This window comes from Chenopodium album, chromosome 15 (assembly GCF_948465745.1).
Source record: "Chenopodium album chromosome 15, dcCheAlbu1.1, whole genome shotgun sequence".
Lineage (NCBI taxonomy): Eukaryota > Viridiplantae > Streptophyta > Magnoliopsida > Caryophyllales > Amaranthaceae > Chenopodium > Chenopodium album.
In genome coordinates, this window is record NC_137848.1 from 45,110,445 (window position 1) to 45,182,533 (window position 72,089).

General features: G+C 34.3%; 3 protein-coding genes and 1 non-coding gene across 6 annotated transcripts in view; 1 reads left to right on the forward strand and 3 right to left on the reverse strand.

The window, feature by feature from the left end:
• Positions 1–318, reverse strand: part of LOC145581268 (protein FAR-RED IMPAIRED RESPONSE 1-like) — a 1,509-nt gene extending 1,191 nt beyond the window's left edge. The window contains exon 1 of the mRNA XM_081638303.1: positions 1–318. This exon is cut by the window's left edge and continues 1,191 nt beyond it. Coding sequence (XP_081494429.1) covers positions 1–318 — 318 coding nt within the window.
• Positions 319–17,070: 16,752 nt separating this feature from the next.
• LOC145582325 (myb family transcription factor PHL5-like) lies at positions 17,071–22,320 on the forward strand. 3 transcript variants are annotated; one of them, XM_081639329.1, is made up of 8 exons: positions 17,071–17,866; positions 17,966–18,222; positions 18,301–18,514; positions 18,595–18,671; positions 18,779–18,818; positions 21,236–21,293; positions 21,387–21,456; positions 21,695–22,320. In XM_081639329.1, exons 1-8 carry the CDS (start codon positions 17,614–17,616, stop codon positions 21,902–21,904), a joined length of 1,179 nt encoding a protein of 392 aa, XP_081495455.1. In that variant the 5' UTR covers positions 17,071–17,613; the 3' UTR covers positions 21,905–22,320. The 3 variants fall into 3 exon arrangements, with proteins under 3 accessions (XP_081495455.1, XP_081495456.1, XP_081495454.1); XM_081639330.1 differs by having other exon boundaries at positions 17,071–17,577; positions 17,687–18,222; XM_081639328.1 differs by having other exon boundaries at positions 17,071–18,222.
• A 13,866-nt stretch (positions 22,321–36,186) lies between these two features.
• LOC145582326 (peptidyl-tRNA hydrolase, mitochondrial-like) lies at positions 36,187–46,001 on the reverse strand. The gene is made up of 8 exons (XM_081639332.1): positions 45,646–46,001; positions 44,903–44,987; positions 43,752–43,819; positions 43,600–43,650; positions 43,438–43,511; positions 42,676–42,734; positions 42,520–42,596; positions 36,187–36,535 (listed from the first exon to the last, which is right to left on the reverse strand). The coding sequence occupies exons 1-8, from the start codon at positions 45,919–45,921 to the stop codon at positions 36,422–36,424; spliced, it is 804 nt and encodes a 267-aa protein (XP_081495458.1). The 5' UTR covers positions 45,922–46,001; the 3' UTR covers positions 36,187–36,421.
• A 54-nt stretch (positions 46,002–46,055) lies between these two features.
• Positions 46,056–46,127, reverse strand: TRNAD-GUC (transfer RNA aspartic acid (anticodon GUC)). Its single transcript has one exon. It is a non-coding gene; the product is annotated as a tRNA-Asp (tRNA).
• Between the last annotated feature and the right edge of the window lie 25,962 nt (positions 46,128–72,089).

The window sequence follows — 72,089 nt, forward strand, 5'->3', positions numbered from 1 at the left end:
AAACGTCTCTTCTCCCTCGTGTGAGATCAATGCACATCCCAATAAGATTGTTTGCCCATGATGGTTGATCCCAACAAAATTAACCAGTGGCAAATCATACTCATTCGTCAAGTATGTTGTATCAAAACATACCACATCATTAAACTCCTCATATGCTACCTTACTTCTAGCATCAACCCACAACACATCTTTTATACACCCATAGTCATCATGCCTAATAAAATGGGAGAAGTTCTGGCTACTGTGGTGCATTCTCATGAAAAAAATCAAGATTGCATCTGCATCTCCATCCTTTAGCTTCAATCTTCTTTCCCGCATTGTAGCTGTAGCATAGCTCATGTCTATCTCTCTAGATGTTATCGGAGGCATCTTTCTCATTTGCCAGATTGTGCAATTTTCTTTTAGCAAACTTTCTGCTCTCCAAATCTGGTTCATTTGCTGATCTTAACTTGTCTGTGCCTGCATCAATCAACTGATTAACAAAATTCCCACTTTGGACCATGGTGTTTGCATCTGTCAAGGAAGCGTTTTCATCTCATTGCTCCACAATATTTGGAACCTTCATCACATTCTTTCCCAATCATCATTTTTAGCTGTATCTTGCTACCTGATATTGCCCAATTTCATGTGCTGCTTCAAGCTATACAAATTTTGTATGGTTGACTATATGCAGGTAGCCACGTACAACTGCTCCATTATCTACCCAGCCTACATGCAAGTATAACTTGTTAAACACAACATATCTTGCAATTAGCAACGTGAGTATAATGGTTACTTGCCAAGATTCAAATAAATATTTGCACCAACCTACAAATCACTCAAACTTTTAGATGACTATTCACATGATAGAGTGTTTTACTTACAGTCTTTATAGGGTTAGATAAAAGAATGGAATAACAGAAGATCAGATACTATAACAATGGGCGAATGCAAGACTGTAATTAAAAAAAGAACTTAGAAGATAGTATAACTTTATGAAATAAATTATTTAGTTACTTAGTTGAGAAGTTTTGTGGTGTGTTGCGTGCTTGTAAACAGGTGCAACAAGGTAAGTTGTGTGTTGATAGGTAAAAGCATGTTAGTGTGTTTAACTATGCTTATGTACTCAGCTTTGCTGATTGTGTATTTGTGTGTTTGTTGGCCTTGTCTTTACCTTGGCCCTATGATGACCCATTTTTAATGGAGGGTAGTGGAAACAAGTAGAGAGAAGCTTTTCAGGTGATGAAGCATATTCATGATGGGCATTATGTGAAAAACGTTTTATGCTAGTTTCCATAAGTTTATGATATGTTTATCGCTTTAATTATTTTATGATATTAATGTTTGTGAGACTAACGTGAAGGTTTTGAATTCGATTCGGTTTTGTTAAGGGCCTACAATGGTTCCAAGTTGTAGGTTGACTTTGTTTTACTTTGGTTTGACTTACTTTCGTTGGTTAACTTTTAAAGTTGAGTCTTTTTAAATATTTTCAAGGAGAGTCTTCCGTTGTGTGTCTTTGATAGTTGCCTTAGCCGTTTTCACGGTGACGGTAATGTCTTAGATTTTCCTAATTTGACTTTTAAACAGAGCAAAATAGGTATTTTTTTAAAAAAGGAATTTCTAGGGTGTTACAATTCTCCTTCCGTTTCGTAATAATTAACAGTAATGTTGGCACAATTTTAGGAAAATTATAATGTGGGGACCAAACGGAGAATTTTTTTATTATAAAGTATAGTTAGTTTTTTGAAGACAAACAAGCGAGGGATCAATTTATTAAATCAAGATCCGCCAAAGTAAGCACACTCTGGGGTATAGAGTCCGTACAAAAATATTCCGAAGCATCACCCATCTCCCATCTAGCAGCTAAGTGAGCAACGGTATTCCCCGCCCACCTAACATGAACACAAATAAAACTAACAAAATCAACACCCATTCTAAAGATATCTTCATGAAATAAAAATAGAGGAGCAGCACCTTCATGACTTTGCCTAATAGCCTTCGCCACAAAGAGAGGATCAGACTCAAAAATCACCTTAGTATGTCCCATATTTCTAGCAAGCTCGACACTATATCTCGCGGCAGCCACTTCAACCACTGTAGGATCCCAGGTACATTGCGTTTTCTTCATTGCCACGGCCAAAATCCTCCCACCATTATCCCTGATCACCACTCCAAAACACACCCCAGATTCCCTTGGCACATAAGCATCGACATTTACCTTTATATAACCACTAGCAGGCGGCACCCACCCAGCACTAGAGAAGCTAATTGGAGCATTAACTCGTCCTCCAACCTTCGCATTATACTCCGTGTAGTTATTACAGAATTTGACAAAACCTGCAGCTACCATTACTCCATCAAAATCAGCTCCCCCATCGAAGATTACCTTGTTTTTGCAGTGCCACGCTGCCCACACCAAACATAAAAACTCTTACAGCTTAGCTTTGTCGAGCTTCTCCACCAACCAACATAGCAACTCCTGGAAGGAAGAACCCGGGCCTTCATAAATCAGTTCCTACAAACTGCTATGCTGCCATATATGTTCTGCATACTTACAATGGAAAAGGGAATGCAGAATAGTTTCACGGGCAGCCTCACACACCGAGCAAACACTTGTGGGATGAATATGACGAGCAAACAACACATCCATCACCCCCAATGATCTTTTACACGCTCTCCATACGAAATGGTGTAATTTTGGCGGACCCTCAATCTTCCAGACTTCCCTCTAGAGCTTGTGTTCTTTGTCCCCGTGCATCAGTTCCCAGGTTCTTACCTTACCCATTCTTCCCAACCAAATAAGTAGATTTGACCGAAAAAAGACCATCTTTGGTAGGCCACCAGAATCTCTTATCTCTAGTCCATGTATTCGGCAGAGGGATATTAATCATCACTTTGCAATCATCCTCAGAGAAAGTCGCAGCAAGTAAATCAGAATTCCAGCACTAATTATCAAAATTAATAAGCTCACACACTCTTAAATCAATATCACAATGTAGTTGGGGAGTCGGTGTAGAATGAGTATCAACTTCCAATAGCTAGGCATCATCCCATACTCTAATTTCTGACCTATTTCCCACTCTCCATTTCATCCCCTCAATAAGTACGGCTTTTGCACCCCATATACTCCTCCATGTGTAACTAGGGTCGAGCCTCTCGCCGCTCCACAAAAGTCAGAATATTTAAAATATTTCGCCTTCAAAATTTTTTGCAATAGAGAGTTATCATCTCTACATAGATTCCACCCTTGCTTTGCAAGGAGGGCTTGATTGAAACATTTCAAATTGCGAAATCCCATACCACCCATTGATTTTGAAAGGCAGAGATCCTCCCGACGATGCCAATGAATTTTCCTATTCTGACCATCGAAACCCCACCAAAAGCGTGCAAGTATTAATTGAATTTCATCAATTAGAACGTCCAGAATTCTAAAAATACTCATCATATAAGTTGGGATCGCTTGTGCAATGGCTTTGATCAACACTTCCTTACCCGGCCGAGATAACAATTTCTCTTCCACCCATGTAATTTCTTCCAAATGAGCTCCTTGAGGCAAGTGAAAATGACCTTCTTAGATTTACCAATAATGGTCGGCAAGCCAAAATATTTTTCATGTCTATCCACCTCTTGGATACCTAGGGTCTCAACAATCAACCTCCTTCTCTCCGGATCCACACATTTGCTAAAAGCTACTTTCGTTTAACTTAGATTAACTTTCTGTCCAGAAGCTCTTTCATACCTACTGATTATCTCAGCAATTTTAGAGCATTCTTGCAGACTAGTTCTGGCAAAAAGTATACTGTCATCCGCAAAGAAAAGGTGAGAAGCACGAGGTGCACCCATACACACACTAATCCCATGAATCATTCTCTCCGAAGTTGCTTTTGAAATCAGAGTAGAAAACGCTTCAACACAAATCAGAAACAGGTACGGAGAAATTGGGTCCCCCTGTCGAAGCCCTCGAGAGGGGACAAGAGACCCAGTAATCTGACCATTATACTTAAACGAGAATGAGACACTCGTTAAGCATTGGATTATCCGATTAATCCATGCTACTCAAAATCCCATCTGCAGCATAACTTTTTCAATAAACACCCACTCCACTCTATCTTAAGCTTTGCTCATATCCAACTTTAACGCCACATTACCATCATGACCCTCTCCCTTCCTTTTCATCAAATGAAAATTCTCAAAGGCTACCAATGCATTGTCTGTAATCAACCGCTTAGGTACAAAAGCACTTTTATTTTCCAAAATAATAACACCAAGCATAGGCTTTAATTTATTTGAAAGTGTTTTATAGATGATTTTATAAATCACATTGCATAAACTAATAGGCCTAAATTCAGATATGTTTTTAGAATCTTCACATTCCGGAATAAGAACAATGCAAGTTTTGTTTACCTCCGAAAGATCAACCTCGCCCCTCCACCAAGATTTCACAAAACTCACGATATCACTGCCAATAATTCCCCAGAATTTTTGGAAAAAGGGCTTGCATTCCATCCGGTCCCGGAGCTTTAATTGGGTGCATTTGAAATAGCGCATCTTTAATCTCCTCAGCTGTCGGCTCAGTGTCTAGGACGTCCCTCATTTCTTCTGTCACAACTTTTTCAATGCCCCCCAAAGCCTCATCCATATTACTCGGGTACCCAGTGGAGAAAAGGCCACCAAAATAAGCAGCAATCACTTTATTTATGTCCTCCTTTGTTGACTTCCATGAACCCTCATCATCAAACAAGCCGGCAATCCGGTTTTTCTTTGGCTTGCTTTGTGGTGGAAATATTTGGTATTTTTATCTCTATCTCATAGCTCGTTTGCTCTAGCTCTGGCATGCCAATAGGATTCCTTAAGTCGACGGAGCTCTTTAATTTCATTTGCAATCTCATGACATAAGTTCAAGCGGTGTGCATCAAGTTGTTGTCCCGGAACCTTAGTCAGTTTTCAGCCTTTTTATTTTCTTTTTGATCACCCCAAAAGTAGTGGATGCCCATGTCGAAAGACCTTCGGCTACTCTGGTAATCTTCTCATGAATCGGCCCACTCAAACTACCATTCCAAGACGATGATACTACTTTGCTGCACTCCTCCTTTGAAAGCCACAATGCTTCAAATCTGAAATTTTTTTCGTTATTCGTTGCCTTCTCCTTCTCCCCAAATTTCAGCAAAATTGGGGCATGATCAGAGTGACAGGTTGGTAAATGAATAACCTTCGATGCCGGAAACAACGAACACCAACCCGAAGTTGCAATGTATCGATCCAAACATTCCTTGACCAACGTATCAATTGAAGTACCTTGTTGTCAAGTAAAAACATTTCCCCTATAGCCAAGGTCCCGACACTCGCAATCGTCAATAGCACCCCGAAAAGCATCAATTTGTCTCTCACCTCGAATGGCCCCTCCATCTTCTCATGCATACCTAGAATTTCGTTAAAATCCCCAAAAATCAACATTGGAAGGGAGGAAGACACATAGATAGACCGCATAAGATCCCCATGTGAGATGCTTTTTTAACGCCTCCGACCACCCATAAATACCAACAAATCTCCAAGATTGTAACACCTTAGAAATTCCTTCCTTTTAAAATACCTGTTTTACCCTGTTTAAAACTTTAAATAGGAACATCTAAGATATTACCGCCACCGTGAAAACGGCTTAGGCAACTATCAAAGACACACAGCGGAAGACTAATTTCATAACCATTCAAAACAAGTCAACTTAAAAAGTCAACCAACGAAAATAAAGTCAAACCAAAGTCAAACAAAGTAAAATAAAATCAACCTACAACTTGGAACCATTATAGGCCCTTATTAAAACCAAACCAACTTTAAAACTTTTGCGTTAGTCATGCATAATAATAATATCATAAATAATTAAAGCATTAAATACATCATATACTTATGGAAACTAGCATGATTCGCTCTTCACTCATGTCCATCCATGAATATGCTTCATCACCTGAAAAGCTTCTCTCTACTTGTTTCCACTACTCTCCATTGAAAATGGGTCATCATAGGGCCAAGGTAAAGACAAGGCCAACAAACACACAAAACACACAATCAGCAAAACTGAGTACATAAGCATATTTAACACACTAACATGCATTTACCTATCAACACACAACTTACCTTGTTGCACCTGTTTTTCAAGCACACAACATTTTACAAAACTTCTCAACTAGACAACTACATAATTTATTTAGCGTTGACTACGCATCGAACGGGTTTCCCAACTAACCTCCCCCAATAAATGAGGTTACTGACACGGGAGCTAACCGTGCCAGCATCAATAACCACTCGTAAGTGGCGGAATTCCTGCGCATAATAATAATAATAAAAGGAATGTACAACGTCCTGTACTCCAGTAGAAGTTATGGTTAAATATAAAACCCCATAACTCCCCCCATATGTTCATACTCAAGGTATATACGTTCCAAGAGTTTTGGTGCGTAATCTCTTTCACTTTACGTTATTTACATATTATTAAACTTGGCGATGACTCTCAAACCATAATCATTCAATCAACAATAGTTATTCAAACAATCAAAATACCAATTTAATTCTTGAATAATTAGTGACCACATAATATTTAATGTTGAACCTTTTATTAATCTACCTCGGTGTCAATGACACCTTAAACGCTCAATGCGCCAAAAATCCTATCCCTCGGTGTTAAAAACACCTTAAGTGCACTAAGGCACCAACATACAATTTATTCCTTGTGTACATAGACACTTATATAGCTCCTTTCCCATGCTTAAAGCATCAATAAAAATTATATGAACCATAATAAAATTCTCTTTTCATATTCCAAACCAAATTAAACATTTAGTTTAATTAAACATGCTCTTTATCATGCCATAAATAAAAGTGTGGTTCATATACAATATTTCAAACTATAATTTCCCAACCATTTATCCATCACAAATAATTCATGCTTCAATATTCAATCACCAATAACAACCAATTCATAATTTTCATTCCAAATCTAGCATGATACTACTTGTAATCAATTAAACACATTTAGCATGCTACTACATCAACAAAATTATGCTAAGTACGCGAACGTACCTTGAATACGATCTTAAAATCGCCACGACTAATAGAAATCACTCACTTCGAAGTCTCCTACAATTTAAAATCATAGAAGAGTATTAAAATCCTCTCTACACAAATTTCCAGCAATGTATACTATTATTAAACCTATCTTAATTTAATTAAAATAAGCTGAAATTGTATTTAAAACATCATACTTTAATCCTAATTAATGAGTAATTAAATTACTTAAAGAAACTTGATTTTAATGTACTACCAAAAATTCCAGCATTATATTTTAATGAAAACTTGCTGTAATTAGGCCTCAAAACACTTAAATCAAAGGTTTAAACCATTATATATCATAATCCTTCAATAATTTATAATTCAAGAATCTAGGGTTTCAAAATTTGGGGCTTTTCAATTAAAAATAAAATCTAAAAATTAATTTACATGATACTCATAATCAAACATCATAAACAAATCACAAAACTCATAATTAATAATTAGATGTAGGATTAAACTAGTTTTAAAACAAAAAGATTTAATTATTTTTTTTTTGTTCGAGAAAAACGGGCAGCCGACAGCCACCCACGGCTGCTGCCAGCGCCGGTGGCTACCTGCTGCTGGCGTCTGGTGCTGCTGGCGGCCCACCGGTGGTGGTGAGGCCGAAAGGGGAGGGGGAAAAAGAAAGAAAAGAAAAAAATAAGGAAAAAGGAAGAGAAGTTTACCTTGGGTTTTCTCTACTTTAGGCAAAGTTTGATTTGCCTCAAGTGTTGAATATTTATACCCCTTCTCTAGAAACTCTTCTCCCTAAACTTTCCTTTTTTAATCTTTCCTAATCCCTTCCCTAATAAAACTTTACTAAAATAAAACTTTCTTAAATCAAACCCCAACTTAAATAAAATAATTAATTAAATAAACTTTCCTTTTATAAAATATTTCTAAACTTATTAAAATGAATAATTAAAATACTTTAAATAAAACATTTCAATTTATTTAAATACTTCTTAAAATACTTATTTTAAATAAAATACGTATAAAAATACAAGGTATTACAAAGATGGATTATTGTCAGAATTTAGAACTTCCCCATAAATATGATGCATTGAGAAGCTGCAAATATTAACATTTATATGCTTCCACCAAAGTCCCAGACCCCCCGACCTCCCCTCACTACTAATATATAAGCCATCTGTAAAGCCACACCTATTTCTAATCTGCTCCAACCTACTAGAATCAAGTTTAGTCTCCATTACAAACACCACATTTGGCCTCTCTCTCCAACACCAATCTTGGAGAGCCTTAACTCGCAATGGGTTGCCAAGCCCATTGCAATTCCAAGATAATGTTTTCATTGCTGTTCACGGGGGTGGTCAATGCCATCCTCCGCTACTTTATCAACAGATGCACATGCCACTGGAAAGTCTTGCCCACTTCTTTATTTTTTCACCTCACATGTTTCTAGCTCAATCTCCATTTCCACATCCTCTTTTCCCTTCCTCTTCTGTCCACTTCTATCACCAACAATCATAGCATTATCCCCTATTTTTGGGATATTCAGACCCCTCCCTTTCTTATTTTCTTTTGTCATTAGATGAGATGTAGCAGACCCCACTCCAACATTAAAATTAGTTAACATGCTACTGTTCACCTCTATATTACTCCCCTCCCCTCCTTTATCATTACCTACATACACCTCTCCCCCACTCACTTCTTTATTCACCGAGCCACCACTAACACCCTCAAACCCCTTACCCCCTTTTTTCCCCCATCCCCACTATTATTTCCACTCACACACCCCTCCTTCCCTTTCATAGCCACCTCCACCTTCTCACCCCATCCCATTTGTGATTTCTGAATCTCTAACATACTACCTCCAATCACCGGCCAATTCCTCCTTATCCCCTTCTTGCACACTGACGCTCCTCTCACCAGCATAGTCGACCTTTCCCTTCACCAATAATGTGCCCTGAGTTCCATCTTCCAAATCATCTTCTTTCGGAACAAAAAGGACTTTTTTTGCAGCATAAAGTTCTCGCAGCTCCTCCGTTTCAATCTTCCTGCCTTTCATTGGGGAAGCCTTTAATTAACCATATACCCCATCCATGTCCCTGACTTTGAACATCTTTAGGGACATTGATGCAATCCTTCTCGCTATGTCCCATAATGCCACAAGAAAAGCAGAAAAGAGGGAGTCTTTCATATTTTAGATTAATTTTAACAAGATTTCCCTCCTTGATTTTTACAGTTTGAAAACGCCTCAAGGGTTTCTTGACATTTAGCATGATTTTAACCCTACGGTTTTTGCCAATACCTAAAGCATCCTCTTCTATCTCAATCAATTCCCCTAATTTCGAAGCAATGGCTTTAACATGGGCATCAGACCGACAATCAAACGGCAAATTCTCAAGTCGGATCTAAAAAGGGGAATGAATTAAGCTCACCTCATTCGGTTGTTCGTTCCTGCTAATAGAATTAAGCAGTAGATGTTCAAAACACCATGGACGACCCGATAACACCTTTTCTTTATCACACCAATGAAAAAATTGAAAAACATAAAGGTTAGCGCCAATACTTCGAATCACAACCTTTCCTTTCATTGCCCAAGATTGAGTGATGGTTCGTTTGAAGGCTTCAAAGTTTACTCCACGATTAGTTAACAATTTCTCAACGAGCATTAAAGAAACCCTAGCATCCTGTTCTGTAGAATCGACGGTGCTAAAGTCTACAATCTCAGTCTCCTCCTCCTCAATGTTCAGGTTAGAATATCTCTCCTCGATCAGATCATCGGCCATGGTAGCCGGAGATCAACCACGATAACAGCGGTAGAAATCGCCTTTCACTCGAGGAAGCACACCTGTAGGGAATATTTCAAGCATTCCATACTTGAGCCCCACTGTGATCATACACTTAAGCATGGTGGCGTCCAAAGGGAAGGAAGCTAGAGCAAAAGAGTCGCCAACAAGTTTTAGAAACTTGTAAACCATTCACAGGGTGAAGGTTACACCCCTTCACGATCCATGAGATCGCTAACTCCATAGTGGTCTGGAACCATGACTGGATATTCGGGGATGAAGGTACAAATTCAACCTAAAAGAGACTGAACCAGCCCTAAAAATAGGCCTCTACTTTATTCGTCTCATATTTATGTGCGCTTTCTGACTAACATACAATCAATATATTAATCCTAAACCTGTTTAATCTATGTTGGTTGCATATTAATGCACAAACAAAACTATTATTGGCGATCACTTGAATTAAAATCACATTAGCCTAAACAAAATTATTAATTATCTTATTAAGCGTGATTACAAATACAAATTCCCTTTTATCCTTCAAGAGAGGGCGTGATCAAGCAATAATAATAATGTAATATCAAGCAACATAATAACAATCATCATCATAATAATAATTCCAATCTCATCAAAGCATAATAATAGCAAGATCCTAGGCATGATACTAACATGATTAATAACAAATCCTAGCATGTCACTAAACATTAAAGATCAAAGCTTTAGCCTTAACATGATACTAACATGATATAAGAAATAGGAGGCATCCTAAACATTATACTATAAAGTAATCAAAACATCCTAACATGTACTAGGAATTAAAATAATCTAAGCATGCTTTTCTATAGAAATATAACAATAAAATTACTTATTTTGTTGCCTCGTATCTTTTTCTATCAAAACAATACACACGTTAGTAACTTCAAGGAAAATATTAAACAATAAATCTAATCAAAGAATTGAAATAAGATTTAGGATCAAATCCTCAGAAATTATCAACCTTTCACGTCGAGGGCGAAGGCAACTTTGAACTTGGCTAGGTGTGTCTAGAACTTGTGAATGAGGTATGATGTATTTTGAAAAGGGAAGTCTAGAAAGAGGGAGAAAGAATAAGCTTCTAGCTTGAGAAAGAAGAGAATAGAATTAGATGATTGTTGATGATCAAGCTTGTTGATGATTGTGAATGGGGAAATACGACCCTATTTATAAAGAAAATAGTTCGGAAACAATAGAAAAGAGTTAGAATTTGAATCGAAATAAAATTGGTTCTGTTGCAGACAGAGTCTGTCACGAAACGACAGAAATCACGTGGCGCGACATAGTTGTCGTTTCGCGCTGAGATAGTTTTTTACGGATTTTGTTTTTATCATATCTTTTGATCCAGAAGTCCAAATAAGTCATATAATATGTCTTTGGAAATCTCTTGAAGTCTACTTTCCAACCCAATTAAAATCAGATTAAAATCTTTTGCAAAATAAAAGATATGGCCGAAATAGTGGAAGGGTGTCAGTTTTGGATAGAGTTTCGTATTTCTTTCATATCTTTTTCGTTATAGCTCGGAATTAATATTATAATATATCATTGGAAAGATAATTTTAAGATTTATCCAACCATATAAGATTTGGATAAAGATTATAAGGCACGAAAATAATATCTGATCATCTTTGATTTCGCACAGGTTAAGGATTCTAAAAAAGAGGAGTTTTATTCAATTTCAAATTCTTTGATCTTAGCTTTTCAAAAAGGATAATTAAGATCTTTTAGAAACTTATAGAACCTTCTAATTAATCCTAATTAGTTTAGGAATGGGATTAAACCTTTGGACCCTTCTCATGATCATTGGGTTGTAGGTAAAATCCGGTTTGGGCCCAGTTTAGTATTTTGGCCATAACTTCTTCATTATCCATCGAAATTGGGCTTATAATATATCGTTGGAAATGTCTTTTCAAGCCTCATCCAACTACAAAATTATTGGGCCCATATCATGGACAAAACTAAATTGGACTGGACATTTTTCATAAACAAGGTACGAAAAGGAATATTTTCGAAAACAGAAAGAAGTATTTTTATTAAAAATAACCGCATCACTAGACTTTTCACACTTTCATTTCGTTCGATAATCAATGACGTGAAAGATATTCATCACTGGATTTGGTTTTTGGGGAGACACAATTAGGTGTCTACAACGCCTTTTCTTTCGAGGGAGTTTTTGGGAGATATAAAGTATAGTTAGTACGGATACAATTAAATTGTTAGTAGGAGAGACAAATCGTAAAAAAAAAAAAAAAGTATTGTAAGTGGGGGGTGTGTTGGAGAGAGAAATAATAAAATACTTCGTAGTTGTGAGTCCTTACCAAATAAGAAAGTGTTGCAATTATTATAAAACGAATGAAAAAATATATTGCGATTGTTATGATGGGGGGACTACAATATGAGTAGGGTTTTAAATTTGAACATGAGTGAAAAAAAAAGGTTGCTTTGAAAAGTGAGACACTATTTTTTTTTAGGTTATACTCTAGAGACTATATTTTACCTTAAGTTTCACGTTGACATACAATGGATTAATGGTGACCTTTGTCTTTCCCAACTTTGAGGTTGTGGGATTAAACTCTACTAGAGGTAATTGAGGTGGAGATTCCCTTTACCCTTTCCCCCACTCCCAAAGTACCTAATCCGCTAATTCGAGTCAAAAGAACCTATGAGAGGTTCCACCTTGGTAAGACCTCTTTCCATTAAAAAAAAAAAATGTACTCCTTCCGTCTCCAAAATTTCGACCCTTTTGGCTTAATTTTAGTCCCAAAATAATCGACCCATTTGCATTAAAATACCCACCAATTTACAATAATATTTGTGCAAAATTAGCTTCCCCATATAAAATTTTGTTTTTTCATGTATTTTTAATACTTTATCTCTTTACTTTTTTACAAGCCCTATGTAAATTTATCTTTCCGATATGTTTTTATTTAAATTTCTTTATATCCGCGAAATTAATCTAAAAGGGTCAAATTTTTAAGGACGAAGGGAGTATTATTTAGAATCTCAAAGGAATACCTACTACGTATTTTTGTCGGAAACGGCGTTACTCCACATTTCCACCTATACTCTCACTCTCAAAATTGAAGAATCTGATCATTCCAAATTCTGCAGCAGAGTGAGTAAAAGAGAGAATTTGAATAAGTAAAATTAGGTTATTAGAGTATCGAATTTTCTAAATTGCAAAAAAAAGCCAATTTTGGATTTGATTCGACAACAACCTATTGTTAATGACATTAGTGTGTAATATCAAACACATTAAACCCTCAATTATTTCCAATCTACAATTTTTAATTTTTGGTGGAACCAATTGCAATTTAGTCGTCGTTTCCGCGATTCCAATGATCTCTAAATCTCCTCTTTTTGTGATCATGGAATAGATTCCTCCATGAAATGATTTTCATCTTTATCTCTGAGGTGCAGTCAGAGCTCCAATTTTACATTCCCAGAGAATTATTAGGTTTTTTTTTATTTTTTTTATTTTTTTTTTATGCTTTCTTTAAATTATTTGTTTGTTTTACCCCTTTTGACTTTGTTGTTATAAAATATTCTTAAATACTTTTATTTTCTATAATACGTAATAAAAATTAGTTTTGACACTCATCAATATGCAGAGTTTATCAATTGCTATTTTATCAAAAAACAAAGCTTAAAGAAGATAATTGGGCGTGTTCGGCAAAATGTAGCTGTAGTGCTAATTGTAATAGTAGTTGTTAGGTGTGTAGTTAGGTGTTAGCTTAAATAAATAATTGATTATTAAGAGTGTTTGGTAAAGTAGTTATTGACTAGTCACAAAAGCTACTCCAACCACTAAACTCTATACTTACCACTACTTTGCAAACACTCATATTTTTTGAAGTAACGATTTGAATAAGTTAAACCACTAAAAGCTACTCAAAATCTAGTGCCAAACACACCCAATGGGTACAATCTTTGCCTTATAAGAATTTTGACATTACGGCTTTCTAATAAGGTCTAATAAGTTTATGTAAGATAAGATAATTTTTCACGTAAATAAAATTCACCTTTATTATGACACATAATTATAATTTTGGCTAAGTTGTTTGATTATTAATTGCTGATTTATTTGGAATATAGATGTGAAAGGAGATTATTTGTTTTAATTGAAACAGTGGATGTTAAAAAATGTTGAAAATATTATAGTGAGACCTTATTAAAAATTTAAGTAAGAGTGTAATTACTGTATTTGTCCTTTTTTGTTTGATTCTTTGGGGTAATGTCACTTTTATACTTCTTAATTTTTGGTTGAGAGGAATTGATGGAGAAAAGTGGTGGGATCAAATATAGTTGGTCTAAGAGAAGTTATGGTCCTATACAATCAAAACTAGTACGTAGTACTTTCTCTGACCATAATAATATATTTTACATAAAATATGTTATTAGATAGTTATTAATACAAAGTTTTATAATATAATTTTTTTTTTTTATTAATAATTTTTGTTAACATTTAATTAAAATTAGTGCTTCCGCATGCAAGCAAAGTTTGATTGTTTTTTTTTTTTTTTTTTTTTTTTTTTTTTTTTTACAAAAATTGTGTTAATTATTCTTAGATGGAGGGAGTATGAGATTTCAAGAAATGGACTAAAAAGGAAATTGAAGCAAAAAGGGATGGAATGGAGGGAGTTATGTAATAAGTAAACAAATGTTAATTTATTGAATATGTAGATAAGAAGTATAATAGAAGATAAATAACACCTAGTAGACAGTACGATCCAACACGCTGAACGAAAACGAATTCACAATACTCTAATTGGGAGTACTTAAATACGTTTGTGGTTGTAGTACAATTATTTGGGCTTTGGAAGAATTGGTATGAAACTAAATTGGGAGTCCATGGAGGGGAGGGGAGGGGAGTATGAAATTGTCATCTCTAAGCATTGATAATTAGGACTTTAAATGTGTTGTATGTCGTATCATAGTGTAGTCGCATAATTACGATACTTGAGTATTTAGAAAAAAAAAAAAAAAAGTGTATTTTCCATGTACTCGTGTGTTTTAAGTTTACTTCAAGGGCCGTTGTTTTAAATATTCGAAATGTTTATTAGATGATATTTTAATTCAAGGAATGTCCTTAGATACTTGTTTTCTTCATCGTAGATTCTCATTCTATTTTTATGTGGGTTGCTAGTATGAGTTGATTATATTTTGAGTGTGCCAAGCTATAATGTTTACTTGTTACTTAGCTAGTACCCTTCTGAGCTCTTCTTATGGTATGGGGACATATAAAGTGGAGATTTTTTCAATTATACTGTATTATCACTTTATAAGGGTACCTTGTGATATTTGAAACATCGGAGATAACTCCTGAATTCATAACCCTTTAACATCGGAGTTATGAATTTAGAGACCAGTAGTCATTTGAGGTATCACCAGTTCACCACACTCTACAAGGGATATTGACCACAATCATCCGAAGTACCATTACAAACTTATATCACTGTAATTATATGCAAAATACATAACGCCTATCCAAAATGCCACTGCACCTGTTCTCTCTTAGGAGAGGATTGGATTGGATTGCTTTCTACCTCTCTGGAATTTATGAAACATGTCTTGGTGTTGCACTGTTGCGTTACACTAACTAGGACGAGCTAGCATAATGGACCGTGTCTGTTTCTCAACTACCCATTGAAAAGTTTACTTTATTACTATTAATTTTTAACTTGGTAATAGTTTTTTTAGAAGAAAGTAGGTACAGTATTGATTTGAAATGGAAAGTGAACAATGAAGTTTTTCCAGAAGAAAGTATTTACGGACTTACTGTATTAACTTGAAATGGAATTTGAAGGATACATAAGTTTTGTGACAAATGTTAAAGTATTAAGAAATATTGGATGGAATAAAATATTATGACTCCAAGATCCATGCCAGTTACCAAACTTCTATCACTTTTTGTTTTTAAAATAAAAATATTGTGAGGTAACTATGAAAGGAAGTTTTCAAAAGTTTGGGCTTTATTAACATGTTTGTTACTTTTAGTTCTCTCTTCCTTTTTTTGATTGTTGATGGAGCTCACATCAGGATTACATTTGTGTATTTTAAGGAGGAAAAGCATTTGAATGTAACATATTTTTATAAGACACTAAATGAAAAAATACGAGATGATAATAAGAATCAATAGGTTTATGAATAATGAAATTATAGTATGGAATGTAATTCTTACACATCATGGAATAGAATTGGGATTGAGGATTATATTCTAATACTCGTATTTATTGGAATACGCTATTAGGCTAACACGAAAATGTTATTTCAAATTTTGTTGTCACGGAAATCCTTTCTCTGTCCTTAATAACATATACATTAAGTATGTGTACAGAGATAAAGGAGAGTGGTAAAAAAAAAGTGGGTGGGAGAGGCCCAACTTTTGAGAAAAAGTAAAGCGGAAATTTTATATAAAAGAGTGTATAAATTAATATGGGCTATCCATAATAGGAATATGTATAGACTAATATGGGACGGAAAGAGTAGTAAAATAAAATTCTATGTCCCAAGCAATTGGCTTATATATTAATCTTTATCATGCTATTTTGGCAAGTTATATTAGGAATGGCACTTATCCTTGTATTTTTGAGCTTTGCAAATGCTGTACACGTAGGAGATGGACTGTGTAATTTGAATTAGTTTTGGCTTTGTTTCATTGTTTATTGTGATAAACCTTCTCAGTCTTTCCATTATAAAAATGTTTCCAGAACAAATCTTGTAGATAATGTAGCAGCGATTCTATCTAACAGTACATGAACATCTTTAATATGCATTACCATTTAAGGCGTTCAATTGTACTTCCTTTCCATTTTAGCTAAATAGTACTCACTTGTACTTACCATTGCCTTGAAATTTTCAGGTATTCTACTTTTTTGAGGTACAAAGTTTCTGGAAAGCAGGATAGTTATTATATTCATGACTTGAAGAATATGTGGATTTTATTTATATTACTAACAAAAGGGGTGGTGGTATGCTTTCTCTTTTTAGGAACCATATGCTCCTATATGTTGTATTTTATCCTCTAAATTTCCATTATCGGCTGTTATTATTTTTCTGAGTATCCATGATGGGCATAATCATGGATCATCGATAGGTGTGAATTTATGCCAGTATCTCCTACAACATTATCGAAATAATGTTGGCCCTTTAAAGATTCTTCGACCTTCCAATGCTTAAAGACTTGACTTTAAAATGTTATACTAGTATACTCCCCCTGGCAGCCCATATTCCCTGTGCTTTTTTAATCTGTATAATTTTTGTTAGTATCTTCCACTTTATTTTTTTTATTTTTCAAATTTATTTTATATTGTTGATTGAGATGGTTTGGAAGCACACGAAACCTTCTCAATATAATATTGAAAACCTCAACACCATTAGCGGACTTGTTTATCTTGTATAGACTTGTATTTACTACATATTGACAAGGACCATTGCTCATTGGCCTTCCTTCAGGATATGGTCTTGGTATATAAGCTGGCAGAGCTTCCATTTAAAGTTTTGCGGAATAACATAAGAAAGTTTTTTGTGGCAGAAACATTATTACAACTTTATCATAGTGGCGTTGCTTATCTTTCTGCTTCATTTTTTTAATTAATTTTGCGTGTGTTCTGCGTATGGCTCCTTTTTAAATGTAATTCACAGACACAAGGATTGATATTTACAATCTTTTTTTTTTGTTATATTAAGCAGTTTAGAGATAAAGAAGTTCTTGGTGTTGTCTTTGTTTTGAGTAGGTGATTTTTTTAGTTCTTTCAAGTCATTATAAATGAGCAATCAAAAGATTGACTTTCGGGAACAAGTTCAGCAGACTAATGGGGTTATTAATGATTGTATGACAGAAATTGGGAGCCGGGACTCCCAGTTTATTAGTGTTCGGCAGCCTTGGAACATGGGTTCTTGCATGGGAGGAGGAGGGGTAGAGTCGCAGCCTCAGAATATTTTGCCTGCTAATCTTTCAAGCACTGTTATAAGCTGCTTTGGATCACCAGTCCCTGATTTCTCTACAGCTGAACGATATGGTAGCCTTCCTTATGCTCACCAAATCAGCAGCCCGACCTTTTCTTCTCAGTGCTCAAAGAATTATGATTTGGAATATCGATCATTTCCATGTTCTACAGAAGGATTTTCTGCTCAATTAGCAGAACAAGACGCGAATGAATCACAATCCAGAACTACGTTGGAAACAGCTGCAAAATCTCTACTTTATGGTGATCAGAGTCAATTTTATGCTTCGGGTAAAACTTATGCTAGTCCATGTGGCAACTTCCAAGAAAGTGAGCATATTCAGCAGCTGAAGAATAAGTTGCTTGTTGATTATGCTAATTCAGATGGCAGAAACTATATTTTTCCTATAAATGAGAAGCAGGATTTTAGAGTAAGCTCTGAATTCTAATTATTTGGCTGTGATATGTTCTTGATAACTCTTATTTATTATCCTTTTTCCTTCTTGCAGATATTGGACAAATCTTATGAATCTCCTTATGGTCATTTCAGCTTTTCCTCTCAAGGAGAAAAACAGGTGCTTAGACCTCTAGGGGTTTTGCCCTTGAATTCTGGCAATTCTTTCTCGTCTGGAGCTGCTATTTCAAGCAAAACGCGAATTAGATGGACAACAGAACTTCATGAGAAATTTGTGGAGTGTGTGAGCCGTCTTGGTGGGGCTGACAGTAAGTCTTTTTGCTTTATTTACTCCTCCATTAATGATAAGAATGCATCATTATATTCAGTTGATTGCTTTGATTTTCAGAGGCAACCCCAAAGGCAATTTTGAAACTAATGAACTCTGATGGATTGACCATCTTTCATGTCAAAAGTCATCTACAGGTATTAATACTTAACAGAATGCATCTACGATTCATGATCAATCCATAGATAATTATGTATACATATATACTTCCAGGATTTTGACTTTTTTTTCCTTGTTCCTGCAGAAATATCGAATTGCAAAATACATGCCCGATTCTACTGAAGGTAAATATTGTGTTCTTCAAGATGATATATAAATTACGTATGTATTGTTCCAACTTCCAAGTGTTAGGTTTGTATCTTCTTTTTTATTTTTATGGTTGTGAACAAGTATGGTGAATTGGTGATAGCTTGAGTTATACTATATGCTTATTCATATTCTGCTGTTTAGAAATGAAAAATAGAGACAATTTGTCAATCAAAGCCCTTAGGCTTTGTCACAGGCTAGGAATTTAGGGTAGAGTTCACACTTAATCATCAGTTTATTTTTTTCCATATTTTGATAATCAATGACTAATAAGATCAGCATATCGAGACATTGGTTGAATAAGTGAAAAACTCAATGTATGTATGGACCAAGAGCTTCAAAGCGTGTTTTCCATGTGCCCACTCACGCAATACGCTTTTTTATTTTTTAATTTCTCTGATTTGGCATCCTGGCCTTCCAACAAACCCAAAGTTCGGTCAGGATTATCTTATGTAGAAGTAGTGCTCATTGTAAGTGAGACATGATTCATATTTAAGGTGCCATTGTCCGGGAAAAGATGCATGCATGTTAGAGCTTTAATATTTGATTAGCAGATTTAGCACCTTGGGAGTTTGCTGCTTGTGTTTGAGCACTAAACTCATTCCAGTCGAAAAAGAAACCAATGAGTCTACTTAAATGCCTGTTAGTGCTGTTTGCCTGTTTCCATTAGGTTTTTAGAAATCCTTAAGACAAAATTGATTCTTTGCTTTTAATGGCATCAAATAAGAATCTGTTGTCTTCATTATCTTCAAAATTTTGATTATTGAGACACTTCCTAAGAGTATCCATTCCTATTTTTAGTTACTGACCCACTCCGTATTCTATTGCTTTAGATACTGATATGCTAAACCTAGCCCCTTATTGGTGCTCACCAACCATTTGTGAAATCTTATATGCTCACTAGTCGCTACAATTATATTCTTATTTAGGAAGAAGCTAGCTAGTGGAATCTGATATTGACCTTGCATTACAAATGTTCTTTTGCACGTTTTTGCACTAGATTCAAGGATTTTGAGGTGAAATTGGCCATTTCACTTTCATATAGTAGAAGTAACTTGTAAATATCTTAATCAAAGTTATCCTGAAAGTCTGAAACGAATTTAGTCTGATCAGAACAGAATCAAACTGAAATCCAATATGAGTAATATTGATTCTGCTCTCATATTAAACTTTTTGACAGCATAAGTATGTATGGAAGAATCACATTTGAACCATATGTCTCGTATTCTGAATATTACGTGAACTGAACCAGTTCTATTTGAAACTACTTGTTTACCAACTCTAAATCAACCTAGAGTAGATTATCTAAGCTAGTTGGTAAATGTTCCTTTATTTTAATTTTCCCTTGTATATTGCAGCACTCACATGTTATATTTTTATCTTACATCTGATGAATAATGTGAATTTTGGAGTAAAATAACATACTGAAATCTCTTCCTAAGTATGCCTTGTAATTTCAAGATCTAGCCTTTGTTTATACTGCTTGATAGAATGCATTTCCGATGATCTTCCTAGTTCCTGCTATACATGTTATGTACTACATTATCATCCCATGTTATTGTTTTTGGTAATTGCAATTTGGTGTATGTATAAAACAATGATTATAATTATTGGAGCAGTTTTATATGAGATAATGCGCGCATCATGTATCCCCTGTGTGAGAAATGGCCAAAAGGAAAGTGACTAAGCTAAAAGAGGAAGTTGTGGATAATTTAATATTGAAACTTTCTTGAACCCATCTGATAAGGTCAGGAGGTTGCTATCAATTATAGTAGTTTTGGAAAACACAGATTCGCAATTAGTTGGCATTGCACCATTCTCCAGGTTATTTTAAAGGTCAATTTGTTCCAGGAGTTGAAATTGTTATTTTGTCAGAAAGAATGCATAGTTAATTATTTGCCTACTTATGCAACTAGTGCTTCCCACATCACATTGTTTATTACTAATTGGAGCTGGTTAATCTCGTAATTAAGAATGGAATATAATTATTTCATGGGACCAGTTCAAAAATATTTTTTTTGTGTGTTTTTTGAGCATACGTGTCGGACATAGGATGCTTGATGAACGGGTGATGTTACCTGAAGGCTCATCTGTTAGAAGAAATATCTAGTATGAGACGGTCTCATAATAAGTGATTGTGTGATTGAGTTGAATTTCTATCTTAGGATAAGACTTGTACTTTTCGCATCTAAGTTATTGTGAAACCATCTCATCCAAGACTTGCTCTCTTTCAAATAATAATTTCTTGGTCACTTGGTGTTTATCAGTTGGATGAATATTGACTTTCTCTATTTCGTTCAAATTTTAATTACTTGTTGTATATCCATTGGACTTGGATGAACATAAGGAGATTCACGTTACTACGATTAGCCTAATTCTGTCAACTCTGTTGCAGGAAAATCAGGAAGGAGTGGTAGCAGCTTGAATGATGTTACACAAATTGACATTAAAGAGTAATCCCTTCAACTAACCTTAGAAAATTTTAAACTTTTTATCATTATTTGTAAAATGTTTGCTTAGCTTATACCTTCGTATTTATCATGTAGTGGCGTGCAACTCAAAGAGGCCTTATCACTTCAACTGGATGTCCAAAGGCGTCTCCATGAACAATTAGAGGTGTAGCTCCTAATATGATACTATCTGCCTTTCATTTATGAGATTCCTGAAATGAGTTTTTGTTGCCTCTTTGTTTTAACTGTTTGTAGCTGAAAAATGAAAGTGTGGTTTATTACTTTTGTATACCATGAAGATACTTCTCCATGATTTTTTTTTTTTTTTCCCCGTGTTTTAGGACTAAATATGATGATGAGCAAAATATTAACAATAATATTTTTGGTTTTGCAATGTAAATCAGATTCAGCGGAATTTGCAGTTGAGGATCGAAGAGCAAGGAAGACAGCTGAAAATGATGTTTGATCAGCAACAGAAGACAAGGCAGACTCTTTTAGGAGATCAAAATTCAGATAACATGTCTCCAAATGGCCCCACGTTTAGCCTCGACGATGTTCAAGTTTCAAGTGAAGAAGGTTCAGGATGTAACAACTTCCAAACCAAGACTAGTTAGCTTATTAACCTAATGCAGCCTCATTTTCCCATTCCTCACTCTTAAAGGATTGAGAGCCATGCATATTGCTGCTAAAGGCCGGAGCTACGATTTTCAAATCGAGTGGATTCAAATGCTTTGGAGGTGGAAAAGTAGGGGTCGCGCTACCTATGATCAAAGTGGCGATGATGGCATGCTTTGTACTGTGTTGCTGAGTGTAGCTTAGTGCTCATCTTGTCAAGCCAACATGTTTTTGTTGTCTTTAGTTTAACTTTCCCCTCTTTCTTTACTTTTGCTTCATATTAGGGTACTTTTATTTTTAGTCACAAGCTTAAGTTTGACATAAGAAGTACAGAATTAGTTCCTTTTCGATTTAAGGTAGCAAAATGTTTGTGACAGCCAGTTCTTTGATTTATTACATAATGATCACTTATCTTTGCAAAGTATTTTTCAACTCATGAACAAGAATACTTTAGGAAATCGTTTTGTAAGTTCATTATTCTGTATTTTGTGTAAGGTGATTGTATAAACTATCTTGCAAAATGATTAATTTTCTCCTTTGAATTCGACTAATTTTTATTAAATTCGACTAATTTGCTTAAATGAAGATGGATCTATTAAGACTTAAGATTTTCATAACCCTTGAAGTTATACATAATAATTTTTCTATGATACTCACGGTTTAGTTTTTAACTTTTAATTTCTTAATCATTTCGTATACTTTAGGACTATATTGTTTAACGCCGATGATGCTTACATGCAGCCAACTCAGTAAAGTTGGCAATAGGCATGTCATGTTCGTGTTTGGTATCGTATTCATTTTATGTATAAAATGTAACCTAATTGCTTAATTTTCTGTGTTTATATTGGTTTCATGTCGTGTTGATGACTTTGTATTTTCTCTCAGAATTTTCATATTCGTGTCGTATCAATTTCAGTTATGTTGTGTCATATTGATTTCAATTGTGTTCTTGGTCGTGTTAGAGACTTTCAACTCTAGTATTCAAGTCTGTCTTTGAGCTAAGTACTTAACCTTTGAGCTAAGTACTTAACCTCAAAATGGTTTATACTTTGTTGGCTGGCCATTTAACATTTTGACAAACTGCAAAAAAAAGAATTTGTCAAGTAGGCGTTATAGCGCGGATGCATATTTCTCTTGTCAACTTGATCCTTATTCAGAAAGAATTTTATGCTTCTAACACCAACCACTGACATAGTGAATTAGACAAATCGAGAATTAATTATTAAAAAATGCCGAGGAACCAAAGTTATTAATAATAATCCTTTCATAATAATAATAATAATAATCGGGACAAGTATGAGGTGCGTTGCTAGACTATTGGCTATGGTTTTCTTCCTTTTTCCTTTTCTTCATTGGGGGGAATTAGAGAAGGATATTGTTGCGTTGCTCAAGCGGGTTCAGACGTTTGCTAGGACTCAAGATATTGATGCTTGTGCAGCTGCTCGCATCTTCAACAGGATCGGATTCACTATAGCTATAGGGGGGAGAGCCGAGATTGTATCTCGGCTCTTCACTAATTTCTTGTAAATCGATTGACTTTGTAGGTTTTTGTTATAATAATAATAATAATAATAATAATGATAATAATGATAATGATGAACGCAAAGCTATAGCTATAGGTTTTTGCAATAGGGGTCAGACGATGAACGTAAAGACATACCAATGTGTGTTGTGCTACCAGTTGGGTATTCCATTGTTCTCTGTCTCGATGCCTTGCTCTGCTTGCTCTCGGGTTTTTACTAGGGATATTTTCGGCGACCACGCGGTGTTGTGTGCAGGTATTGTAGGTATTAAACATCGATATAATGTTGTTCGAGATACACTTGTTGATATTTGCTATAGATTTGGGATTTCAGCAAGAAATGAGGTTGACATAGGGTTGTCTAGAGGGAATGAAGGGGCCCTCAAACCTGCCGATGTGTTACTTTATTCATAGGATCTTGGTCGTGATGTATGTGTCGACTTCACAGGGTCTTCTCCTTTGACACAGACAGGGCTATCTGACTTTTTTCCTGGACGGGTTGTGGCTGATGCGGTTCATCGGAAGCGGGTTAAGTATGAAGCTCGTTGTCGGGCGATTGGCTATGGTTTCATTCGCTTCTCCTTTTCTTCGCTTGGGGAATTAGAGAAGAAGGTTGTTGCGTTGCTGAAGCGGATTCAGAGGATCTCGACGACGCAAGACATAGGGGTTCGTGCTGCAACTCATATCTTCACTAAGGTATGCTTTGCTATAGCTAGAGGAGTGAGGGCCCATATTGTATCTCAGCTTCCCACTAATTTATTGTAGGTTGTATGAATTTTGTTTTTGAGATAATAATAATAATAATAATTGGCAGATATATATTTCACAAAGGTTACCGCTTCTGCAGAATCTGCTTATTCTTTAACTCCTCGACAATCAGCATTATGGATATCACAGCAAGGTGATCACACCTCTACTTGGCTTCGGGCGGTTCCTATTTCAGGGTTGGGTCAGACGATGAACGCCAAGACTTATCGCTGTGTGTTGTCCTATCGGTTGGGTGTACCATTGTTCTCTATCTCGACGTTGTGCTCTGCTTGTTCGAGGGTTTTTGCTGGAGATATTTTCGGTGATCACGCAGTGTCTTGTGCTGGTATTGTGGGTATTAAACATCGGCATAATGTTGTTCGGGATACCCTTGTTGATGTTTGCTTTCGTTCTGGGATTTCAGCGAGAAAAGAGGTTGACATTGGGTTGGCCGGAGGGAACGACGAGGCCCTCAGACCCGCGGATGTGTTACTTTATTCATGGGATCGTGGTCGCGATGTCTGTGTTGATTTGACAGGGTCTTCTCCTTTGACACAGTCAGGGCTATCTGACTTCATTCCTGGGCGGGTTGTGGCTGATGCAGCTCATCGGAAGCGGGTTAAGTATGAAGCTCGATGTCAGGCGATTGGATATGGTTTCATTCCCTTCTCCTTTTCTTCGCTTGGGGAATTAGAGAAAGAGGCTGTTGCGTTACTGAAGCGGATTCAAAGGTTCTCGACGACGCAAGACATTGGGGCTCGTGCTGCAGCTCATATCTTCACTAGGGTAGGATTTGCAATAGCTAGAGGAGTGGGGGGCCAGATTGTATCTCGGCTTCCCACTAATTTATTGTAGGTTGTATGGCTTTTGTTTTTGAGATAATAATAATAATAATAATAATAATAATAATAATAATAATAATAATCACAATCATAAAGATTTAATTATAATATTATTATAACTATTATTACGCATTAATCCATATGATTAGTATTATTATAGCTAATGGTTAATGTGTTTACTTTTAGCTTTTTAAAGTTAGACAATTAGCCCTTTAAATGTATAATTGTTTTTTATTTTATTTTATTTTATTTATTTTTTTTTTATAATAATTATTACGTTTTATTATATGCAATCCAAAAACACCTTTAAAATTACTGATTTTGTCCCTATTTCCTACCCTAGATTCAGTCCTAAGTCTCCTAACGTTTCGTTAAGAAATATTTTTTTTCATTTTTTAAAAAAAAACGAATCGTTCCTAAACCATCACTAAAATAGTAAAATCCTACAACTAACCAAATGATAATAATACTAAACTTTGTGTGGTCCATTGCCATTTCTGTTTAATAATTTTGTAGTTTGTATGTAATATGTACGATATGATTAATAAAACCATCATTGATTTTATCATAGTTAGTAGCTAGCAGTTTACAACAGGAATAATTAATTAATACGGATTACTAATTAAAAATCAATATTTCTTTCTAATTTTTGTCTTATAGAGAAGTGATCAATCGAAGTCACAATCAAAAAATATGAACACAAGTTGCGATATCGACGTTGGACATGACAAGAGTTGAATACACTTCCAAAATGTCATTACTATTTAATTTAAATTCAAAATTACAAAATGGTCCTTTGAAGTTCCACAAATCTTATTAAATAATTGTTTGTAAATGGAAGTTTACGTAATTGCTTTATATATTATGGGAGTAATTCACATGATGAGTAGTGGTAGTGAAGAAAGCGGCGAATTGGTAGAGCATCAAATATTGAAATATATTTGTGTCCTTTTTTTGCTTTTACTTTTATAATTCCTTTTGTTTACCCTAAATATTCGGTTTAAATAATAGAGCCTAAGAAACATTGTTAGCTAGGTTAATAATACTATAATAGCATTATTATTATTGTTGCATGCACTTAATTTTTCGTGGGTAGAGCCGCAGAGTTGATGAAGGAGAAAGTTGCTGAATGAAAGAGTTGAGTGATACTCCTTCCATCCCGTAATACTTGACACAGTTTTTATTTTCATCCGTCCCACAATACTAGACATGTTACTAAATATAAAATGAGATTACTAATAATAAAAAATAAAAATAAAAAAATCACTTTTTCTCTCTCCTCACCTACCCCATTTCCACCCCAATTATTTTTTTCTTACAACATAAAAATACAAAAGAGAATCTTTTATACTACCTCCGTTTCGCATTATCTGCAACAAAGGGGTATTATTTGTGAGATATAAAATATTCCTTTGTTGCAGATAATGCGAAACGGAGGTAGTATAATAAACAAATGTTTTAAATAGACTGACTTGTAGTTTTCTTAAACTACGTGTCAATCCCAACGTCCCAAGTATTATGGGACGGAGGGAGTAGTTCTTTATATAGCTACCGCATTCAGGTCCTTGATCGGCTATTCACCGTCAATGGGATTGAATTTTGCCACCAACGGTTTCAGCTGATCGATCCGATCAGGGCCGTAGCATGGCCAGGGCAGGTGGGGCGACCGCCCTGGGCCCCCGAACCAAAAGCCCAACTTCTGTTTAAGAAAAGGCCCCAAAATAATTATGTATAAAAAAAATAAAAAATAAAAAGAAAAACTAAGGAAGAAGCGTGAGTTTCAGAAATTCAATCTCCATATTTTTCGTTGTTCAACCTTCTTCCTCCCTAATTTTTCTCCCAAAATATTCACTTTCCTAAGTGAATTTGATTTATCCAAAAAAAAAAAAAAAACTGCCATAAATTTAATTTTATCCCCTTTTGTTGGTAAATTTATTTTTCAATATGTATCTCAATCCAATTTTCGGTCAGATTAATCCCTTCTTCTACATAATTATGATAAACGGTAATTTTATCCTTCAATTTTCAAAGGAAATTTATATATAATTCTCTTTGTAAACTCTACTTTATTCATCTAAATCTTTTCTTTCTATTAAGTTTTCATCTGTACCATTGGGGGAAAAATATTAAGTCATTGATTGGTGTTGTCTACTTGTCTGGTTGAATTGGTTGTTTAATTCAATTAATTGTGCTAATTGGCTAATTGCTTCGACTCGTTTGACGAGAGCTACGGCCTACGAGTTCATCATTCAATGCTACGGAGTACTGGAGTAGTTTGCTAAGGTAATTTCTTATCTAACTTTTTAATTTTGTACTTTTTCATTCTTAAATCATAATGTAATTATGTAATTTTATTTTTATTTGGTTAATTTTACTAATTTTTTTTTGTTTCAATTGTTTTGTATTTTTCAGATTTGATTACTTGAAATAACATTTGTTTGGAGTGCAAATTGAGCGTACTAAGTCTTTTGTTCAATTGCTTCAATAATCAGGTGTTTTTGTTCTATTCTATACTTATTAATTTATTATTGGTTTTGTTTGAAAGAATGTTGCCCAGAAAATATTTATCTGGTAATGATAAGAGGAAAAGAAGAAAACGGACAGAAGAGTTAAGAGAATCTCTTAAGGGTTCCATTGACAAATTTTTTACTAAAGTAGTACAAGTAGAAGAGTCTTCTAATGAATTGGGTGAAGATGAAAATCATGAACAATTCAATGAGAATATAAATAATGAAAATATTGATAATGAGGCAAATGAGCCTAATGAGGATCCGACTAATATGAATGAACAAACGAATGTACCAAATACATCCGATGTTAATGATGTTGGCAATGATCAAGTAGTCCCTCCTTTAGATATTTATGATCCTAAAAATTGGGGTAATCTTGACATTAAAGGAAGGGATATTTTGATAGAAAAAGGACCTATTAGAGATTTGAACCTTGTGTTTCCAATTGATAACAAATTAAGGCATTTTTCATATGCTTATTATACTAAGAAGTTACTAAAAACCTACTTGAGATCTTCAATGTCACAAGAAAGGTTGAATGGTTTAGCTACTTTATGTATTGAAAAAAATATATTAGAACATATCAATGTAGAAACTATTATTAGTGACTTTGCTTCTAGAAAGGCTCGTAGAAATATTTTCATATGAACGCTTAGGCTTTGATTTCAATGTTTTATCTATAGGAAATTTGATATTTTGATGTTATTAAAGATTATTATGCGTAATAAAACATGTATTTTTTTGCCCACCCAAATTTTATTTTATTTTAAAATTCTATATGTGAATTAGGGCCCCAATTTTTGTCTTCGCCCCGGGCCACCGAAATTTCTGAAACGGCCCTGGATCCGATCTTCTGAAAAAGCACCCCGAAGGTTCTTGACAGTCGACCACCTATAATCGGCTGTGACCAACCTAGGATGCCTTACGGTGATCTACCGATCCTGGCTTGCTCCAAGCAAAAGATAATTAATGCCCGTATGATCTTCGGGCACTGCAAGACATAAAACAGATTTCCAGTTATAGTAAAAAGAAACGCAATCAAACCCACTACATTTAAAGTATGACCCCAACCGACTTCTTACTAATAACTGCTAGCTTACGGCTGAGGCCGCACATAGAAAGGAACTCCTCCTTCATAATATAACGAGCACCGGGAAACCATTACTTCGACACCGGATGCTTCGGATCGACGCCTGGGCAGTTGTTTCTAGACCTGGCAAATGGGTCATTCGGGTCGGATCAAAAAGTTATCGGGTCACGTTCGGGTCGGGTCGGGTCATTTCGGATTTCGGGTTGATTGATAATCGGGTCGGGTTTCGGGTCAACATTTCGGGTCGGGTCGGGTCAATCTTCAGGTCCAATTTTCGGGTCATATTCGGGTCGATGCATTGGGTTAAATTCAAATCTATATACTACCTCTGTTTCATATTATTTGCAACGATTTGACATAAAGTAAAGAGAAAAAATGTCTAATCGTTGAAAATAATATGAAACGGAGGTAGTATATATTTATATATTTTTTGACGAGAAACTCACTATATTTATTAAGGCTACTTTTTTCATGTAATACAGTAATTGTTTGGCTTTAAATTATTTTGTAATTTCATTTGGTATTGAACATTATGTTATGTACGCATTATTATTATACTATTTTTTTTTCTAGACTTGTGAGAATTGTGACTTTTATTTCGAGCTTTAGTTAATTTTTTTAATCTTATGGACAAACTCCGTAGGATAGTCATTAAATTTCAATCTTTTTATGATTTTTTAATAACTTATAGAGAAAAAAGGCCGAAGAAATCGAGAAAAGTAATACTCAAAATATGTAAATTACTTACACTGTTACACATTACAAATTAATAAAAAAAAATTAAGTCAGTTTGATTGCGGTTTTTTTCTATTTCAGTTTGCTCAGGTCAAGTCTTTAGCTTAAATAGATTCTGGTCATTTAAGGTATAAGATAATTTTGGTTCGGGTCACTTTGGGTTTCGAGTCTATTTGGGTCAATTAATTCAAGTTAAAGGTCGGGTCACTTTGGGTATCGGGTCAACTTCGGGTCTCGGGTCACTTCGGATTGGGTCATTTCGGGTCTCGGGTCAACTTCAGGTCAGGTCATCTCGGGTCGGTTCGTTTTGGGTCGGGTCATTTTGGGTTTCGGGTTAAGGTCGGGTCAATTCCACTTCGGGTCGGGTATGGGTCAGGTCGGGTTCATTCGGGTTTTGGGTCAATTTCGGGTCACTATTTTCGGGTCGATTTCGGGTGATAGGTCGGGTCATTCGGGTCGGATCATTAGGTCTGGGTCAGAATTGCCAGGTCTAGCTGTTTCCATGCACCAGTCGAAAATACTTGAGTTGATCCCTGTCATGCTCGGTCAACTCAAGGGCCCCCAACCAAGCCATATTTAGATCAGGCTGAGTAAATGTCCTCGGCGCCCCGAAGTATTGAGGATGCTCGATCTTCGACGACAACCTCAACCAGAACCATTCTCCCTCCCAATCCTTGTCCGTTGAAATATACGAATACATAGTGCAAAAGTTGGATCTATTGTTAATTGTCATCCAACCCTTGCCCTTATTGTTCTTCTGGAGGGAGTGAAAGCCATGGAAAGCCGCCAATGACGGCTAAAAACCCATAAAGTATATGTCCAGAAATAGGAATACACTACCCGCTTTATACTCATCGGCGTAAATTGAGCGATGCAAACGTTATAGGCATTCAGCATCATTACGTTGTGATAAACGAATGCAGAGGAAATCGTAGACCGTGCTCCAACTACCGCAAGTATACTCTCACATATTTATGTTGTGGGTTGTCAATTAGGTTCAGTTGAGGGGTGAACGAGGATCAAGTCATTTGCCTCTGGCATTCTTAGCTAATAGCCATCCTCCTCCATTATACCATAAAGGATTTTGGCTGCCGCCCTCAATTTATAGTTACTCAGAAAGGCAGAATAGGCCCGTTCACTGAGCACATATGCGTGCTCCTCATCATCCAAACAACCTTCGGCCCTTGCATCTCGGCCGAAATACTTGTCTCCAGCGATTCTGCAGACCGCATAGGAACATCATTTTTCCAACGTTAGCACCATCAAGCCCAAGTCGAGTCACCTCTCAGATCGGACCAGCACACATTGAATTTTTTCGGATCAGTTCTTCCTCAATGTCCACATCAACGAGTTTAGAAATTTGCTTATCTTTTCGGGGAGGCATTTGTTGTTATTTGAACTTCGAACAATAAAGGGGAAGATAGAAAAAGAGAAATTAAAGACAAGAGGGTTTGAAAGAGAACTCAAAATACCTTCTTCTGGTTCATAATTTCAGCACGCTTCGAATGGGAGCAAACTTGCTAAATGAAACCAACAGATTAAGTGCAAATTGAACACATGAAGTTGTTTGCAAGATAGAGAAACTAAGGAATAAAAAATGAAAATTTTAAAAATGAAAAAATGAAAATTAATAATCCCACCTTTGGCTTTTCTGCTCAAAACAATACCACCTCTTCAAAATCTGGAAACAATCCCACCTTCGACCTCCATTTGCTAAAAACGAGTCTTTTAACCTACAACCTGTTTAACAAGTTAATTTTTTTTTTTTTTTTTTTTTACTTTTTTTTTAATTTTTTTTTTCAATCTCTCATCTCATACCTTAAGGCTACCCACCATAACCACCACCACCACCCTTCCATAAGCACCTCCACATCACCACCTAACCCCCCACACCTTCTTTCTCTCTCCTAACCTCGACCACCCCACCACAGCTAATCCTAAAACCCGACCATCCTCATCCGCCCACAAAACCCCCTAACACTAACCACCCCAGCCACCCTAAACCTCGACCACCCAGCCAACCTGAAACCCGACCACCGTACCCCAACTACCCACGAAACCCACCCTCGATTTCCTCTTCAATTCGAATTGGCTAGCTTCTCCAACTTGGGGTTTGATCCCTTGCTTCAAACACCATTAAAACCCATCATCAATCTTTATGATTGAATCATCACCATCCATCAACATCGAAATTGACATCATCAAATCACTACCATTGGGATCTTAATTACGGATTTTAAGTTGCCCTTTTAATTTTTTTCAAGTCCTGAGACTAGAGAAGTGCGATGGTGGTTTTGTGGGCTTTGGGTTGAGCGATGGTGTTGTTGATGTGGGTTCGTGGACGGAGCAAGTTGCTTCTTTACTTGGTTGTTGCTTGGAGGTCGGGTTGCTGATGCCGTTGATGTTGCTTGTTAATGCCGTTGGTGTTGTTGCTTGCTGATGTCGTCGATGTGGTTGAGCGATGGAGAGTGGATGTGATTGATGGAGTTGGCTCTGGCAGGGGAGGGATTAGCTCCGGCAGGGGGAGGTGGGTTAGTCCGACATCGCGAGGTGTCGGTCTGGCAAGGGAAGTGGGAAAAGGTTTTTATTTTTTTTTTAATTATATTTTTTTATAAAAAAATATTTAAAAAAACGAAAATCAATACGAAGGCGATATGTATCAAGTCGGCTTCTTAAACAGGTTACTAATTTGACAAATTGGTAAAAGGCTCATTTTGAGCAGATGGGGATTAAAGGTGGGCTTGTTTCCAGATTTTGAAGAGGTGGGATTATTTTAAGCAGAAAAGCCAAATGTAGGATTATTAATTTTCATTTTTCCTTCAAAATTCAGAGAGGAAAGTAAAGGGGCGGCGATGAAATTGCCCAATTATTTATAAAGAGAAAGTTACAATTGCAGACACGCAGTGGTGCTTTCGTCATCACATACATAAGTTCGTGGACACAATCTCACGACAGTTGCGATTAACTGTTCAAAAAGAATTTTAGTTTCCCTCCAAAACAAAGGCTTAAACCCGGTCCAAATCTTGGCATTTTTGCACCGAGCTTGGGGGGGGTACAAATTTTTACCTAGACTCAAATCTAGTATGAAATCCCTGCACCCCCTTACAAACGACGCCGCATCTTCGTTGTTTTTATTTTCTTTTACCTCCAAACCACATGACAACCTAACTTGATCTCCATGTTAATCAACTTTGGTGAATTACATCTTTGTTGATCTCACTGCCATTTTCTACTTCTCCGTCAATCACAAAATATTTTTCATTCGATAGAATCGTTGCATTTGTATGCTCCAAATATATTTATAAATGCAGAGATTTTTGTACAGTGTATTGATTTGATCAAAAATTGATTGTCATAACTTATGATCAATTAGTTCAACAAGAAAATAACGAGCTTAATCAAACAGCCAAGCCATATCAAGAAACTAACACAAGAATTATAAAAATAATTTGATCCATAATTTCCTAATTTTTTTGTGGGATGAAGATTTGGAATTATGCTGGTTTACCATTGTGGTGTTGGCGATGACGAGGCGACTAAAGTTGTCCACTACTTGTTGTTCCAATTTTTAATTTACTTTGTGGTTGATGCCAAATATGAAAGTAATAGAGAAGGAGAGAAAAAAAGATGAAGAATGAAGCTTAGAGGATTGTAGAGTATTAAGAAGGAAAGAGAAAACTATGAAGACTAAAGCTCAAGAAAAGATAGCAGAAACACCGTACTGTATAATGAATTTGTCATGAATGAAAGACAAACATATAAATGAACATATAACATTTTGTAATTGAACATTTAATTTTGATTTAATAGAACATTTACTTATTTTCATAGATGATAAAAAAAATTATAAAAGTTATAGTTTTTGTATTATTAAAAGAAATTGAGGATAATGATAGAGGCTCATGTTAAAAATAAACATATTAAAAATTAGTGGACTATATAAAGTATATGAATATTTATACATATGAAAATGAACATCAAATAATATATAAATGAACATTGTTTTTTTTTTTTTTTTTCATTTCCATGTAAAACTATAGAAAATTAAAAATTGTTATTGAAATTCTTTGTTAAATCTATAGAAAATATATAAAGATCGAAGATGGCAAAAGTATGGACATTTATCAAATGATTGTCTATTAATATGCGAATAATGATCATATACTAATATATAAATGTACATTTATCAAAATGATATTGAACATTCAACAAAAAGAATTTTTCGTAGTTCATCAAGTAAACACTATAGGTTGTGCACTATGAGTTTGTTCTCATATAGCTATTGCTTTAACTGTATTGTCAATATATCTATAACTCAATAGCTTGATGTACATGTATCAATATGACAATAATGAACATGCATCCATTTCTAGATGAACATATTTCAATACAAGAACAAACATTTATTAAAATATCAGTATGAAATTCAAACAAAAATTTAACAAATATCTTGATCGTGCATTTAAATTATGGGATTGAACAATTGCAATAATATATGTATAAACATCTACTAAATATTCAACATATACATCTATTAATATCCTGGCTATGTATCTACATGAGAACGAGTACAAGACTTTGATAAGAACATCAAATTTATTTATAACTAGTTTAAATACAGTAAATTTGAACATTTGACGCTTTCTCTCTATTTCTCTCTCTCGGCCCATATGCCCCTCATGGCCTCAATTAAAGCCTCAAAGAATAAGAAAGCAATAGCTAAGGTCGACACCAAAATTGAACATTTAGTCTAATAAAAATGGACATTTTCATACTGAACATATTTTACAATAATTTTGTATTAATGTTCATTTTCATGCAGGATAATGTTCATTCTTATAGAATAAATGTTCATTTTCGTGCCTTATGATGTTCATTCTTATAAAAATAAATGTACATTTTATTTTTTAATAATACAATTTTTTGTATTTGTTCAATTATATAAATGTTCATTTTTATAATAAAGGATGTTCAATGAACATTAGCACTTTGTTCATTTTTGTTTACAACTGAAATGTTCAGTTCGCTCATGGCCTTTCCAATATTGGTCGAATGCAAAAGGATGCTGAACCTGCCTTTCGCTTCTTCTCTCTCCTCCTGGTCTAACTCATGTTTACACTCGAGAATTAACTCACACCCTTGCCATTATCCATGCCAACGCTGCTACAAACTGATGATGATGATGCTTATTCTTCATGAGTCTAACCTAGCCCCCCCCCCCCCCCCCTCTTTTAAGCACTAGTTTTATTTAATTCCAGTACTTTTCTTTGTTTACTCTTAGCTTAATTAGCTTGTTTGCTTTAGTTTGGTTCCTTCAGGTGGTCTTCATGTTTGCTAATTTTACTTCACTAGCAACATGGCATGCTTTTTTGAGTCACTACTTGAACTCCTATGCTTTCTTCCATAACGTAATATAATGTTTTGGTTCTTTGGTTAAAAAGAAATGTTCAGTCATATAATATTAAATGTACGATTTGTTTTTTACAGTTTCATAATCTCTTTATTTTACTCTTATATTATAAATATTTATTTTTATATAATGCAATGTTCAAAATAGGTGTTCATTTTTTTTCTAGTAAATGTTCATTTTTTTTCTAGTAAATGTTCATTTGTTGGGCATGACCTCAGCTAAAAATTTGCGATAACAAAGCCCCAAGCGAAAGAGGCGGTTTCCCTAAATAGCGTGGCCTAGGCCCAAGAGCAAGCAAGCAAGACCGAATATCACAAACCTATTACTATAAATAGCAAGCTAAGACCCAATTTCCAAGGTATTCAAGTACTAAAACACAAACTCTACAATTCAGTCATATCATCCTATCTACTCCTTCCGTTTTTAAATACTTGTTCCATTTCTCCATGTGCGGAGTTTTATGAGAAATTGGAGAAAGTAATAAATATGGAAGTAGTGGGGCTGTTGGAAGAATAAAAAATTGTAAAAAAAACCAAAAGTAGTAGAACGAATTGAAGGAGAGAGAATACAAAATTAATATTGTTAGGTAGCATTAGAGATACGCCTGCTTCTCTCATTTTCCTGCAAAAAATATATAAAATTAATATTGTTAGGTAGTATTAGGAAGTATTATATCTCACAAAGAATATCTAATTGGATATTTTTTGTGAGATGTAAAAAATTTTATTGTTTCACATAATATGAAACGGGGTAGTAGATTTAAACAAAGTAGCAATTAAGGGTTGCATATTATAATACTACATATTTAAAAATGTAGAAACATTTAAGGTTTCCACCACTATCGAACACTCTCCAGTCCTATATTTGACCATTTAAATATATAAGTGCATTTCATTGAAAATTATACTCCTTTTTATCACATAATATTGTGAAACTTCTATTCAACTGCCTTTAGCAATAAATCCTCCAACGCTACTCAACTGACTTGGGACCGAAATTGAATAACACAAACCCCTCACCTACTTATTGGCAAGTTAAAAGCTGATAATGGATCAGGCTCTGTACTGGGGCAGTCGGCCAGTCGCGCTGGAAACAGTTTGGGGCAGGTAATTTCTACCCAGTATCAGTAAAATCGATCCAAGTCGGATACACATGACTAAACAACTAAAAGCCAAGCATATGAGCCGATATATGTTAGCTATGGCAAATTAAAAGTGAGATCACGGTGGATAACTATCAATCAATTAGAGGAGAAAAAAACCTAAATGCCGAAAGAGCTGAAGAGCGAGAACATAGGCAGCCATATATGATTATGAAACTGGTTTCTTCACCAACAAGCCTTACAGGAAATTTCTAAATGTAAGTTCTTCGGTAAGAAAACAAGAAACCAAAAGCCAGAGAGAGTAAATTTGAATGACAATCGTATGGTTGAAAGAACAGCAACAAAACAAGACACCAAAGCCAATTAACTCAAGGTTCAAACAAACATGACCTGTTGTGGCCCTCAAAGAACAAACTAAAAATCAGACAAAATTATAGAAAATGTTTATTGTGTGAATTACACCTAGAGGTTCAAATTCATATGATATCATCAACGAAGATATATTGACAGTTACCAATGGAGATATAAAAAATAAAAAATGGTTGATAGTATACTTGATCAACTAAGTTGTTCCAGGCGCTTTGCACTATTCACAAATGTTGCACTTTTATTGAAACCTTCTAGCAAAAGTATCCGAATGGCCTCCAATCCACCTTGCAATGTCAAGTCCAACTGCACACAACCAAAATATCAGCCACCAATAAAAATATCCCATTATCCAGTAATGTTGATTGCCACACCACATGCAATAAGAATCGTAACCAAAGGATCAAAGTTCTAACTAGTTGTTGAAGATTTAGCTCAGTACTGTAGCTATCATAGCACTAAAAATACCAATCATGTAGTTAAGTTCGATTTCAATGAGAGCTCCTCATGGAGCTCTTTCTAGTTTTTAAAGCTCAAAAATTGAGATAGAACCAAATTTGACTTTATAACAAATTCCCAAATAGTAGAACAAAAAGGCAATTTTCTCCACCTGAGAGTATACTCACTAAGCCTAGAAGCAATTTGGAGCATATATACAACCATACTAAACACACTACAGACATTTGGGCAAACCACAATTTTCCTATAAGTTGTTATCCTGTGGGAAAGTCCAAAACTCCAAATTTAACAGGCCCACAAATTAACTCTACTACAAAGACAACAGAAGACGAGATGAACACTAGAAAAGTTAGATTGTCCATAATCATTGAATAAAGTTTGTTATGGTTTCCATTAATACAAAAATCATAAGGTAGGAGCTAGTGGCCTCCAAAACTCCATCACCATGATTCTGCACCTATCCTCCAAACAACCCCTCTTTTTCTTCCTTTCAAAATTCAAATACTACCAACTCATATGGTCTAATCATCTAAACTTCATGGATAAATCTCAAACTCATACATGTTAGATTATATCATGTAATGTGATGCACTGCAATCCTCGATTACATGACAACCAAATTCTTATTGATTTACAATGATCTTAAGCTATATTAGTTCGCCTCTTCTGATCTAAATCGAACTCATGATAGTTGTTTTTATAGTAATTATATGTTCTTATCTAATACTCCCTCCGTTTTTTAATAGTAGTTCCATATCAAAATGACACAAAGTTTAAGAAAATGAATAAAAATGATTGACTTTCCTAAAAACCCATGTGGTCCTTTCGAAAAATAAAAGAAAGAGCACATGTGATCCCACAAAAGTAAGGTTGTTTTGGTATTTTTCAGACACAAATCATACCATAAAAAGAAATGGAACATTTATTTTAAAACATCTAAAAAAGGAAAGTGGAACGATTAAAAAAAAAACGGAGGGAGTGATTTTTTACTGATTTCTACAATAAGCACTACAGATATAAAAAGTGAACTCAATATAGCCTTAGTAACTCTTAGGCCCCGTTCTTTTGAACCGATATGAATTAATTATCCAAACCGAAATGAATTGAACAAAGCTGAGTTGAATTGAACTGATATTAACTAAAAAGAAGTCCAAAAGAATAAGGCCTTACTGCCCTTATCCAAATAGCATAGAAATACAGGCCTAGTAGGACTTCTTTGACATTACCCTCCGGTTAATACTAGGCTACTAGCAAAATTTACATAGAGGCCCATGTTCAATAGACTATTAACGGATAGATTTTATGATATCGTAAATTTGAGAGAAAAACTTTAACAACTTTATTAAAATTACAATAGTATATTCTTTTCAACTATGACAAGTTTTCACCTAGTGAAGATAAGATGTATCTTAGACTAAGCACACTAGCTCAACAAAATTATCATTTGAACTATATAAGGCGCCCAAAATAGATGTGGTAACAACTTGCGAACACTACACATGTACAACAGATAGCCTTTCTTGACACACTTTTGAAGCTGCAAAGCGAAAATAATCCTTAACCCTGAACTCTTGCCTTCCCTTTTGTACGTCACCTTAGTCCTTGTTAGACTATACAAAGTAACTTTTTGTGCTTAGAAATTGATTTGAGCCTTATACTTTCCTAACCAGTCCATTCCCAAAATGACATCCAAGTTGAACTCTATCAAGTGTGACGGAAATTCTACCCTAGAAATAGAAAGAGGTAACCCTCTAAACAATTTAGATCAATTCTTACTTCCCATGACGAAATAGAAACGTCCAAAAAGAGTGACTCAAGATTCTCTAGTTTAAGAATTTCTACTACGGTCTTAGAAACAAATGAATGGGATGCACCCGAATCAAACAATAACTTTCTCACAAAGAGAGCATATAAGAAAAGTGTCGATTACCACATCATTAAAAGCTTTAACACACGGCCCTTAGAAGTACCGCCCGTATTGTTACTAGTCTTTATCTTAGGTGTAGGTCCATTGGGTTGGGGAGACTTAGTTGGAATAGAGAGCATTACTAAGAGCAAGTTTAGCCCCAAGTCGTCGTCATCATCTTGAGTCTTAAGACTTATGTTTAAGACTTCCCCCATTTTTCTTCTTAAATCTCAAGCAAGTCTCAAGTTGATTTTAGACTTGAGATTGGGACTCACCTCAATTTTATTTTATTGTCCTTTTTTTTATTTTTTTTTTACAATTTTCTAAATATAATACAGTATGTCATATATTTGAGTCTTAGGATTAAAGTGATAAATTTAGACAAGTCTCGGTGAGTCTTAATAAGAATTTAATGACATCATTTTTAATGGGGACCACAAAAAATGATATCACATCCAAGTCTTAAAACTTTGGGGCTAAACTTGCTCTAATCTTATGTTAGCTCTCGATGCTTCTTTAAGTCTGCGCACCCAAACTCAAGCTTGTTGAAAAAGTCATTCTTTCATTGACTCCACCATAAATTAGCTTCGTCCCACAAGTAATAGAAAGCATTACTAATCTTAGGGTTTTCGGGCAATTGATGGCATCAAAGAGTTTGTCAAACTCTCTGATCCAATTGTTAAGGTTGGTTAGGTCTTCCTTGCCAAGGTAAGTAGGTGTTAACTGGGGCTAACCTCTTAAATACCCCCACAAAATTGTGTGAAAATTTGGTATTTGGTAGCTCGGTACCATCCAATGTTCACTAAGGAAGCTTGGATAGTATTACTTTGTGTAGCCCACTTGCCTAAAACCCCTAAATATACTTTTCTAATCCAAAAATACAATGATGTACTCTACGATGACAATACCTATAATATGGAAAAACATTACCATGAAGGGATTTGGCTAGGCACCCTAAGAAACTTCACAACTAACCTCCACTATCTTGAAGTTGGGGGAAACCAAAGGGAAGTAGAAAGTATTGATATTTTTGTGCCAATGGAAGAAGAGAGTGACCACTCTAAGTTAGAAGGTTCAACTATGTGCACAGCAAAAAAAAAAAAAAAAAAAAAAAAAAACCATGTCACATAAATACCACGTTTCCTCCCTAAGAATTTACTTGCCTTCACCATCTACCATGAATGACGATGAAGAACCTAATTTCTACTACCCATAATTGTACAACCTCAACCTCCGACCAAGAGGAAGAGATGGACGAGTCTGATGAATGTTAGGATTAATTTCTACTAAGTTAGTTTAATCAAATAGCTTGTAACGAGTTTGATGTAATAATTGTTAGCTTTTTGACGATAGTGATAACTTTTGATGTAAACAATAGGTGAAATTTTTTTGCTAGAGATCTATGTAAAAGTTTAAACCTTTATGGATGAAATGCTATGTGTGAAACTTTCTTTCTATATTATGTTTGCAATCTTTGCATGGTTAAGTACTTAAGTAAACTTTGTGTTCCCATATTTAGTTCAAGTGCTTTTACACCCAAAGAGTAATAGGACTAGCGTCAAACTGCTCTTAAGAAGTTAACGAAAAGTTTGACCCAAGCTCTTAGTAACCAACCAAATGAGGTGGAAACTTTTTGTGGGGTATTTAAGAGGTTAGCCGCAGCTAAAGAGTTTGACAAACTCTCAAACTCTTTGATGCTATCAATTGCTCTGAAAACCTTAAGATTAGTCAACGAAAGGATGAATTGTTGAACAAGCCTAAATTTGGGTGGTAGACCGGAAAGAAGCACTAAGGGCTAAGTTCTATCCGGCGTACTTAAGGAAACAAAAGTGTATGGATAAACATGGGCATCGTGTCGTGCCGGCCATCGAGAGCCGTGCCTGGGTGGGGCTCGTGTCGAGCCGTGCCGTGCCGGCTTTGCGGCGGGCCGTGCCAAATTTTGGCACACCCCAACCCACGGCACGGCACGGCCCACGTGCCTGGCGGGCCGTACCGTGCCGGGAAGCGGGCCAACCTGTATTTTTTTTTAAAATATAAATATATATATATAAAAAAATTGATATATATTTTTTTTTTTGAACAACTTAAGTTTACATAAATAATGTTATTAATTTATGTTTATGTTAATGTTAATATTTTTTTTTTGAACAACTTTAATTTAATTAAGTTTATATAAATAAACTTATTTATTTATTAATTAATTAAGTTTATTTAATTAAATAAGTTTATATACATTAACTTAATTAAATAAGTTTATATAAATGAAGGTGGGCATGGGACGTGCCACGTGCCGATGACCGTGCCGCCCGCCATGCTCGTGTCGTGCCTGTGCCGGATTTCATTTTTTTGGCCGGAATCGTGCTGGCACGGCCCATGCCCACCTTTATGTATGGAGTTCACCAACCTTAGAATGAGGACCATGACCATTGGTGAATAGACCGAGTACTATAGCAAGTTCATTGAGTTGATGAAGTTCACACCCGAAGTAATACCCACCGAAGCTTTATAGGCTATGAAGTTTGAGCAAAGACTAGCTTTGAACCTTTAAGGGAAGTTAGGAGGTGCTACTTTTGAAACCTTAGATGAAGTGTATGAAGAGCAGCTCATCTATACGAGATTAGAGGAAGGGAAATTCAGAATTTGGGAAAAAAAAAAGGAAGAGTTTGAGTCTTTTCAAGGGGGTGAGAAGAAGCATAAGTCTAATGGAAATTTCAATAAAAGGAGGAAGAACAAGGGGAACTTTGGGAAAGGAAAGAATTTTCAACCATTCAATGCTAGGGGAAATGGGAATCATAGAATTGATGAGAATCAAAAGAGAACCTTTTTTAAAATAAATGTGAGAAGAACCACCCACATAAGAATTATGATATGACCTGTAGGTAATCTAGGTATTGTTAGAAGTTGGGGCATCGTGAGTACGGATGTTTTGAGAAGAGCCTAATATAAATGTTAGAAAAGGTGAAAGAGCCTAATATTCCAACCAAACCACCCTAACCCAATGGACCTACACCTAAGATTGGGACTAATAGCAACGCCGGCAGTAATCCCAAGGGCACACCCACCTGAGGCTGAGGGTAAGTGCTTAAGTTGGTCTGGCATTTTTTATTAGGCGCAGGTTAGGCGCACGAGCCACACCAAAAGCGCACGAGGCGCACCTGAAACAAATTTCAGCAAAAAAATTTTACAGTTCATATAGTGCGCCTCGCGCACCTAGGCGCTGCGTAACCCTTCATGCTTCAGTGCGCCTTAGAGCTTTTTATATATTGGGCTTAAGCTTCTCATGATGTGGTAATTGCCACTTTTCTTATATGCTCTCTTTTTGTGAAAGTTATGTTTGATTCAGGTGCATCCCATTCATTGTTTCTAAGACCATAGTAAAAAGTCATAAACCGGAGAGTACCGAATCACTCTCTTTGGACGTTTTTATTCCGTTAGGGGAGGAAGTAAGAAACTGTTCTAAATTGTTTAGAGTAGAGGTAATCATTAATAGCCCGGCCCGGTAGCCGATCCAACCCGCTCGAAAAAGTTTGCATGATCCACACTTTTAAGGTAGGCTTGCATGACTTTTAAGTACAAGCCCGACCTCGCCCGCTCATTTGATCACCTCTAGTTTTAAAGGGCACCTCTTTCAATTTGAAGGGTAGAATTTGATAAAGTTTAACTTGAAAGAATTGGATGTCATTTTTGGGAATGGATTGGTTAGGAAAATATAAGGCTTAGATCGATTGCTCGGCCCAAAAAGTTACTTTGTATAGTCCAACAAGGACTAAGGTGACGTATAAAAGGGAAGGCAAGAGTTCATGGTTAAGGATTATTTCCGCTTTGCAGCTTCACAAATGTGTCAAGAAGGGCTATCCGTTGCACATGTGTAGTTCAAATAGATGTGGTAACAACTTGCAAAATAAAAAGAAAGCAAAATTTTCACCTCTTCACGTTCTTGTTTGTTGAATGGACGAAGAACAAAGCTTGCAGGGTCCATCTTTCCAGGAGGCCTCCCAATACCTAAATTTACACAGATTATTATTGACATGAACAAAAAAAAGGATAAAACAAAAATAGATGTTTCATTCTTAATGTGTACCTATCCTTAAACGAGGAAAGTCACGATTTCCTTTGAAATGATCAATGATACTCCTCATCCTACAAGGCACAAGCACATTAAATCAATAGTCACACACAACCTTCCTCACATCATTGTTCATAAACTAATAACCTTTATGAGTCAATCCTCATGTTTCACCAACATAAAGCTAAAATTTTAGCATGCCAACGAGACTAATAAGCTTGACTAAATACAGTTTCAAAAGGTCATAAACTACTTGAGAGTTTTATCCGAGTCCCATAAATTACCAATTCATGTCGGTATATATTTTATATAATCCAAAAATTAAAAAAATTTTGGAAAAAGTGTTCACAAATAATACTTCATTCTTTTCAATTAGGTAAGTCCAAGTGACCAACTACGTAGAGTGGTGAGCTAAGTTTGATGTGGTTCCTAGCCCCTAAGAGTTTGGGTGAGTAACTTAAAGGCAAAAAACTGACTTAGCATGTAAAACATGTCTAAGTTTCGAATATCGTAGCATCACAAACACCCAACAACATACTTCCTCCGTTTCAAATTACTCTTTACACTTCTAAAATGGCAGACTCCTAGGCAATTTTTGGAGAAAAAAGAGATGGAGAGAAATAAAAAAGAGGGCCCACGTGAGAGGAGAGAGATGCACAGAGTTTTAAGCCCAAAGAAGAAGTGTAGCAAGTAATTTAAAACATCCTCAAATAGAAAGTGTAGCGAGTAATTCGAAACGGAGGAAGTATAACAAAGGAAGTGCTAGAAGGTAAATACCCATTGTGTCCTCCATGACCACCCTTGGGCAATAGCCTCAATCTTGCAAAAGGCAAATCCAAATCATCGTATATCTGCAAGATAGTCAATCATCTATTTAAATATGAGGCTCACGATTTTGAAATGCAACACAATAGATTGAGTATGTGAGTAGTATATTACCACTAATACTTGGTTCAATGGGATCTTATAATATGAAACCATAGGACCAACCTTCATAAAATATTTCAGAGTTTAGTTACCACCAAATGTAACATATAACAGAGTTGATAAGTTTTAACATAATGATAGATATTTCAAGATAAGCTACTTACAGACTCACCACTGACATTCATAAAAGTTTGTGGCTTGGAAAGGATAATTGGAGCTTTTCCAATGTAACCTGATAAAAACAACTAAATTAGTTCAATTAAAAAAGCAACACGAAAAGCCAAAGTTAAGAAGTCCAAGAAAATTTTGACATCAACAATTATTCCTTGTTTATGAGGGTCATTTCAAATATATCTGTAATCTGTTCCATTATGTGCCTTTAAAAATTTATGAATCATAATGTTGGTAAGTTGCAAATGTAAATGGGGACTAATATTTTGGGAGGGGGATGTAGGAGACTAGGAGGATTAAACTATATGAAAAGTCAAAAAGTAAGTAATAATAATTTTTCAAAATACTAAGTATATTTGCAATTCACATATAAATTACTATCGTAAATAATTTCCTTAAAAGCCCCTCTCTCCCTCACCACTCTTCGACAACCTTGGCTGCTAAACCTCTTCTTATGAGGTTTCTTACCACAATCCTCACAATTTGCATTTTGAAGTCCATTTATCATCATTTATTGAATGAGAACAAAGCTATTTTATATATACTATACTCTAACAGAACAAACAAAACCTATGTCTAGTGTGGATGATTAGTGGGCTGAATATGCAACCAAGCTCCAACTTTCACTTGCTTCAATTGAAAATTTTGCAACCAAGCTTTCACTTTGATCAGCTTCAATTGAGAAGCTCGATTCCTTGACACGGTGAGCAGGAGAGAATTTGTTTGTTGACAGAATAATGCTGCCAAGCATCAAAATTGGTTTCTCTGCCAATTGACTTGAATGGATAGGCAAACTAGATGAAAGTATACATATCAGTTTTTCGACCATAAATAGCATAACTAGTATGGGGGCAGAAAGAGTATGTTTTCTAGATCATTTAGTAGCGTCTATTATTAGGGAATAGGGATGTATACATTCATACTATTTTGCTTTAACATTAAGTAAATTTGTAACCCTTTCGCACATCATTGACAAATTCTCAGAATCCTGAGAAAAGGCAAGCTGTTTATAGATAGTTGATAGTTTGATACCAACTAAAGCTCATTCCCATTGCCATCCAAATTCAATGCTCTTCTGCTATGGCGCTATGATATCCTCTATGTTACTTGAGAATGTTTAAACTAAAACAGAGGGCAAGAGTACCTTTCCCAAACATAGCTTTAAAAGATACACTATTCATTGAAATTCCCTCTGCTTCTGCAATGGCGTCTACCATCTCGAATCCAACCTGTAGAATGATGGAAAGGAACACATAACACATTCACTGCCTCTGTAGATAGATTAAATCCAACTCAGCAAGACCAAAATCTTAGCACATTCTACAATTGATAATGATTGAATAGTAGGATAATTCATATGAAGCACAGTATCTTGCTAGCCATGCATATGTGTTGTAGGAAAAATCAAACTCCATTAAACTTGTATGATCATTCGAAATGGTAATGTTAAATTGCAGAGAAACATGCTTCTTCGCCACACTCAAGGTAAAACCAAAATGCTGGATGATATGAAAGGTTTCTCCCAACTACATTTCAATGCATGAAATGTTCCCTAACTCCACCATCCAAATTATTTTGAATTATATTGTCAACATAATATTCAATTTCTAAAAATTGACTCAAACTACAAAACATCGAAAATTTTTAATCACACATGTACCCAATTCTGCTTCAAGAGTATTAATTCTGATCAACAATAAAAGGAAAAAAAAGTAACACCCAAATTTTACACTCCAACAAACTCACTAAAACTGAAAATTTCTAATACAATATTGCATCAACTATTACAATAATCACCAAAAATAAAATCTTGCTCTTCAAAACACCCAGAATACAGCAAACACAAAAATTACAGAAATTACAGTATAATTAGAAGAGAAATTATACATTATGACGAGTGCCGTTGTACTTTTTGCCAGGATTTCCAAGGCCAACAACAAGCCACGGTTTAGGCTTAGGCTTAATAGAAAACGACGTCGCAACATCGTCAGGATTAGAATCAGCAGATAAACAAGCAAAATTGGTCATTCTCCAATTCAAAGTGGGAGATTTTAGGGTTTTGCGAAATGTTGAAGAGGACAAAAAACAACTGCAACTGCTACGAAAATAGCAGTAATTCAAAGCTGATGATGAAATTTGCATTGGAATTGTAGTAATGTTCATACTTTTTTGGGGAATTTAGGGTTTTATTGAAGATGAAATTCAATCTATTGAAACAAGATTTGAACCAATTACTGAAGTTGTTTAAAGAATGAAGGAGAAAAAGAAGGGAAAAAAAAAACCAAAAAAAAACATGTCGCCGTTGCCGGGGATCGAACCCGGGTCACCCGCGTGACAGGCGGGAATACTTACCACTATACTACAACGACTTATTGAACAACACGTGAGTTGTAATTTATTTATTTTGATAAAACTTGTTAAAGTTTAATAAAATCACGAATATTTAGGTGCTTGTGTAGTATACTGTTGCAAGTTACAACAGTTGCAAGTCCTAAGTTTAAGTTCGGCCCGGGCTAGCAAACATAATTGTAGGAAATATTCCAAACCCTCAAAACTATCAACCTTTTACGTCGAGGTTTAAGGCAACTTCAAGTTCAATGAAGAATGGTGTGTGTTTAGGAAAAAGTTTAAAAAATCAAGAGAGAAAGAAAGAATAAGCTTTAGCTTGAGAGAAAGAGAAGATGATTGTTGGTTGTTGGTGAATAAAAAAGAAGAAAAACTTTCTCTATTTATAGGAAAAATGATCGAAAAGATCATAAAAAAGTCAGAATTTGAATCGGAATAAAACTTCTTTCATCATGGCGCGATAAGAATACTGCGGCGCATTGGCTTCATTGTGGCACGATACAAAACAAATTTTTGTGGTTTTTGTTTTTATCATAACTTTTGATCCAGAAATTAGAATAAGATAAATAATATGTCGTTGAAAAGCTCTTGAAGTCTACTTTCCAACCCAATTAGAATCAGATTAAAATATTTTGTAGGATAAAAGAAATAGCCGAAATAGTGGGACGGTGTCAGTTTTGGATAGAGTTTGGTATTTCACTATTTCATTCATATCTTTTTCGTTTCAAATCGGAATTGCAATTATAATTTATCATTGGAAAGATAATTTCAAGTGCTATTCAACCGTCTAATATTTGGATAAAAAATATGAGGCACGAAATAGTATTTGAACTTCTTTGAATGTCTTTTAATTCGAATAGAATTAGGACTTTCAAAAAGAGAAGTTTTATTCAATTTCAAATTCTTGATCTTTATCTTTAGAAAAGGATATATTGGAACCCTCTAGAGACTTCTAGAAGCTTGTAATGAATTCTAATGGTTTTAGAAATATAATTAAGATTAATGGACCCTCCACATGATCATTGAGTCCGCATATAAGGCTCGGTTTGGGCCCAATTTAGTATTTTAGCCATAACTTCCAATTGGTCTTACATGCATCCTTGTGCAGCTAGGATACATACCGCAATTTCTTGGCTGCATTCTAATGCATCCAAGCTGGCTACAACAAGCAAAAACGCAGGCTTCTATTAATGAAACGCATCCCTGCTATTTCAGCTTCAACTTTTTATTACAGCTTCAACTTTGTAACAAAGTACATGCTTTGATTATCCTCCTCCTTTCTTCCTCAACATTTTTCTTTGAGTTCCTTTGTCGACATTATTTTTCCCGTGTGATTTTTCTTCGTTTATATAAACTTTTGAGTTAGTGATTCGTGTTTTGATGGGTATACTCCTTTCTTTCTAAATCTATGAGTTTCAGATTCAATCAATTGGCTTTATCAAAGAGGAAAGAAAAAAAAATGGAGGAGAGAGAAAGTTAAAGGTTAAAGAAAACAATGGAGGTTAGATTTTTACCAATTTGTAATTGTAATTTGTATGATTTCTTTGATCATGCATGATGATTTATTGTTTGATTATTTGAAATTATTATGAATTTGTGATGAATATCAATTAAATTGCTTAATTGTTAATGAATATTAATTAAATTGCTTAATTTGTAGTTATATTCTTTCTCCTCTCTCTCTCTCTCTCTCTCTCTCTCTCTCTTTTCTTTTGATTTTTTTTTCTTTTGATTTCTAATCATGTTACAAATTAATAATTATTTTCTCTATGATGAATCAAGATTAGATTTAAGGGGTGTATATTCAATTTTTTAGAGTTTAAATAATTACAATTGATCTTGAATATAATTTCTATTTTAAAAAAATGAACACGTAGGAATTTAAAAATGAACATCTATTACAAAATGAGCATTTAGTACACCGAAAATGAACATTTAATACATAAAAATTGAACATATTTCAACAATTTATTTTATCTTTATTTTTAATTAATAATTATATACAATGAATTTGAACCTTTATGAAAATCATGTTTATTTTTAATATCCTAAATGTTCATAACTTTTTGTTACATGTTCATTTTTTACGTGTCTATTTTTTAATACTAAATGTTCATTTCTTAAAGTGTTAATATATTTTTATGAAATGTTCATTTTTATTAGGTTGAAATTGAAATATAATACGTTGAAAGTTAAATTATCTAAACATTTTGTGTTGAAAATATGAACAATTTATTATGAATATATATGTTTCTTATTTATTACGAACATATCTGTTATTGGTTATGAACACATATGACATATAGAGTGATAATTATTTATAATTTTAACTATTGTATTGATGATTATATTAAGAACATTCTAAATAATTATTATGAACATATGTTGTGATGATTATGAAAATTATGATTATTTGTTGTATTTGTTATATTTTAGTGAGTACAGATTAATTGTATTTGTGGAAGACAAAGACTCTGAATTAGTGAAGAAACAAGTAAGAAGTGATGAAGAAGTATATGATATGTATAATTGTAGGGAATATTTCAAGCATTACCCCAAACTTGAGCCCCACTGTGATCATACACTTAAGCATGGTGGCGTCCAAAAGGAAGGAAGCTAGAGCAAAAGAGTCGCCAACAAGTTTTAGGAACTTGTAAACCGTTCACAGGGTGAAGGTTACACCCCTTAACGATCCATGATATCGTCAACTCCAATAGGTCTGGAACCATGACTGGTGTTCGGGGATGAGGGTACGAATCCAATCTAAAAGAGAAAGAACTCGCCCTATTAAATAGGCCTCTACTTTATTCTTCTCGTATTCATGTGCGCTTTCTGACTAACATGCAATCATTAGGTTAACCCTAAACCTGTTTATCTATGTTGGTTGAATTTAATGCACAAACAAAACTGTTATTGGCGATCACTTGAATTATAATCATATTATCCTAAACAAGATTATTAATTATCTTTTTAAGCGTGATTACAAGTACAAATTCCCTTTAAACATGCATAAAAGGTGTGATCAAGCAATAACAACAATATATATCAAGCAACATAATAATCACAATCATCATCAATAATAATATTCAATCTCAAAGCATAATAATGATAGCAAGACTCTAGGCATGATACTAACAATATTAATAACAAACCCTAACATGTCACTAAACATTAAAGATCAATTAGCCCTAACATGACACTAACATGATATTAAGAAAGAAATAGGAAGCATCATAATAATATCAGAAATATTAGTTAACCCTAAACATGATACTAAGAAGCAACAAAACATCATAACATGATACTAGGAATCAACAAAATAATCTAAGCATGATTTCTATATCAAAGGAGCAATAAAGCAATTAAATTACTTACTTGGATGCCTCGTACTTCTTTCTAATAACAAAATACACACGTTAGTAACTTCAAGGAAAATATAATAATCAAAACAATTAAATTAAATAATTGAAATAGGGATTTGGGACCAAACCCTCAGAAATATCAAACCTTTCACGTCTAGGGCGAAGACAACTTCGAACTTGGCTAGGTGTGTCTAGAACTAATGTATGAGGAATTGTGTTTGAGGGAAGGTTTAGAAAAAAAATAGAGAGAGATGGAAAGCTTCTAGCTTTTGAGAGAGAATTCTGGTTATTGAAAAACGGAGGTCCAGGGACCCTATTTATAAGAAAATAGTCCGAAGTTGATAGAAACGAATCAGAGTTTGAAAAGGAATAATCGCCAGCGACAGATCTTGTCGCCAGGCGACGAAATCGTTGCCAGGCAACAGGCTTCGTCGCCAGGCGACGAAACTGTCGTTTGGCGATGCAGAAGGTTTTCCACCCGTTTTCAACGCGAAATCTATTTTTCGATAAACCAAGTCGTAAAATCCGTACGAAAAGTAAAATCGTAATTTCATTTAAAACGCTTCTTTCATTCCAAATAAAACTCATAAAACATAATTATCAATCCTAATCCCTTTAGGATTCAAAAGAACCTCCTAGAAGATTCTACAAGACTATAATCAATCCTAATTGCATTAGGAATGATAATTCATAATAGGTCCTCCTCTAGATCATTGGGCCGCATATAAAAACCAAACCAGGCCTAGTTTAATATTTTGGCCATAACTTTCCTCATTATTCATCGGAATTGGGCTTATAATATATCGTTGGAAAGCTCTTTTCGAGCCCAATCCAACTATTCCATTATCGGACCCTTGTCATGTACCAAAATAAACTGGATTGGCTATTTTAATAAAATAGAGCAGGTTTTTGAAAACAGAAAGAAGAGATATTTTAATAAAAACATCCTTATCACTAGACTTTTCACACTTTCGCTTCATTCGATAATCAAATGACGTGAAAGGTATTCATCACTGGGTTTGGTTTTTGGGGAGACACAATTGGGTGTCTACAATAATGAATTTGCCTTTAAGTTGGAGAATTTCCGAAGTATATGATCCCAATTTTATGGTTGTATAATAAAGGTTCATTTCTAATATACTAAATGTTCATTTTTTTTTGACATGTTCACTTTTTATCACTGAATGTTCATTTTTTATTATTGAATATTCTTTTTTTTCTTTTTTTTTTTTTTTGTGTTCATTTTTCTAACTAAATGTTCATTTTTAAGGTCATGGTCTAGCAAATTTATGATTATATGATAATCATGTTCATTTTTAATAATGATCATGTCCTTATAACATGTTCACTTTTTAGTATTAAATGTTCATTTTTCTTACGTATTCATTTTTTGTTATTAAATGTTCATTTTTTTTTCATGTTCATATTTTTTAACTAAATGTTCATTTTATAGAGTGTGGTGTTGATTTGGGAGGATCGTGGACATGTTGTCTGGGTTATTTGATTTGGGCCGCGCGTTTTGAGCCTCCCCTTGTTGTAGTTATCTTAGCTGCACTAGGATGCAACTAAGACCTATACAATACCAGCCCAATAAAGAAGCATCCCACTTGCTAAACACACCCAAATGCCCGAAAATGAAAATGCGATCCAACCCAAACCTTCACTTTCCAAATGTGACCCACTCCAAATCCATATTTTGGTTTTCAATTTTTTTTTTCTTTTTAAAGAAAAACCATTTTACTTCTCATTAACTTTTCAAAAATAAAATTTTGCAATTAATTTCTCTGATTTTCTCTCTCCAAACTTCATACTCTCTCCTCTACATGATTTCACTTCACTAAAAACTGAAAAATCAATATTGGATATAAGAGAAGAAATACAAAATTAAAAGGATTGTCCTAAAAAAAGGTAAATTTTCTCTGATTTTTGTCCGAATTTATGTAAATTTTTATGAATATCACTGACTTTCGTTGTTAATTTTCGTTCGAATTTTTCGATACTGTGTTCGAATTTTTTGTTTCATAATCATATTAGGAAACCAATGCTTATTTTAATATTTTAAATGATTATGTTCACTTTCTAAAATGCATATGTTCATATTTTTTATGCCTATGTTCACTCTTTGAAAAGCTAATGTTCACATTTAAGGGAACCTATGAATATGTTCATATTTTGCATGATTATGTTCTTTTTCTGGAATTTATATATTCACATTTTTTTTGAATATGTACATATTTTTAATACTTATAATGCATATGTTTCATAATCATATTATTTTTTATTTCTTCAATTTTTATGTTCATAATTAAATGCCTTATATTCATAGTCTTATTTTATATGTTCATAGATAATTTCAAATATTCATGATGTAAATATGTGTTGTTCATGAAATATTCTCATTAAGTCTGTTTATGCATATGTTCTCTTTCTTAAATGCATATGTTTATATTTTTTTACGCATATGTTCACCTTTTAAATGCTTGTATTCACTTTAAGGAAACCAATGCTTACGTTCATATATTAAATTGTTATGTTCACTTTCTGAAAAGCTAATGTTCACATTTAAGGGAACCTATGCATATGTTCATATTTTGCATGATTATGTTTATTCATAAAAAAATGCAGCAAATCAGATAAAATTCAATTCATTAGAAATGACAAAATCATATAGAACCTAATTAATCGAAATTAATCACAAAGATACCACATAAGAAATCGAAATTCACACATAGATCAAATTAATTGAACATAACCAAAAACCAAATGAAAATTCATTCATATAAAATTAATCAAAAAAGTGAAAAAAGGAGGAAAATTAAAATAATAATAATAAAAAAAAACAGAGGAGAGGAAAGTGAAAAACAAAGGAGAAAAAACAGAGGAGAAGAAAGTGATAATGAAAATTTTGATTGAAATTCTGATGATTTTGGATCTAAAGTATTATAAGAAAGAAAAGAGAAGAGAGAGAATTTGGAAGAAGGAAACAAAAAATTTAAAAAAGGAAAGTAGTTATGCGCAAAAAACGATGAATTAAATTTGGAAGAATGTTAAGTGGGCTGCTTTGGGCTGCATTTAACTGCTGTTGCAGCCATTCTAGCTGCACAAGCGTGCAACTAAGTATATGCCCATAACTTCCTCGTATAGCTCGGATTTGGTCTTATAATATATCGTTGGAAAGCTCTTTTTTATAATCCCCATTTAAGTACACAATTATTGGACCTAGATTATAGACCAAAATAAACTGGTTTGGACGTTTTTATAAAAAGGACACGACATGAATGATTTTAAGGACATGAAATGAATTATTTTGGATTTAAGGGCACGAAATGAATGATTTTGGTCTAAAACATCAAAGGAAAGGTTTGAAAAGGGGACAATTCATGAGACTCGTCAACTCTTAACCTAACTCGATAATCAAAGACGTGAAAGGTACTCATCACTGGGTTTGGTTTTTGGGAAGACACAATTAGTTGTCTACAATAATACTATGCGAGACTTGAATTAATTTATTTTAAGGGAGCCTAACTCAATTTGTCTAAAATTATCTTCTTTTAATGTAAATGCATAAAATTCCGGTCTTTGTTAATGCAAAAAATAAAGGTGATATAATATATACGATAAATAGAAAATAAAAATGTTCTTAAAAGTGATATTTAACCTACCTTTGATTTAGGCTCAAATAGTTCAACCGTAGCATGCTAGATTTTAGAAGTGCATCCCAGCGCATAGCTCCTATATATTTACAAAACATGTAGGAGGGTAAAAATGTAAATTTGGCAAGTTTTTGGAAAAAGCTGACTCTACAGTGGTACATTATAATGTACTATTAAAGTATAAGTTGTCTGAATAGTACTTTTTGTGTACTATTATGCATGTAATGGTACTTTTTACCATCCTATAGGTTGAATATTTTTCCCCAAAATACTTACCACCTGTCACCTATTATACACGTAATGGTACATTTTTCATCCTCTATGTTTGCTAAACCAATAGGAGCGCTAAGGGTTAACCAGATTTTAGTAGGTCTAGACATAAGTGTATATATTTCTCAAAAGTCAAGCCCAACACAAAATGGCAACTGTTTTGGGTAGAATTGTAAACTTGACTATTGATCATCTTTATGCTTCTAAATTCTAAATTTCGCTTCGATTTTGCTTTAAGTGCCCTAATTTTACATTTTACAATGTTAGACCGCTTTAACAAAAATTGATACTTTTATACACTAGTTGTTGGAGCGCCCGCAACGCGGGCACCCCCCAATGTCGTTAAATTAAATGTGTGAAATTGAGTGTTCGTCGTTCGTATTAAGTGTAGTTTATGTTTTATTAAGTATTTTGGTTTTCTCTTTATGTTTTGGTCAGCATTGTTATTTAATATTCTTAATTAAGAATTGTGAAAATAATTAATTATTATGTTGACTATACGTTTGGTAACTTGTGTAATATTAGTGCAGTGAATTTTTATTACCTAATTCAAAATCCTTAGAAGATTTTCATGCATTATAATTAAGAGATTGTATATTTGTCTTTGACTTAGTTTAGTTATTGAAGCTCTAGTTATATTCCTTTTATTGCTTGTCTAATCTGCGAAGGTAAGTTTTCTTGATTTGTGATAGTTTTACATTTTATTGGTTAGGTTTTTGTGAGTTTAATTGAGTCAGGGTTTGAAATAGGGAATTGAATTTTATTGTGTAATATTTTAATTGGAATTGGAATAGGTTGTGATTTAATTTGATATTATTAAGAAATTTGGGGGTTTTTCGTCTGTTGCAACTGTGGAAATATGTTTTGCTTAATATAATTGGGAATTTAGAACTTATGAGTTTGTATGATTATTTTGTTAGATTTGGTTCTTAAATGTTTGGCGTCACCGTTCTTTCATAGAGTCTGAATAATTGCTGCATGATCAAAAATTTGGATGTACTGGTCAATGAGTTCCAAGAAGTATTTTATTAAAGTCCAGCATAGCGAAATTAACATATATTTATCTTGAGATTTTATCAATTGCTTATATAATGAATTAACTATGTAGTGTATTGTATTGTATATATGATTGTTGTTTTATTAGGATGGTGCGTGGACGTAAGCCCTTTGTACAAGGCTCTTCAGAGATGAAAGCGGACACTAATGCTTGGTTTAATGCTGTTTCAAGTAATTGGAGTGGGTAGTTTTTTAAATTTGTGTTTTCGGAATCTTATCATGCACAAGGGATTATTGTATGTTTCATTTTTCAAATTAGTTTGATTGTTCTTTTGAATTTGTGGTTTTTTTTTGTTGTTGTGCTAATATTTTTTGGTTTTTCAAATGCAGAATATTCCATTGCAGTTTGCAAAACAGCATTTCAGTTTGTTTCCAAAAACAACTGATGTTATTGTGCAACTTTATGATACTCAATTTAAAGCTCAATTGAAGATTAAGAGGAAGGATAATAAGATTGTTCAATGTTTTATTAAGAATGGAGTTGATAAGTTAATTGATTACTACGAAGGACAAGTTGATGAAGGTGCACTTCTCAAATATTGGCACCGGGGGGATATTATATTTTACGTGAAATTACAATTGAGTAGCGATGATTGATGTAATTTTGATGTTCGTATAATAAGGTGGAAGTTTATGAATTTTAATTTAGTATGTTGGGCTTTACTTAGTTTTTGTAGTTTTGTATGTATATTTGTGATTGAGATTAGATTTAAATATCTTTCAAATTAGGGGACAAAGCATAATAAGGTATGGGTTTGCATCTTTGTATTTTGTTAACAAAGCAATGGTGGTATTTATGGGTTCTATTTTGATACAATTTTGGATTGTGTAAATAAATATGGGCTAGCATGTGATATATAGATACAACGCATATTAGTCTAGCAGGAGTGAATATAAAGTGATCAAGATAGAAATTGCATAGGTTTATAATGTTTATGTAAACTATAAATTATGAATGTACGCACTCTTTCTTTCGATGGTATATGTGCGATAACCCAATAAACATGGATTAATGGTGGTTTATGGTACCAAGTTATCTGATCATGATGCATCTTGGCTGTAGTCCAGAATTTGGTTTTTGGTAATCTTTTGAAGTTTTTATATTAAGGTAAGGTTGTTGATCTGTTTTTGGAATATCTGAAGGAATTGTGTCTTCGATAAGTGCAATTACTAGATATATCAAGGATCACTATTATGGAGATAATAAGTTCATTCTATTGGGGCGTCATCCTCTGTTGCTAGACTATGAGAGATGATCTTTGGGCTAGTCAAATGGCCCAAAGCCCTTTAGAATGGATCCTATATTGGTCACACACAAGGGTATTGGGTTAAGCAAGTTAGAGGCCCATTAATGGGCCTCATGAGCAATCAATTAGTCATAAGCATGAGTGGGCTAAGTATAGTTTGAGTGGGATTAGGAAGTGGGCTTGGATTTGGACTTGGGCTATTATTTAGAGATATGATCTATAAATAATAGCCTTGCCTAGGGTTGTAGATACAAGTCACAATTGACAATACAGTGAATTGTGAATCAAGCAACCACCATCCAAAAGCCCTCATCCTCCCTCTCTCACACACACGCCTCTCTCCTCCCCCTCTCACCCACGGCCGGCCACCCCTAGTGGCCACGTGGTGTTGCGCGGTGGTTCTTGGCTAGTTGATCGTTCGTTCATCTCCGTAGAAGGTCGATAGAAGTGTTCTTTCGCGACTAACTAGCATTAGTGGAGGTCTTAATCTGTGCCCGTGGACCAAGTAGAGGAATCACGCTTGGGGTTCTTTATCTCCCTTTGTTCTTGCTCGATCGCACGTGGAATCACGCTTCAAAGGTACGATTATTTGTGCTTTATGTGTTATGCATTAGATCCTTGGATTAGGTACTATATGAATATGATTCATGTTATTTCCGCTGCGTAGTACCTATAAACTCCTACAGTGGTATCAGTTAGCCTATTGCATTTACGCATATTGCCAATAATTCTTTGATAATCCACAATTTTAATTCAATAAGGAGGGAGAATAATTTGATTATGGGTCAATTATTATATTAAATGTGATTTAACTTTTGGAGTAGATTAAATGTGATTTAATAATGCTCAAAATAGCCATGAAGAGATCCGATTTTGCCCTAGTTTATTCGATTTTTTTCGAACCCTAACCCTAATTTTTTCGAAAATTTCGAAACCCTAACTCTAAATTATGAATTTTGTGTTTTGGTTTTGATTTAATTCGTTTACTATGTGATTAATGATTTTAATCTATTTGATTTCATGACAAATTATGAATTTTTCATGATCAAATTATTTAATTTAAAAGTTAAATTAAATTGGAGATTAATTTCATCAAGAACCCTAATTTCAAAATTGAATATGATTTAATTTTGGGATTAATAGGACCACATAAAGTTTAATTGATTTTTACAAAATTTGTTTTGTTTTAATTAATTAAAATAAAAATTATAAAAAAAATAAAATAAAAGGGTTTTAGCAGCGGCAACCGCGGCTGGGTGGCGCAGCCACGGCGGCTGCCGCTGCAGGTGGTCCGGAGGGAGGGGTGGGATGGGGCAGCAGGTCGGGGCAGCGAAGTGCAACAACAACAACACCGTGCAGCAGTTGCGCGGCGCTGCTGCTACTGCTGTGCACCGCTGTAGTGCAGCGTACACCTCACGGTGTACGGCCACCGTGGTTGGCTTCGGCTGGCCACACCACGGTGGCTGGCGAATTTTCAAAAAAAAAATAAATTCTGTTTTGAAAAATTTATTTCAAGATAATTATGAATTATTTTGGGATAAAATCAGTTTTATTTTGGATAAGTTAAAATATTTTGAAAATATGATCTTTTATTTTAGGATAAAATCAAATATTCAAAAGTTGTTATATTTGATATTATCCATATTTAAGTTGTTAAATTGGTAATCATCCTAAATTAAAGTGGTTAATTTTGGATAAGATTTGTTAGGATATTCTGAGCATATTCCAAAAGGATAATAATTGATTTAAATAATGTGATTATCCCATAATTATTTTGGATATAATTGATTTAAAATATTGTGATTGGCTAGTAATTAGGATAGAATTTCCTAACATTGTTAGGATAATCTTTGAGGATAAATATGATTTATTTTTAAGATTAAAATAAGATTTGATTCTATCTCATACCTAAATTAAAATATATGATATTTTATAATTGGTTATGATTAATATATGATATTATCTAATTACAGTAATTAATTAAAATATGAGATATTTATAGCCATGTTTCCTTCATTATGATCATCAGATGTTGTAGTTTAGGAAAGCATGATGAGTGATTTATTATATGGCACTTTATAATATATGATATTGTTTATTGCTATATATAGACTAGTATGGCCCATAGATTCTAAAATACGATCTGCGCATCGTGATGTATTTTGTAATCTAAATACGGTCTGTGTACCGTTGAATATTTTTGTAATTTATTTTATTTTATTTAAGTAGTAGATAGAATAGAATAAATTTACAGGTTGCAGTTGATCCAAAAGCCAATGAAGTGAAGGCCCAATGGAGCAAGATGGATGAGATCCATGAAGATCCAAGTGGGAGCATTTTACTTTATTAGTTTTCTTAGGATTAGGGGCCATGCTATGTCTTATTTATGCATTCAGTATTTTATGCATGTTAGATTTTATTGATGTTTTGTGATGATGCGCTAGAGTTCACTATTTAATCACAACATAATAAATCTAGATCCCAGTAATATTGATGCAGCTTTTCCAATTAGAAACCCGATGAAAACCTTGATCGTTTGTGATGGGTCAGCACTCAGCAGAGCATCATAATATATTTTTGGGAAGTGGGGGTAGAACCGCATATCTACACTTTTAATTGGTTATTGTTGAGCAATTAGGTTTTGATGATTATAAACTAATGATGATTATCTATCTAACGTGTATGTTAAGTTGTGCATAGAAAGAGCAAGTTATGTTTGGAACAGGATACAAGGAACCTGAGCAATGACAAGTATATATATAAGGAACTTGAGCAATATAGGATAAGCAATAGAGGAACAAGAACAATGATAAGTGTTACGGTTGATAAGCATGATGATGGCTAAGGAACCATGAAGGTAACTATGTAAATAGGTGTTTACATATGTTAGCTTCACGAGGTAAGTATCCTATACATATATATGTCATGTATGTGTAGGAGTCTTTTAATTTAGTTTAGTTTTCTTTACTGTTTTTATAAATGAAAAAAACTAACCTTCTGAGTTACTTTGTTATCCTCAGAAGTTTGCTCAGTTTGTCATCATTAAAAAGGGGCAACTTGTTGACCCTTATGAGGTTTTGATGATGATGTTAAGAATTGAGCAAACTTCCATTTAATAAGGATTTTCTAGTGTTGTGATGTTTGCAGGTTCAGTAAGCGTTGAGGGCTGAAGTAGGAACTGAAACAGAGGAACTTTAGAAGATCCATGAGGATACAAGTAAAGTTAGAAGAAGAGTTCCAGAAATGGAACTTCCAGAAGTTTCTTAACAGGAACTTCAAAACGGGTTGTAACGACCTGGTTCTGGTGTAATGCTGGGGCAAACCCTAAGATCCAGAATATATCAAGACTACAGGATTCCAGAACAAGAGTTTCAGAGAAGCAACATGAAGACAGAGAAATAGAAGTATATTGCTCTAGGATTCATGTAAGTATGTTGGACATAAAAGTCGGTCTGGAACAAGTCTATATAGAACCTAGGTGAACTCCAAACAGTCAATGAAATTAGAGTAACTGACTTGTCAGGAACTCGGAGACTGTCAGAGTTCAGGAACCTAATAGGAACTTAAGTGTGCACGTTGTTAAAAGTCGGTTTTAATGATATATATATTTACCTTATACGTGCATATCTTTTAGGGATTTGGTTTTACTGAATAAAGATATTTATCTTCTAATAAATCCCTTTTGGAAAAAGATAAATTTTGTTTAAAAAGTATTTTTAAACTAAAAGATAAGATTGGAATAAAAGCTTATTTTATGCTAAGTTTATCTTATTATTATTGACAGATTTTATTCTTAACAAAAAGATATATTTTCGGAAAACTTGTTTTTAGAAAATATCTTTTAAACTTATCTTTTCAGAAAATCTATCTTTTTCAAGATGAAATGAATAATTCGAGTGTACTATAAATATGCTCATATGTATTCATTCAAAGTTGAGGCTGACGAAGTGTAGTGGTCGTGCTTAATGGTTTTAGCCTTCACCACGAAGCTAAGTCAGTTCTCCTGGTCAAAGTTCCTATCAGGTTTTGGTTACAGTATGTCCAGTGAGTTCCAGACAGGTCTCGAGTGTTCAACATATTAGTTTTATCTCTTTATTCATAGATATGTATTTAGGGATATTCAATGAGATCTTGTAATGGGAAAAAGGGTTTTTGAGTGTTTTGTATTTTGGGGTGAGATTGTGAATTCTCTTAAATTCACACAAGTGATGAGTTTGAAATCTCGTAAAATTCGAGTGGTAGTTAGTCACCCCGAGTGTGTCTTGGGTTGCAAGTGGGAAAAAGGAACCTGAGTGTGTCTTAGGTCGAGAAAGGAACCTGAGTGTGTCTTGGGTCGAAAAAGGTGCCTGAGTTTGTCTTAGGTCTGATAGGATAGGTTCTTATCAATTAGCAAGTGTCTTAAGAGGAACTTGCGAAGCAAAGGTCTGTGTAATAGGTTGTACTAGGAGAGTTGCCTATTATAGTGGAATTTGTTTATAAGTCCCAATAGGGCCGAGGTTTTACTTCCAGTTGGGCACTGGATGGTTTCCTCGTAAAACTTGCTGTGTGCTTTAAGTTCCTTTACGCTTTAATTGTTTATTTCCGCTTAAGTTCCGCGATTGGAACCTACTACCATTCACCCCCCCTCTTGTAGTAGTTCATCTAAACTAACAGTTATATTCAACAAGGTTACCTAAATCGTTTAGAACCTTGAAGCTAAGAGTAATAATTAAACATGCGATGGTTAATTATTCAACCAAGAATTACAAGAGTTGTAATCAGTAAAGAGTTTACTCACCTTGAAAATGTAATGGTTGATGCGGGGCTTCACTCTGGTTAATTATTGCACAAATAAAGGATCTTGGAATCATTTTATTCAATAGGGGTCAATTTAAAATTGAATAAAATGCTTTAAAGTTACCAATAAATTCTAAAATTACTTTTGGTACTTTAAATTTAATAAACATAATTGAATTTTGCGTTTACTTATTAGTAACATGTCGTTCTAATTTTATTATTATATATAATCTCCTCGATTGAAAATAAAGTTGAGAAACGTTCTCAAAAGAGTTTAAAAGATAATCCATAAACCTATATTCCAATTTTGCTAAGATTGTTCTAAAAGGCAAGTTTTAGAAATTCATGTCACATGTCTAAGGTTGGTTTTATTCAAAATGTTTGAGTAAAATACCAACACATCTTCATTTTGAAAAATGTTTCAAGGGACATAATGAGATGAGAGGTACAATCCCTCAAAAGACAAGTGCACAAATCCAATAAAATCTCTTATCTTCAATATGATTGAATATAAGAAAGTGATTGGAAATCTCTGTGATCAAAAGTTGATCAAATAACGGTATTCTTCATCTACTTATATAGAGTTTAATACTTGATTAAACTCAAATATAAATAATGATAGAATAGACTTAGCAAGATCATGAAAAATGCTTAAAGTAGTTGAGCAAGGTATCATTTTGAACCTAAGAGAAATGTTCTAAGTGGCTCAAATGGAAGGGTTTAGGAATATATGAGGATTGCATTAAGAAGTTATAGGCCAAGAATTGCAAACAAGTTGCTACTTCTCAAACCTAGAACTACTTACATGCTAAAAGTTGTTATGAACAACAAATGTTTCTAATTAAATGGATCTATTCCAATTGATTAGATACTACCTCATATAGTTGGAAGGTAAAAGAATGGAAATGTTCCAATTTAAGAATTATATTATAGAAATTGATTTGGCATATTGCTACTTCTTGGACATATGATGTCTTGTTTAGATCATTCATTGCACAATGTGATTGAACTAAAGGAAGAAGTTATTGCTAAAGGAGAAATAAATCTACAAGTTTAGAAGCAAATGTTGCTACTTCACAAGTAGAATCTATAAGTTTGGAAGCAAAAGTTGCAAATTTACAAGTAGAACCAGTATTTCACCACTAATAATTGGCTAGAATTAAATAAATGTTATTCATTCTTGCCATTATCAAAACACCATTCAATGTTAGTAATGACTAAGCATCGAAGATTCAAAACGTGGAATAAATGTTATTCTATGCTTCTTTGAGTCATAATGTGTTTTGAATTGCTAAATAGGTTTAAAGTTCTATATGATAGAAATAGTTAAACCATTTCTATATATATAAGTTGTCTCTAATATGTCAATTAATTCGAATGAAAATGAAAGTTGCATGCGGAAGATCCAAAGGGATGGACTTTCAATATCATTGGATTATGAATCCATTGATATATGTAATTATCATTCTAATTTGAAATTATGACTAAGTCACCATTTAGAGAAATGATGATGCGAACTCAAGGTCGAATACATATCGATGTAAGAAAACCAAAGGTTCAAAGACTAGAGATGGACAATGAAACTTCATTTGTGATACGATCACTACTTGTGCTTGGTTGAAGCATAAGAATGAAAATTTTGAAATGTTCAAAATGTTCAGTATGAAATTCAGTATCAACTTGACAAGATAATGATTACACTACAATATGATTGTAATTGTGAAAATTTTAAGTCGAGACATGTATTGGCAACACATTCAAAGTATTGCGATATGATCGTAATAATGAGAATTTAAGCCAAGACATTGATAAACATCCAAGAGTTGTGAAAACGTTTTACAACAAATTCCAAAAGCAAACCTTGTGAAGTGTTTATGAAGGAAGCTATCAATCTATATGAGATATATTTTGATAATGGATGTAAATTACCTATCTTCCAACCATTGTTCAAGGGATATACTTTTAAGATAAACTCAAAACTAAACAAAAACTACATACGTCAAATCAAAAGTAGCAAAGACTTCATATGTGATATGGATGAGAAAAGTTCTTATAAAGTCTTTCTACAAAATAAGGAATAAAAGTTGTATTAAAACGTTTAATGCACGTTCTATTCCTATATAGAGCACGGGGTACTACTACACAACCATACTTAGCACAAAATGTTTGTTGCTCAAGTAGGTGCCCTTATGGAAATTGTTCCAAAAGGTCAAGTGGGAGTAGTATAAATCTCAAAAGAGTTTGAGAAAAGCAACAAACAAACATGGTTCAAAACCTTGATTGGTTCACCCTATGCTAAATATGCCTCCTCAAAAGGCAAGTGGGAGTATAAGAATTTCGAAAGGTTCGAGAGCCTTGAAAGAGTTCAAGAAACGTGATTTCGAAAATCTCGAAGAAATTTGAGAAGTTATCGAATAAAAGCAACAATATGAGCATGATTCACCTCATGTTACAAATGACAACGCGTGGTCTCATTATGTGTAATGGGATTAATAACCATGTGTCGAAGGTAGTACATTCCAAGTGCACATCCTCTATTGTCGTTTCTCATTGAAAACTAAACAAAGTTGTTGTATGAGTTTCAATTGTTGCATCAAACCCACAATGATGACTAGCATATGTAAAACTTAGCCAAAGAAATATGATTTCATAATGACTAAGAGTTCTAAAATATTTATTTTGGAACATGATGAATATGCAAGTAATAAAGATGATTTGACAAGTTATGACTCCAAGTGGTTTTAAAACCATGAAATCTGAAATAGATTCTAAGTCTGTAAGCAAGTGTATGACACTTGAATAATTTGCCTAAATTGGGTGAAACCCATTGTAAGCAAAGCAGACAAGAAAGAAAAATGTTTTCTAACTAAAGCAAAGACTCGTTAAGGATTCAACAAATTCTTAGTATGACTAGGACTACGATGAAACCTTTACATTAGTCATGTTGCAAAGATCTATTGAAGATATTTAGTGATTTCTACCTTACAAGATTTGGTAGATGGATTTCAAAACACTTTCTTGAAATTGTTCATGAAATAAGATTTGTATATGATGCAATCAAAAGTTTGGAGATCCAATAATCCTAGGGATGCATAGAAGATCCATAATGGATTGTAGTTAGCATCAGGGAGTTAATGTTCTTAATTTTGTGAGTTAATCAAATCGTTTGATGTTCTCGTAAAATGAAGAAAAGGTCTTGTGTGTACAAGATGTTTAGTGGGAGCTATGAAGTCTTCTTGGTCTAGTACAAAGAGCGATTAATTGTTGCTTGAATAGTCAAGTAATGGTTAATGAATTTTGTATGAAAACCTTGGAGAAGAAGATGAGCACATTTGGGATTCAAGATCTATATAGATAGGTCTCGAAGGATGTTTGAGTTTTGGTTAAGAAGCTTATATTGATAAGATTCTTATAAGGTTCAACATTATATTGAAAAGAGTTTCAATCTCATGTGACATGGCACGTTGCTTAATGATTCAATACCTTGAGAAAGGTTGATGAAATTAAGACTTTGAGTGATGATCCTTATGCAATTCGCAAAGGATGCATCATGCACATGCCATGGACTATATACTCGTTTATTTGATTCACATGTTTTAAAGAACAAGTGATGATAGTTTTCAATCGAAATCCAATAATGTGACGTTGGAATACAAATTAGAAATTCCTAAGTTCTTTGCGAAAGGGCGAAGGAAAATTCTTAGTGTATGGAGATGAAAATGATTATAAGATTTAGAAATTGCAAAGTTCATGTTTATGAGAATGTCTCATGAACTCTACTTACTAAACCCCTTCCACGACCAAGGTATGAGAGTCATACTAAGGTTTTTGGATTGAAGCAAGTTATGTAATTTTAGTTGTGTATGTTTTGAGAAAGCATATTACAAAAGTAAATACATTAGCTTGCAGAATTATGTTTATCAATTGAAACAAAGTTTCAATCTTATTTAATCGTGGTTTCAAGATTAAATAAAATGTCCAAAAATAATTATGGATTGATGGGCTCATCAGGTTATCTATTAGATAGAGACCTGGTGTATGAAACCCCACAGGTGAACAAAATCCACATATTATTTAAGTTCCTAGTTCGAAATCATTAAAGTGGACATAAATTATTTCAATGAATGGACTAGCATGTAAGATTGATTGGATAGCTCGGTTTCATGGGCTATAGGAGCATAGTGATAAGGCTCGGTCAATCACATGGATATGCATGAATGATGCAGGATCGAACTATAGACCTACTTTGAAGTTCAAGTATAGAACTTCCGGATATATTAGTGGATTCCTTTGACATGAGTGGAACATTGGTTTCATTCAATGGATGATATAACTGTGGTACATTCAAACGTCTTCCCGTAACTGGAGATTATAAAGGGTGTTTCCCGGTTATTTCAGAAGTTGAGTGGGAGCTTTGGTTGCCATAAGATTGGATTGAGTCTACCTATTTAATTAGGAATGTGTCTTGGCCTCTTGAAGAGGGAGAATTCAGAAAATGCATGGCCGTGCTCAAATGGATTACATAGTAATCATTTGTTTTGTAATTCTAACTCAGATTTCAAGAAAAGATTTGTAGATTAATATGATCACGACATAAGATGCAATCATATTATCAAATCGACACACATTGACTTAAGGAATTTGAATATTGCGCACTTGTCTCAGACAAGTGGGAGATTGAAGGAATTGTGTCTTCGATAAGTGCAATTACTAGATATATCAAGGATCACTATTATGGAGATAATAAGTTCATTCTATTGGGGCGTCATCCTCTGTTGCTAGACTATGAGAGATGATCTTTGGGCTAGTCAAATGGCCCAAAGCCCTTTAGAATGGATCCTATATTGGTCACACACAAGGGTATTGGGTTAAGCAAGTTAGAGGCCCATTAATGGGCCTCATGAGCAATCAATTAGTCATAAGCATGAGTGGGCTAAGTATAGTTTGAGTGGGATTAGGAAGTGGGCTTGGATTTGGACTTGGGCTATTATTTAGAGATATGATCTATAAATAATAGCCTTGCCTAGGGTTGTAGATACAAGTCACAATTGACAATACAGTGAATTGTGAATCAAGCAACCACCATCCAAAAGCCCTCATCCTCCCTCTCTCACACGCACGCCTCTCTCCTCCCCCTCTCACCCACGGCCGGCCACCCCTAGTGGCCACATGGTGTTGCGCGGTGGTTCTTGGCTAGTTGATCGTTCGTTCATCTCCGTAGAAGGTCGATAGAAGTGTTCTTTCGCGACTAACTAGCATTAGTGGAGGTCTTAATCTGTGCCCGTGGACCAAGTAGAGGAATCACGCTTGGGGTTCTTTATCTCCCTTTGTTCTTGCTCGATCGCACGTGGAATCACGCTTCAAAGGTACGATTATTTGTGCTTTATGTGTTATGCATTAGATCCTTGGATTAGGTACTATATGAATATGATTCATGTTATTTCCGCTGCGTAGTACCTATAAACTCCTACAATATCAAGTATAAGTGATAAAGCTGGCTAGGTTGTAATTATTGTGAATTTGATTTTATTTTATGAAGGATGGCTGACTTTGATTATATAATTTACAATTATGTCATTTTGGGAAGGGATATTTTTATCAATATTTGTTAGAAAAATGGCTTGTGTTGGTTGTTAGTTATCTATTGATGGATTTATAGTGCTATAATTATATTACGGCTTAACTATGGTTAAAATTTATTTGCTGGTTAGAGTGCGATATAACATTTATTCTGTTTTTCTTTATTGTATGCCTTATATTGTTGCTAGATAGTGTTACTTGTACCACCATTTTTTTCATTTTTTTGGGTTGTTCCTTTTATGGTATGTGAAAGAGATCAGCCTTTTATTTCTGAGTTGCTTGAATGATTGTTTTTATTTTAAAGAAAGCTTAAACACTTGATTTAGGGATGTGATATTTGTAAATAAATACATGTAGAAAGAGATAACGTTGTACAAAAGATTGCTTGTGGTTGCAAATAATGTGCAATCACCTTTGCCTAGCAATGATTACATGGTTCTAATTAATTATAAAACCATAATTTTCCTACATATAATGTAGCTGCATTTAAATTATATAATGCGAAATTTTCTAGTTGAAGAGGCTTGATTATGCTGAGTAACAAAAGTTGGGAATTTATTTATATAAACTGTTGCTCCATATGAATGACAGTAGCAGGACTTGGGAATTGTTTAGGAAGAAAACATGTGAAGAGCATTTTTTAAATTCTGGTTGACAGTTATCGAAGGGACTTACTTTTGCGAAGCAGAAGTACCTGGTTTGCCATAAGGATTGGGACTTCTCCTTCGTTTGAGCTTCGGAGAAAGCCTGGTCTTGTTGGGTTGCTTATTACAATAGATTCTTTGTTGTGCATTGGCATGAGTAATTGTGGAAGGTGTGCATTTGCTTCCATGCTCTGTGTTGTTTATCATTGATAGGAATGATAAGTAATTATCTTGTAGCTGTGCACAATCTATATCTAGGTTAGGTGCATCTCCATGTTTCACATCCATGATCTCCAAATTGTATAAGGCTGCCAAATAAAAGACTGTTTTCTTAGCCACTTGTTGCGTAGCTGCTGAAGCTTCTGACTGTGCATTACTGAAAATACATTCCATGTCCTGACATTTGTCACCATAGAAAACTGATATCCAACTCATGTATCCATGTGCTTCTACCTAGACTGTTTCCACTGGAGTAATGTAAGCAGAGGTATTGGCCACAACAATATCTAAAAAATGCACCCAATCTATAGACAAATGATAGAGACCTGGTGATGGTTTTCGACCTAAATTGCTTCAAAATTTTGGGGTTAGTGCAGTTTTGGTTTCACGAATGAGTTCTGAGCACTTGTGTCTGATTAATTTCCCACATAATTCATACTTTTTAATCTTGTCTGATGTGTAGTCAGCAATGTTGAGCTTGAAACGGGTTTTCAGTTTGTGGATGGCTTTTCGAGCTGCTCTTTCCTGTGAGTGTTCTACTGCGACAGCTTCTCCTCCAAAGAACACAAATCTTCCTCTGCCATTTCTTATGTGAACTGTCACATAGGCATTGTTTCTCGACTTGGGTATTGTGGAATATATTGGTTTTGGAAAATGTAGGTAGTCAGTCACTTGTTCTAGTAGTGGCTGGAATGGAATATACACCTTGGTAGGTTGTACAGTCATATTCTGTTTTGAGAAGTATAAGTGTTAGTCACATTTTATGTAAAACAGTATAGAAAAGGATTATTCAATTAAAGAGAGATGAAGTACTAATGCAAATAAATGTGATATAAAGCTAGAAACATAATGTTATTGTATGATTTCCATAGCTGTAATGACATTGCATGGAATTAGCAGTGATGGTAAGATCTTAAATATATGAGCCATAATGTTCAGAGTTCAACTTGTAGCAGGTTTAATCTGTTTATGCAAAATGATAGTTAATCAGAGATTGACAATTATTAATGATGTAAGGAATTTAAATAGTTGGTTTAGGTGGAAAAGTTTATTTTTATGAGATTATGTAATCATCACTGATGATGATCAAGGGAGTAAGAAAATGTTTAATTGGTTGAGTCATTTTCAGATTGTGGAATGAATATGATTGCTGAGTAATTTGTTCAGGTTTACATTTAGATTATGTCATGAATTTGTGGTGAGCTATTTGGTATTTAGATAACAAAGAATAGGGATTGAAAAAGTATGGAAAACAACAAAATTTATTATGCAATGTAGGATATATGAACTGCAACATGGTTAAATTGGTTTAGAAATACCTTCACCAATGGTTTATTATTGGCGAAGGCCCGGGTGTAGTAGAAAGATCTGCAAGAGCAAGATTTGAAATTCAAGAGTCAGATTACAGTATGTCTGGAATGATTTTGGAATTTCATTGTTGAAATTTATTGTTCAGGATTGAAATGTTATGAGTTGTTATTAGTTATTAATTTTAGTTTCTGATCCTGTAATCAGTTGCAAAAAATAAGTGAAACAATTAACAGTTGTATAATGAATTAGATTATCATTATTGCCGAACTAAGAAACAGGGTTTATAAGAGAATATGATAGTCAGTAGCTACAAATTTATAACAAAGAATATTTATCTGAAACAACTTTCTAATACATTAACTAAGTTCCTAGAATATATAACAATGATGCCTTGTTATATACTGTGTAACAACATTACATTTATTAAATGACTCTAATGTAGATAACTAACTATTCAAATCTAATTTGCTTTGCAGTAGTAGGTGCAGAGCTTGAGCCAATATCAGGTGTGCATGGCGATCTTAATGGCTTTGTAGGCACAATATTAGTTGGAGTACTTGGAATATTAACTCCTATAGCAACAGGCTGATGAACCTGTGGCTGAGATATTGAAGTCTCAGTCACTAAAAAAGGCATCGGGATAGTAGTGTCTTTTTTCTTATTCTTCCGTTCTTCTAAAGCTAAGCAGCTCTCCCTTTCTAAAGAACACAAAACACCTTTTAAGGTTGCTGCTCCATAATTTGCATCTACTATATCTAAATTATAGTGGCGCATGATATAGTAAATAACCTTTTTTGCAACCTTTTGCTTAGACTCATCACTATTAGAACACATTCCACTAAAGAAACATTCCATTCCACTTTTTGCACGAGGGCATGTCACTGTTAGCCATGATATATAGCCTTCTCCAACAGAATGCATTGTCTCTAAGCTTGTTACCAAAACTTCGGTCTCTCTAATTATCTTGGGTAAAAAACCTACATAATCAAGGTTAACATGTACAATTGTACCACTAATTTTTTATCTGAAGCATTTTCTCTTGGCACCTGTCTCCATAGACTTTCTCTTAAGAGAATACAATCTCTGACAGTAATCATACTTATGCATCTTATCGAAAGTAAATCACAAACACACACATCATATTTTCAGATTAGAAAACTTATTGCCCTTTGAGCTGCAATTTCTTGGGAGTCATCTATGGATGCAACCTCTCCATTATTAAACCAAAAAATACCACGTTCGCTTTCAGTTCTAACATAAACGCATGAGTTACACTTAATTGGATCAACAATAGAGTATGTTGGTCTAGGAAAATCTAGGCAATCTGTGATTTGAGTCAACAGTGGTCGAAATGGAATACAAATTTTTTTAGAATATGTAACTACCATGGCCTGAAATATGCAAATATTTTAATTTCAGAAATAAAATTCCGAAGGAAACAATTCATTACTATTTACTATGCATAAAATAAGGCATGGCATGATTTGCTATAGTTTATTTCAGTTAAATTTACTTATCATAGTTATTATATTTATTTGTCACGGTCACAATATTTACTTGTTAAATCTTTATCAGGTAATGTTCAAGCTACATTAAATTATATGTGTTGTAGGGATAACATGTTGTTGGGAATGTAAATTTGAACAATGCAAGTTGATGATTTACCATAAATTGGAAAAAAATTTATGCTCAATATTGAACTGCCTACAATGCTGTGAATTCCAATACACATTACAGTAAACCTTGTATAATAAGGTATCTAAGAACCAGCTAGTTTGTTCAGAGTATATAAATGCATTAAATATGCTGTTCAGGATTTTTATAGTTTAGAATAAATTTAACTTACCAACTGTGGGATACAAATGAACTACAACAAATTGAATAGAAAACCAAGCTCTGTTGTACTCCTAATTAGATTGAATCACCTGTTACCTGCGAGTAATAGTTCTAATTTTGAGGAAAAGAAATTAAGCCATATCTAAATATTATTACAAGGGGTAAAGAAAGTTAGAAAATTTACCTTGAGGAAGAAGAGGGCATTGTTAAGTAAAGCATTTATCTAAAATGAAGTTGAATATTTGTACGTTGTATTTGTAGGCTCAGAAAATGAAGTTTTATTTCTATTTATAATAAATGTGATAATAGAGGCAAAAGTTAAATAAGAGCTGTGCAAGTACAAGTGTCCTGTTTGTAAGTTTGTGAACAGTATTGTACAAAAAATTGAAGATACAGATGCTGTCTTTTTCTTATTTTTTGCGTGAATGAGTAAAATACCACTGGGAATGCAATCTATATAGCAACTCTATATTTGATTTTACAAGCCTAGTTTCGAGTTTAGAATGTGGTTATATATGCTGGATAGATAAAAGTGGAGGAATGACTATGACAAGTAAATATTTATTTATTTTAAATGTTTAATCTGAAAAGTATAAATTATTGGTATTGTGCCATGCTTGTACAAATGTACTATTTTGCCAAGTACAAAAAAAAAAAAAAAAAAAAAAATCTTATGGAGCCATTCCTCTTAACTTGTGAATTTGGATAAAATATATTTTAAGTACCACATTGAAATGTTAAAATCTAATATTAATTGATAACCTATAAACCCATAAGGCTATTATCCAAATTCTATTTTTTTGGCAAAATGGGAAAACCAATGGTAATGGAAAATGTGGAATGATGTGATTGATTGTGTTAGGTTTGAATTGTAGACTGTTTTCTATTGTATAATTGTCCTTTTTATATGTGGTTACAAGCTTTGTGTTTTCTTGTATCCTCTTCTTTATTTTCTCTTCTTCACATTGGATTTAGAAGCTTGTTTTTGTGTTTTTCGGTGCCTCGGGTGTCTTGTTAAATTTGAGTTATGCCTTTTGCGGTAAAAGCTAAAGAATTAGAAGGTCGTATTGCATCTCTTAATGCTGAGTTGGCTGATATTAAGAGACGGGAAGTGGCTAAGCAAAACAAATTATCTGAAATCAGGGCTGCATATGCTGCTAAGTGGGAAGAAGTAATGGCATTGTATAGTGAGCTTGGGTAACTGAGGGAAAAACGACTTAAGTTCCTTTACAGTGAAATTGATGAGATATTGAATGATGACTTGCCAAACTTTGATGTTATTTTACCAGTAGATGGAAATGTGGAGCTTCTTGGAAAGAGAATGGAAGAGAATAGAAATGACTCTATGGTTGGTGACAAAGCTATTGTTGGAGCTGCAAGTGATCTGGGTATGAGAGAGGAAGGTGGAATTGATATGATTATTAGCTCAGATCATGAAGACGTTTAATCTCTACCAATGGATACATCAAGGGAACTTCTGAATGATTTTTCACAGGCTAATGTGTCTGCTGACGACAAACAAAAGGAATTTGTTACCTGTCAGCTTGCAGAAGGCCATAAAACTTTGGAGCAGAATAATATAAATGAAGATGTGCTGCTTAATGAAGAAGAGGGGAAGCATGTTGGTGAAGAAGAATATGTGGGAGAACCCGAGGAAGGTGGTTTTTATTCAAAGGACACTGTTGAATCTGCATGTCTCTGTGAGTCCCTTGAAGTGAAAATGAATGACTCTAATGTTTATGGTTATAAGTCAGATTAAAAAGGTGTAATGAAGACTTTACTATTTGTGCTTAGGTGGTGTATGCTATTTCATTTTGTTTATGGAAGATACTGTTTTATAGTATGGTAATAGAATTGGCATTGAACGAGCATGCAATGTAAGTTTTTTTGGTCAGGAAAAAGTATGGTTGTAGATGCTGAATATTGTATGAACAAGTACCTAAATTAAGTAATAGTCGTAGTTCTTGTTGTTTAGCATCCGTGTTTAGATCTTCAGGACTTGTATTTCCATTATGGGGTTAATTTTTTATT

Bases quoted from the DNA above. Each gene is read 5' to 3' on its own strand.
- LOC145582326 (XM_081639332.1), bottom strand. From the start codon at position 45,921: ATGAACATTACTACAATTCCAATGCAAATTTCATCATCAGCTTTGAAT. The intron at 42,597-42,675 runs GTACACATTAAG...GTGTAAATTTAG, and splicing joins CTTTCCTCGTTTAAGGATAG to GTATTGGGAGGCCTCCTGGA. The intron at 36,536-42,519 runs GTGAAAATTTTG...GGTTGTGTGCAG, and splicing joins ACAAACAAGAACGTGAAGAG to TTGGACTTGACATTGCAAGG.
- LOC145582325 (XM_081639328.1), top strand. From the start codon at position 17,614: ATGAGCAATCAAAAGATTGACTTTCGGGAACAAGTTCAGCAGACTAAT. The intron at 18,223-18,300 runs GTAAGCTCTGAA...TCCTTCTTGCAG, and splicing joins ATGAGAAGCAGGATTTTAGA to ATATTGGACAAATCTTATGA. The intron at 18,819-21,235 runs GTAAATATTGTG...ACTCTGTTGCAG, and splicing joins CATGCCCGATTCTACTGAAG to GAAAATCAGGAAGGAGTGGT.